This window comes from Salmo trutta, chromosome 10, assembly GCF_901001165.1.
Source record: "Salmo trutta chromosome 10, fSalTru1.1, whole genome shotgun sequence".
NCBI classification, from domain to species: Eukaryota; Metazoa; Chordata; class Actinopteri; order Salmoniformes; family Salmonidae; genus Salmo; species Salmo trutta.
The window spans coordinates 26,971,125-27,043,213 of NC_042966.1; the positions used below are offsets into that span (position 1 = coordinate 26,971,125).

A 72,089-nucleotide genomic window follows, 5' to 3' on the forward strand; every position below is an offset into this window, starting at 1 on the left:
TATTTACTTTCTACAATGTATTTTTTCTCCAAATAGAGACAGGCAAGCCGTGTGCATCATGGTCCACAACTTGGTCAGTTTCTTCCTGGGTCTCCAGGCTTCTCTCCTTCAAGCCATTCATTATCACCTTTTGGATCCGAATCCAATCATTGTCCAAGATATGGTTGTGTTCTCCAGATAAATTGGATACCCTTACAAAAAAGTGTAAAGGAATTGTGCAGGTGTCCCTGATGCTCCTGCAGGACTCATGCAGGAGTACGACTTGTCCTGCAGAAATGTTGAAAATCCTGCACCAATCCCTGCAGGATTTTGATATTCCTGCAGGATATTGCAATTCCTACAGGACCAAGTACATTCCTGCAGGGATCATGCAGGACTAAAACCTACAGGATTTTGATATTCGTACAGGACATTGCAATTTCAAGTTAACTACAGGATTTGCGAAATAGTATGTTGTGACAACAGGGAAAATAGACTTTTGAAATATGGTATCAGACATTTATCAGACATTTCAACTCAGCAGATGAGAAATGTAATAAATTACAATGTCCACATGCAATAAATATATTGTAGGCTATTTGTATTTGTTAGATACCAACACAATTGTGAATGAATTCAGTAGGCCCACAGTCAATGTAAAAATTCATTTAAATATCATGGTGCCAGTTTAAGAAACGCCTTCATTCATACATACTCTAAATAAATACAAAATAAAAATAAAACGTTGTATACAGTTAAGTTAAGTGGTTCAGTCTACTTCCCATTTGTTGGGCTGTAAACAGATGCAGTTCCCTTGTACACCTGGGATGTCTTTCAGCTAAACACAGGTGGTACGGATGTCTGTGCCTTTGATTAATTGAACCTCATTTGAAATGCTATTCTCTTTAAAAATCCCAGAAGCAGAGCCTCCTGTCTCGAGGTCTCTTACTGTGCATCTTGTTGTCATCACTGGGTCTACTTCACTGCCAACGTCAACAAAAGACCTGACCATCCCTACTGACCCATGTTGGGTGACCATTACATAGTTTGCTTGTTTTGATAAGGTACTTGCTGTTTTGGAATGAATGTGATTCCCATTAACGATCACTCTATGGTGAAATTGACATGGTTCTTTGTAACGTCTGACTCTCCGAGGAGAAAGCCTCCCTTTATGTAGGGTTCCGTGCAACAGGATACCCTAGTAAAAATACTCTTCTTTCTTCACATTTGTTGGCGAGTTTGTAGCCTCTTAGCATTTTCTTCAACAAACCTTTTGCTAGCTTGGTTTGATTCTGTGCTGTATCTAATAGTGAGTAGTCTCGGGATGTCTTGGTAGATGGTGAACATTTCCACTATTTATCCTGGTACTGTCACGCCCTGACCTGAGAGAGACGGTTTATTTCTCTATTTTGTTAGATCAGGGTGTGGGGTGGGAATTCTATGTGTTGTATTTCTTTGTGTTGGGCCGAGTATGGTTCCTATTCAGAGGCATCTGTCTATCGTTGTCTCTGATTAGGAATCATACTTAGGCAGCCTTTTCCCACCTGTGTTTTGTGGGTAGTTGTTTTGTGTTTTGTGTTTTACCTGACAGAACTGTGCGCTTTCGTTTCCATTGTTTATTATTTTGTTTTAAGTGTTCTGAGTAAAAATAAATATCAAGATGAACACTTACCACGCTGCACCTTGGTCCCCTCATTCCGACGGTCTTTACAGGTACACATTGAGTGCCATGGAAGAGTTTACCTAGTATCCCAATACTACTTTCAAAGATGAATGCACTTTGATCCCACAAAGGTCCCCAGTTTCGGACTGATGTAGGTGCATGCAAAAGTATGTGGATATTGTAGCTGACATGACATTTCCCATACAATTGCTCAAACCTATTAACACATTCTCGAAAGGACATCTCAGCCATGGCAATGTTATGAGAAGTAACTGTGTCTTTCAGTAGACAATAGGTACCCTGCACCAGTAGCAGTTAAGGGTGTAAATACTGCCAGGGTAAAATCCCATTTAAACAGAGAGGCTATAGAGCAGCAAGAAGTGTCAGAACTCTGTGGCTTTCCAATATTTGAGTAAATTAATTGAGCATGGTGTCACATTTACAGGTGGTTTCACGGCAAGCAATATTTAGTTTTTGTGTTCTATTTCTCTTCCAATGTACCAGGACTCAGGGTGATATTTGGACTCAAACAACAGTGTAGTCATTTGCCGACATATGCCAAGCAAGATGCTGTGCGTGTAATCAAAAGCAAACCCTGCAATCATGTTGAAAACATTAAGGAACATTAAAAGAGATGGGCCCTTAACATCATGTATAATGTTCCCTGACTCTACCACCAAGGCAATCTCTCTGCGGTGTTTAGTGTCTGTGCGTGGCTCTGGCTCACTTTCAAGCGGATACACTCTAGTGAATCCATTACCCTTTTCTACCACTTCTCCTTAGCACCGGTTGTACCCATGTTCACCATTGAATTGTTTGATATTCTGTCCTTTGCAGCGAACAGGGGAATCACAAATACATTGTCAACTGTGCACACGTACATTTGTGGGTGTCCCTCTCAACTGTCATGTCAAGCCCTCACCCTCAAGTGAAACACACTCATCCACAAAGTGCTGAAGGAAATAATTCATTTCTGGGCTCTGGCCCGAACCACAGCCCCACAAGAATGATGTGCTTCGCTCTTAGGTTCGGGAGAAGTTCATTAACTGTGACTTGTAGGGGCCAGATGTGAAAGGGCTTGAATATTGGAACTCCATCCACATTCTATGAGAGTGAAAGGTTAATTAGATGAGTGTCATTAAGGGCATCTATTGACTAGTGCACCATCATAGATGTCATCTATACTATCTGGGCTGCTCTTGGACCTACAATACTTCTATTCTAATGTGTCACAGAATTTGGGGTCTGATAACTTTTCCTCTAGTTGTTTTTTGACTGACAATTTCATGAACACTGATCCACTCTTGACAAGAGATGGCACATCCCCAGGGAGGCAAGCACATGATGTGCAACGATCTGGAAACTTCACTGCCAAATATAAATACTGACATGCTGGACAAATATACTGCATTTCAAAAGTGTCATTACAGTCAAAATACTTAATAAGCCTGTAGAGACTGTTGGAAACGCTGTGTGTCCCCTCTGGACAATGGAGATTTATAATGTCCAATAAATCACTGAGAGCGATCTTGGTGGTTGTGTGTCTTAGATCATTGCAGAGTATTGAGAGCAGAGACTCATCTTCAGTCATTTTTGCATGTGGATAGATTTGGCCTTTTCTCCCCCCTCCTTGTCCTCCAACTTGATTTATGATGTCCCTGCCTTGTCCATCTGTGTTGTCCCCACCTGCGTTGTCTCCTTGTAAGCACAACAGATATCCTGGTCAGAAGGAAGATTATAGACGTAGTGTTAAAATGAAGTAAGGCAGATCACTAAGAAACAGACAGTGGAACAGAAAGTAGACAAATGCAGGAGGAGAATAATGAAACAGAGGAGAAGACAGCCAACAAAAACGGTTGACTACTTGAACCTCTCAGTCATCAACCTGTACTTTGGTAGTGTTCCCATGTATTGTCTACCCTGTAGTCTTGTGGTAAGAGTTTCTGTTTTGAAGTCGAAGGTTGGGTGTTTGATCCTGGCCAAGACATACCAAGTTTTTAAGAAATGTGACCGTATGAGTCTCTGTTAGGCATTCAGTATTACATATATTGCACAGTGGATATTTTAAACACTATCCCCAAATATCTGACCTGTTGAGGAACTACATTACCATTTTAACTAATGGATACATTCCCATTTTACCTAAGTGATCATTGCAGTTACTTTTCACCACAAAGTTTGAGTGTTCAAGTCCCTTCTGTGACCAATTCCCTATTGTTTAATAGTGTCAGTCTACATTCTAAGTTCATGCAATTTCAATTGCTATGTTGTTTTACCTGAATGGATGGATGCTGGCGGTCTGTTGTCCATGGCGATCGACGCTGTTCTTGGACGAGGTGTCCTGTGGGAGTAGCCATGCATGTCAGGTGACTGTTGCAACTATCAGTAACATTTCAGAAAGAAGTGAGTGTGTAGCACTGCTATGCTGTTTTACCTGAGTGGAATACTTGTAGCCACGGCTTATAAGCCATTTTCCTCTTCCAGTCTAAGGAGGGTAGATGTTGATGAGATGATAAAGGATATAACACAGACAAAATACAACCAATCGTCATTATCAGTAGACAGTTTTAGTATAGACTGTTTTAATTCCATATAGGTACGTTATACAGTAGCTACCTTTCTTGTTGTTGACCCGTGGTGTCACGGTTGTCGTCGGTGAATGAGGACCAAAATGCAGCAGGTACGTGTATGCTCATTTTGACTTTTATCAAGTATTTTTCTGTTCCTAGTACGACCTCTTTCATTAAGTTGTATTTATGATAGCAAGTACTATTCTGGTAAGCATGACCTAACTGTTAGTTGTTAAGTAACACACGCACACACACACAGAGTTTCTACTGTTATATCCTGTGAACTCTGCCCCTCTCATCTATTTTCTCTCCTCCCCAGTTAAGACAGAGCCTATGAACAACAGTGAGACGGACTAACACAGGCAGCAGCACTGGACAGCTATTCAGGCGAAGGTAACACAACACACAATTTCAGCCTATTATTTCTCCCTTTAAAACAGAGCCTAAAACACACGCATATACAAATGTTTTTGGTGTACCAGCCAAATTAAAATCAACTATCACCAAGTTTTGTCACGTCTGCTCCCGCTCCCCCTCTCTGGCGCTCGAGGTCGCCTGGCTGCTTATCATTACTCACACCTGTCACCATCGCTACGCGCATTAGTGCTTCATCGACCTCACCTGGACTCCATCACGTTATTAATTACCTCCCCTATATCTGTCACTTCCTCAGTTTCTTTCCCGAGTCAGCATTAATGTCGTTATGTGTCCCTTGTCCAGATGCTGTTCGTGTTTTGTTTCTTGTCTGTTTATTCCTTAAATATTCACTCCATTTACTTGCTTCTTGTCTCCCAACGTCTGTCATTACAAGTTTGCCATTGCAGACATCCGTTTCCCTTCACACCAATACACATAAGCTGTTCATGTGATGTCACCATTACTCTCACTCTTGTTACAAAATATGCTTTTACCATATTTATTGAATTTCATTTTTTTATCTCCTAGGAATCCTCTTTTATGCAGTGCTGGTGAAATGGGAAATCAAACATGTCAGCTGTTGCTTCATTGGATACTAACATTTCCATGCAATCTTATATCTTGTGCAATCTGTCCATATTTTCGAAAGAATGTGGATTGTTCTACATGAAATTCTCTGAAGGATGAGGAAGGAATCTAGCAGGTTGTGCTACAGGAAAATGGCCCTTGAATATGGCATATCCTGCAGGATATATATTCTGCAGGATTCCTGCCGGATTGTTTTCCTGAAGGACTACCTGCATGATTCCTACAGGATCCTGCAGGAATTGTCCTACAGGAAAGTTGCCCCGGAAATCCTGTGGGATATCCTGCAGTTCTTCCTCTTTCCTATACGGAAACAACGGACCGCAAATAAGGGAAAGGGAAAGGGGGGATACCTAGTCAGTTGTACAACTGCATGCCTTCAACTGAAATGTGTCTAAAGGAATCCTGCAGAATATATATCCTGCAGGATTCCTTTAGAATTGTATTGTGCAGGATTCCTGTAGGACTTTTTTTGTAAGGGGATAACCCCATCAGTGAGTGTTTTGTAACCTCTGCATTTGAAAGCCTCATATTTGGTGCACTTCCAGAAGGACTTATTTGCGGTCTGTTGTTCCTGTCTGTAGGTGTAGCCTTCATGCACCAGGACATTTTTTTCACGCACAGAGGATAAATTAGGTTTCCATTGCAGCTTGTTCCGACCTCCTCTATAAATAATATTTTTAAGCAGAATATTTCGATTATTACATATGAACAACTTGCAATTTGATTGCTGGACAATCAAAGCCACCCATCCAACCCATTTATTCAGATCTGGCAGTTCAAAGAGGATAGTTTCAAAAGTACCTAGTTATTGTTCATTAGCAGAATACATTTGCATTCATTCTCTTAAATACTGTATCTTAAAACAGCCTATACTCTTCTTGTGCAATGTATAGCCTACTGTATTGTTTGTCTGTCTGGACTGTGTGCCTGTCTTGGTGACAATCTTAAGTTAATTAAATACTAAAATAGATTTCTTTAGTTTGTGTGCCTATTATTATTTTACATCTAAATATGTATCTTAAAACTAGAACCGTCTTTTGGGCATCATGGGAATGTGACATTTTAATACATTATAATAACATTTTACATGTCCAAAATCATGTGACATAAAACACTTCCTTGTATTAATGGCACTGTTGTTTGTCTTCCAATATAATAAGCATGTATCTGTGAAATTAGACATTGAACTTGAACCCTGTATCAACAATCATCAGCTGATTCAGAAAATCATTTTCTGAATGACAGTGAAGTGATCAGCGGTTGTGATATATAGCACCCAAAGCTTTCTAAAATGTTTTAATGTTTCATATGTTACGAAAAGGATAGTCCAAACTATACAGGCAACAAACGTAGGCTTATGGCATTTTAAAAGCTGGTTCAAAAGCTAAAAATATGTATTTTCTTGTCATTTATTGTATTCTGTCCTTGCCAGGCAGGGTAGGGTAGCACTTTACAACATTCCAATGTTATATTATTTTTATTGAAAATGGGAACAATGGGAAGAGTGATCCTTGGTCTTAAACAAATCTATTTTTAAACAAAAGTATACACCTCACACACATGGTTATGGGCTTTAAAAAAGAAGACACCTGTACTATCTCAGATATAGAGTTGAAATGTATTACATTTTGAGTTTGCATCCCATTATTACACTTTATATACATCACAGAAGACTGAAATATGACAAAACTGTTTGACATAGAAACACCTGCTTTTCGTTGAGGTAATAAATCATCTTTATTAATGAGGAAATTAAGAAAAATATTGATAACAGTCCCCCCTTGAGGCCAAAGGGTGTGCTTTTGGACATTGACTGCAGGAAAGGGCTACAGTTGAAGCGAGATCTATAGTATAACAGCTTATACAGTCAACTCAAATATGGTACTCTGTTCGATGAAATAGACAATAATTTCTGGATCATAATGATTCCAAATGAAATAACATATGCCAAAGTCCTATTTTAAATGGACTTATTACACTTGTTAAAATGTAGGGCAAAAAGCAGACGTTTTATTTAAACATTGGATTCCGTGGTCCAAATGTCAAAATCCTTTTAGTTTTTCAGGTGTTTTCTGTTGGTAGGCCTACCCATGTCTCTCCTCACTTGGAAAGCCTGCTCATTGATGTCAATATGAAGGCTGATAATTGTGACTTGATTGAATTGGAATGATTGGAATGATGTGAATAATGATAATGATGATGATGGTTACTTTGTGCCTCTAAAATCTCAAATCACAATGTTTCCATTTTATAGTCACGTGACAGAGTGTTTTTTAATTGAAACGTCCAAATGTCGGCTTTTTTCCGCATGATAATGATATTCTGCCCATACGAACACATGTACATATGAACACATTTATTTCAGGCCATATAAAGAACAGCTATGCATAATTTAATGAAAAGCAGCAAACAGACACAACATTGTTTCACATTCTTTAATAAAAGATTCCAGGAAATTCGACGTATCTCGACGACGTTGAGTGCGTGAGGGGGTCTGTGCACTGCTTAGTACCTTCCACAAAAAGTTTCTCAACAAAAAGAGACATACGCCTGGGGCCCAGAACCCAGGCATACAAACATATTGCTGCACCTGCTGTAACATCTGCTAAACTGTGTATGCGACAAATAAACTTTGATTTGAGGAAAACAGTTGGACTCTCAACTGATGGTTTGAACTGAAGAATACCTAAGGTGCAATTTCGAAAATCTGTATTTTAATTTCTAATTTAGATGTGCAAATATTCTGTGGTCAGCAATAATAAAATAATAAAAAATTAGAAAGCTCAGCAGCTGACTGTTCACTGACAGTTTGTTTCATGAACAGTCCCTTGATATTATTTTGGCGGCAAGAGGGGAGGCCCCCAACAAATCTTGCTTAGGACCCCCAAAAGGCTAGCCATGGCATAAACATGGCATAAACCATGGAAACATTACTAGAATAGCAGGAAGTAAGCTTTTATCTTCTCCACCGCCATGAGGGGGCCCCAAAATGTTTTTGCCCAGGGCCCATGATGTGGTTAGTCCGGCCATGTTCATAAGTGAATTACAAACTCCACTAAAGTGTACTTGCCTTGGGGTGAATGCAACCTGGATCTCTCTTGCTAAAGACGTTTCTGTGTGAAAGATGCAATTTCATTTTCCAGCGTTGTCTCTGTCGTTTACTGTAATGTAGTCTTTCTTAAAAAACAGGGCTTGCAAACAAGTGAGAGAGAAGAATCTGATGGAGTGGTGTATGTGAAGGTTGTGTCTTAAGACAATGGAAAAGCATCATCATTGGCTGTCAGAGGATGGTTGGGGTCATGTCAGTGGGTGGGGAACACCTTACCAAAAGTTGTGCTGTGGATAACGAACATCTGTATTCTTACTGAAGAAGTTCAGGTAGTAGTACGTCTGAATAAGACTGAACTCGACCCAGGACTCTTAGACTACTGTATGTCATCAGCAGAGATCAGTCGGTCATCACATCATCTTATTCATCAAAGAATAAATGAAGCAGGCGAATGCTTATGTACTACTAATCCTACTACAAACACCCCCGGCTGAGGAAGACATTTCTGAGTAACAGCATTGATTTACTGTTGACTTTGAGCGTCTTTCAATCCCAGTGTGGGATTGTGGCTGGTGAATCGAGATGCTCCAATAATTCAAGGCTTTAGGCTCTCAACTGCTTCGGTATAATATCAAGGAAATTAGTGAAGCTGTTTAATAAAAAATAAATACAAAAAGTAACATGTTACCATGTAAAGCTATCAGCAGTCTCATGGCCAATCCCTCCTCTCAATGTCTCCATGCAGGCCAGACTGCTGCTCAGTCTCACAAGGGCAGATCACGGGCTACACATGCTCTACATTTCTAATGAGCCATTACCCTAGTGAATTATTCTTCTGTGAAAGGGTATAGGCCAAGGTATGGCCTACACCAAGTCCTTCTTGAGTGGTGAGGTCTGACTGTACCATCAGTGACCCTAATACCTACAGTTGAAGTCGGAAGTTTACATACACCTTAGCCAAATACATTTAAACTCAGTTTTTCACAATTCCTGAAATTTTATCCTTGTAAAAATTCCCTGTCTTAGGTCAGTTAGGAGCACCACTTTATTTTAAGAATGTGAAATGTCAGAATAATAGTAGAGAGAATTATTTATTTCAGCTTTCATTTCTTTCGTCACATTACCAGTGGGTCAGAAGTTGACATACACTCAATTAGTATTTTGTAGCATTGCCTTGCCTAAATTGTTTCACTTGGGTCAAACGTTTTGGGTAGGCTTCCACAAGCTTCCCACAATAAGTTGGGTGAATTTTGGCCCATTCCTCCTGACAGAGCTGGTGTAACTGAGTCAGGTTTGTAGGCCTCCTTGCTCGCACACGCCTTTTCAGTGCTGCCCACACATTTTATATAGGACTGAGGTCAGGGCTCTGTGATGGCCACTCCAATACCTTGACTTTGTCCCTAAGCCATTTTGCCACAACTTTGGAAGTATGCTTGGGGTCATTGTCCATTTGGAAGACCCATTTGTGACCAAGCTTTAACTTCCTGATTGATGTCTTGAGATGTTCAATATATCCATATGATTTTCTGTCCTCATGATGCCATCTATTTTGTGAAGTGCACCTGAGCTGTATGACGGCTGTGTGGTCCCATGGTGTTTATAGTTGCGTACTATTGTTTGTACAGATGAACGTGGTACCTTCAGGCATTTAGAAATTGCTCCCAAGGATGAACCAGACTTGTGGAGGTCTACAGTTTTTTTTCTGAGGTCTGGCCTGATTTCTTTTGATTTTCTCATGATGTCAAGCAAAGAGGCACTGAGTTTGAAGGTAGGCCTTGAAATACATCCACAGGTACACCTCCAATTGACTCAAATAGTGTCAATTAGCCTGTCAGAAGCTTCTAAAGCCATGACATAATTTTCTGGAATTTTCCAAGCCGTTTAAAGGCACAGTCAACTTAGTGTATGTAAACATCTGACCCACTGAAATTGTGATACAGGGAATTATAAGTGAAAAAATCTGTCTGTAAACAATTGTTGGAAAAATGACTTGTGTCATGCTCAAAGTAGATGTCCTAACCGACTTGCCTAAACTAAAGTTTGTTAACAATAACTTTGTGTAGTGGTTGAAAAACGAGTTTTAATGACTCCGACCTAAGTGTATGTAAACTTATGGCTTCAACTGTATTTACTGACATACAGCCAGGTTCAGTGGAATAACAATGTAAGTATACTGTAGTAGCAGGCTACAGTTGTCGCGAAATAAGAGTACTTTTTGACATACATTTTGGGAGGGGGGGGGGCATATGCTCCTTAAAATATCTGTTTATGTTCTCAAAGTAAAGTGTTTATGAGAGTTAAATACCAATAATGACAAATGATGTCAAACTTCTATGTAGCCAATTGCTTCCTACTGTGCCACATCAATAGTTTATTTGACAGCTAATGTTATGATGGTGACTCCACAGGGGTCTGGAAATCCGTTGCATTATAGCCGAATCCAAATCCGTTAGTTTCGGTTCGTCCATCTCACATTTTTGGGGGAATTTTGATGGCACGTAATTGTCTGACTGACATGTGATTGCAATAAAATGCTCTCGTTTGCAGCAGTCCGTTGTGACTAGGCTATATGAAATTACACATGGCTGCAATGCTCTGATAGCCTATAAAAAAAGTGCAATATAATATCGTAATTTTTAAGAATGGCCTTCAGCAGATAGTTGTAATATATTCCCTAATGAATTACACAGGCTGAATAATGTAGCCATTTACAGATCAATATCATGATTTACGTGCGCCTAACTATCGGTGCCATTCCTTCACATGCTCTCTTTAGAATAATTATTGAAAATGTTGCCATATTAGTCTATCAACAACCTGTTTCTGTACATTTACAGCATAATGTTCTACATTATCTAAAAGGCAACAGGTTCCTCATGGTATCCCCTTTCATGGCGGGTTACTGTCAATTGATTTTCCTATTTGTCTACCATGGAATTTACAAAGACTAACCTAACGGTAGGCTAGGCCACTAACCATCAGGATCATCAGGACACTTGTCTGGGAGCTGTAGGTTATAACAACTTGGGACTTGTTCTCAACTGGCCTACCTGGTTAAATAAAGGTGAAATATATATATATATTTTTAAACATGCTTGTTCCCTTGGAAACTCAACATGGCTTAGTGATTCTGTCTTTCATAATTTACAGAACTGTTGTCTGTATGCCTCTGGGACCAACTCGGAAGACCGAAGGATAACAGTTTTAACAGTGTCATAATCTGAACTCTGGTCAAGAGATAAAAGCGGGATACATTTTCGGAGCTTTTCCCACAAGAACACAGTGACCAAATGTCTCGCGGACATTTTAGGGATTTGGCAATCTGCTCAAACAGAGTGAAATATACAGTACATCCACCACCTTTTCATTTAAAGGCGGTATAAGCCGGCTGTTCCAACAAAGATCAAACTCTTTTGAGGGTACAGGATGGTCTGACTTGATTCAGAGTACTTCCGGATCTATCTCCCTTTGTCGCGCTTCCAGCTCCGTCTCTTTTAATTGAATGGCATGTGCACATTCTTCTTGTTTTTGTTCTAGTCTAGCTGTTATCTTTCTTATTATTGTTGTTTGGCTGCACGCTCATCTTGTCTTTCCCTGTGCTCCAACTCCAATTTCTGTTGCTCCCATTTTGCCTTTTGTTCTACCCTTCGCAGTTGCACCTCTATGGGGTGTACTCAACCACCCGTAGGACCCTTTTCATCATCCTCCTTCTCCAGAAGGATTTCCTCCTCCACCTAAGCAGTATAGACTAACTCTTTGACTACTGCTTTTGAATCAGAATGTGCATCTTTGATGTCATAATGCTTTGCAATGACGAGCAGATTTGCCTTCGTACATTTATCTAGCATTTGCCATGTAGGCTTTTCCACAAATGCTTTCAACTTAAAGTCCATGGCTTTTTTTTATTAGCCTGTGTTTTTATGCAACTTTCTAAATTACTTAATAACAATCTTATAACCCCTCAGGATGGATGTCAGTGACAGAAACTATACCACAAAAGTGTATTTTGAACACTCAAATATATGGGCACAGCAGCTTCAGAGTTGGTGACTAGAGCGACTATCATACTCATAGGAAACAAGATTCCGGACGAGCCCCCCATTTTGTTACATTCCCCAGCAAGAGAACCAGAAATTGTCACTCAAACAGAAGGGGTTTTAGGAGGTGTTCTGAAAGACACTCATGGGGTGTCCACTGAAAGTTGACCAGCAACCACAACTGGGAACTAAAAGACACCCACCATGAGCACCCACTAAATAGCAAACCAAAAAGTGGAACAAAACAAAAACAGTGAAGATCAGATAAAGGATCATTTTTTTAGAAATCCAACTAAAGGTGTTAACCCTCCCCATCTCTCAAGAGAACTGGACGAGATGACAAACCAACACATACTGATTAATGAGGTGACATCAATCCGTGTGCCCCACATGCTAACGTGCTAACGTCCAACCTCGAAATATAAATGGAAAAACAAACCCTGTAACATTATCTTACCTGATAATGACACACATGGCAAGCACATTCGCCACCAGACCAAGCACACACACGATAGAGTGAAGAGTCATGAGTATAATCGTGATGATCACTGGTGTCGAGTATTTGGCCGGGTTATCGCTGAGATTCCGACAAAAAACACTATTGTTCATCATGGGTACATTTGAGAAATCACCTGTTGCATATCCACTGAAGCTGTCCGGCTGAGGCGCTCAAGATAGGAATGATTTTCTCACCTTGCAGGCTGCACGGTGTGAGTTTGAAAGCGTTTTTGTCTCACACTAAGTACCCTTATGCACGAGTTATGGGACCTGGATGAAACCAGCCTTGTCTCATAGACTAGACATAACATAGTAAGCGTAAATCCGGGACACTCAAATTAGTATCTTATGTTACATTTGGTATGGTTACATAAGACAGGTTACTTAAATGACACCGGAGAGGTGGCTGCCATTTTACAGGCTCCTAACCAATTGGGCTATTTAGTTTTTTTTCTCGCATTGTTTGTAACTTATTTTGTACATAGGGTTGATGCCACTGTCTTTTATGTCCAAAAAGAGCTTCTGGATATCTGAACAGTGATTACTCACCTTGAACTGGACAAAGATTTTTTTTAATGAGTCTGATGTGAAGGACATAATGCTGCTCCCGGACAAGGCCCAAATCCCCGTCATTCACATGAAGAAAATAAGGAAATACAGGGCGCGCAGATCAGGGTGCCTTGTGAGAATTCGTCTGCGAGTGAGTAACCCGCCTCTACCATCTGTTCTATTGGGCAATGTGCAATCACTGGAGAATAAACTGGATGAGCTCCAAACGAGACTATCCTACCAACAGGACATTCAAAAATGTAATATCTTATGTTGGCTAAACGACGACACGGATAATATACAGTTGGCTGGATTTTCCATGCATAAGCAGGACAGAACAGCTACGTCCGGTAAGACGAGGGGTGGGGGTATGTGTCTATTTGTCACTAACAGCTTGTGCGCGATGTTTAATATTAAGGTAGACTCAAGGTATTGCTCATGAGTACCTCATGATAAGCTGTAGACCACACTATCTACGCAGAGAGTTTTCCTCTATAATTTTCATAGCCGTCTATTTACCACCACAAACCGACGCTGGCACTAAGAATGCACACAAGAAAATGCTCATCCAGAAGCGGCGCTACTAGTGGCCGGGGACTTTAATACAGGCAAACTTAAATACATTTTACCACATTTCTATCAGAATTTCACATGTGCAACCAGAGGGAAAAAAACTCTAGACCACCTTTACTCCACACACAGAGACGTATACAAATCTCTCCTCGCCCTCCATTTGGCAAATCTGACCATAATTCTATCCTCCTGATTCCTGCTTACAAGTAAAAACTAAAGCAGGAAGTACCGGTGACTCGCTCAATACGGAAGGGGTCAGATTAATTGGATTCTATGCTACAGGACTGTTTCGCTAGCACAGACTGGAATATGTTCCGGGATTAATCCAATGGCATTGAGGAGTATACCACCTCAGTCACCGGCTTGATCAATAAGTGCATCGACGACGTCGCCCCCACAGTGACCGTGCGTACAGTACCAGTCAAAAGTTTGGAAACACCTACTCGTTCCAGGGTTTAGATGCACTATTGTAAAGTGGTTGTTCCACTGGATATCATAAGGTGAATGCACCAATTTGTAAGTCGCTCTGGATAAGAGCGTCTGCTAAATGACTTAAATGTAAATGTAAATGTAGGGTTTTTCTATATTCTTAATATTTTCTACATTGTAGAATAATAATGAAGACATCAAAACTATGAAATAACACATATGGAATCATGTAGTAACCAAAAAAGTGTTAAATAAATCAAAATATATATGCCATTCTTTGCCTTGATGACAGCTTTGCACACTCTTGACATTCTCTCAACCAACTTTATGAGGTAGTCACCTGGAATGCATTTCAATAAACAGAGTGGCCCGTCAGCCCGGATCAGCCAGAGTGGCCCGTCTGCCCGGATCAGCCAGAGTGGCCCGTCTGCCCGGATCAGCCAGTGTGGCCCGTCTGCCCAGAGCTGCCAGAGTGGCCCGTCTGCCCGGAGCTGCCAGAGTGGCCCGTCTGCCCGGAGGGGTCTGTTTGTGACCCAGAACCGAAGGGGTCTCCCTGCGACCCGGAACCAAGGGGGTCGACCTGCGACCCGGGACTGAGGGAATCTGCTTGTGACCCAGAACCGGGTGAGTCTGGCTACGATCCCAAATTTGAATTAAGTAACTGTGACTGTAATGAGTCTGCCTACAGACCGGGCCGAAGGAGTCGGCCTACGACCTGGAACCGAAGGAGTCTGCCTACTGTCCAAAGCCAAGCAAGTCTGTCTACGGTCTGGAGGGCAGTAGGCCAGAACCGGAGCCACCTCCAATATAGGTGGGTTGGGGAGGGGGGGTGTAGCACAGTGCCGTCGTTGACGGCAGCCACCCTCCCTTCCCTCCCTTTAGTTTAGGGGGTTTATTTTTGTATTGGGTTTTCTTTATCTTGGTGCATTCGGTGTATGCACCTTTAGGGGGGGTAATGTCACGTCCTGACCAATATTTAGGTATTATTTGTATTATATTTTGGTCAGGACGTGGCAGAGGTATGTTTGTTTTGTATTTTGGGGTTTTGTGTGTGGTGTAGTGGGGTGTTAGTTGTTGGTATAGGTTCTAGGTTTGTTTTTCTATGTATAGTTAATTGGGGTTGGACTCCCAATTGAAGGCAGGTGTGTTGAGTTGCCTTTGATTGGTAGTCCTATATAATAGGGTGTGTTTGTCTTTGTGTTTTGTGGGTAGTTGTATTTTGCACTGCGTTATTTATGCCTGTAAAACTGTCACTAGTCTTATTTCGTTTTCTTGTTTTTCCTCCGTGTTCACATTCGTTTAATAAATTAAGATGATGAGCACTAACTCCTCTGCGTATTGGTCCATGTTCTCCGACGATGATTTTGCTATATCGTCTAGCGACGAAGAAAGCTGTGACATGGACCCAGAGTTACCTCTGCTGCAGAGGATAAATTCATAGAGTTACCAGCCTCAGATTATAGCCCAAATAAATGCATCACAGAGTTCAAGTAACAGACACATCTCAAGATGAACTGCTCAGAGGAGACTACGTGAATCAGGCCTCCATGGTCGAATTGCTGCAAAGAAACCACTACTAAAGGACACCAATAATAAGAAGAGACTTGCTTGAGCCAAGAAACACGAGCAATGGACATTAGACCAGTGGAAATCTGTCCTTTGGTCTGATGAGTCCAAATTTGAGATATTTGGTTCCAACTGCAGTGTCTTTGTGAGACGCAGAGTAGGTGAACGGATGATCTCCGCATGTATGGTTCCCACCGTGAAACATGGAGGAGGTGTGGGCATGCTTTACTGGTGACACTGTCAGTGCTTTATTTAGAATTAAAGGCACACTTAACCAGCATGGCTACCACAGCATTCTGCAGTGATACGCCATCCCATCTGGTTGGGCTTAGTGGGACTATCATTTGTTTTCAACAGGACAATGACTCAACAACCTCCAGGCTGTGTAATGGCAATTTTACCAAGAAGGAGAGTGATGGAGTGCTGCATCAGATGACCTGGCCTCCACAGTCCCCCGACCTCAACCAAATTGAGATGGTTTTGTCACATCTGCTCCCACTACACCCTCTGGTGTCCATCCGGTGTCGTCCTAACCTGCAGTTCTCCCCCTGTATACTCTCTCTCTCTCTCTCTCTCTCTCTCTCTCTCTCTCTCTCTCTCTCTCTCTCTCTCTCTCTCTCTCTCTCTCTCTCTCTCTCTCTCTCTCTCTCTCTCTCTCTCTCTCTCTCTCTCTCTCGGTGTGATTGTGTGGTTGGAGACAGGTGTGCTGGAGTCAGAGCAGATCCCTACCAGCTGCAAATCGTGCCATAAATCAAGACCTCTACATATACTCATTCCTGCCACCTCCACTCTGCCAGATCGTAATCTCTGCTCAGTCAGTTGTTTTCCTAGCCTTTTGTCAGTGCTCAAGATCCTGTTGCCCTGCTGTGCTTGTTTCCCTGCCTTACACTGTTTTGTCCTCTTGTTGCAGTACGGCTCTGTCTCCTGTACCACATCTCACCACCAACCACCTGGCTCTGGACTTCACTCACCACCACCACCTTGGATTCCCCTCAAGATCTGTTTACCCTGTTCAACTCAGTCATCTACAACTTCACTTCGGGTTTTCTGCAACTCATCTGAGCTACCCCGGTTCTGCACTCCATATCTCTCTGTGTACAATAAACATTCTAGTTCATTCATCCCTGCTTCTGCATCTGAGTCCGCTCTTGGGTTCCGCTGTGTTCGCTCCGCGTAACAGGTTTGAGATGAGTCGGACCGCAGAGTGAAGGAAAAGCAGCCAACAAGTGCTCAGCATATGTAGGAACTCCTTCAAGACTGTTGGAAAAGCATTCCAGGTGAAGCTGGTTGAGAGAATGCCAAGAGTGTGCAAAGCTGTCATCAAAGCAGAGCGGCTATTTGAAGAATCTGAAATATAAAATATATTTTTGTTTGTTTAAAACTTCTTCAGGATCTGTGTCCCTTCCACGGGATGGTTGAGCTAACGTAGGCTAATGTGATTAGCATGAGGTAAGTAACAAGAACATTTCCCAGGACATGACATAGATGATATTGGCAGAAATCTTCAATTCTTGCTAATCTAACTGCACTGTCCAATTTACAGTAGCTATTAGAGTGAAATAATAACATGCTATTGTTTGAGTTATAAACAAATGAAGCACATTTGGGCAGTCTTGATACATTTTGAACAGAAATTAAATGGTTCATTGGATCAGTCTAAAACTTTGCACATACACTGCTGCCATCTAGTGGCCAACATCTACATTGCAGTGGGGCTGGAATAATACATTATGGTCATTCTCTTTATATTATCTTTTACCATATCTATTGTGTTATTCTCCTACAATACTTTCACATTTCCACAAACTTCAAAGTGTTTCCTTTCAAATGGTACCAAGAATATGCATATCCTCACTTCAGGGCCTGAGTTACAGGCAGTTAGATTTGGATATGTCATTTTAGGTGAAAATTGGGGGAAAAAGGGGCGGATCCTTAACACTTCTTTGGTTACGACATGATTCCATATGTGTTATTTCATAGTTTTGATGTCTTCACTGTTATTCTACAATATAGAAAATAAAGAAAAACCCTTGAATGAGTAGGTGTTCTAAAACTTTTGACCGCTAGTGTATATATACAGTACCAGTCAAAAGTTTGGACACACCTACTCATTCAAGGGTTTTTCTTTGAGAAGAATGGGAGCAACTCCCCAAATATAGGTGTGCCAAGCTTGTAGCGTCATACCCAAGAAGACTCGAGGCTGTAATCACTACCAAAGGTGCTTCAACCAAGTACTGAGTAAAGGGTCTGAAAATGTATGTAAATGTTGTATTTCAGTTTTTGTTTTATTTTAAATCAGCAAACATTTCTAAAAACCTGTTTATGCTTTGTCATTATGGGGTATTGTGTGTAGATTGATGAGGGGAAAATACAATTTAATCAATTTTAGAATAAGGCTGTAATGTAGCAAAATGTGGAAAAAGTCAAGGGGTCTGAATACTTTCCGAAGGCACTGTATATAAACATGACATGAATCTATTGAAAGCCATTAATGCTTATCTGAAAATAGACTTTCCAATTACAATGAGAGAGAGGGGCCTGTGTTGCTTTTCAATGTGTTTTTTGGGTAAGTGCTCATGTTTTTGGGATTTTCACAGTGTGCCGTTTTGTGATGGGGCTGTGTTGCCATAGTAATGAAATATATGAAGCTGAGAGCAAGACAAATAATGTCAGAACTCCCGCCCCATTACATTTCACTCTGTAGTATTTGCACAGACTAAGAGTTTCTTCGTCTCCAAGGGCACATGGAAGCAAAGGATGCTTGTGTTGATTTTTGGAGAAACCTGACAACTTGTATTCATATACAGTATGCTCACACACGTCCAAGAAGTGATTCCAAGCCATTTGGGTCAATATTAGCCTACTCTGGTTGTCAGAATAAAATATTCTTAACATATTTCACAGTTTTATAGCTTTGTTTTATGCAAATGTATTTTATGCTTGCAATAAAGACTAAATGATGTATACTTAATTGATAGAAATTGATGCAGTTGGCAAGAAACAGTCATGTGGTCTTTGTCAGATGCAAACAGGTTCCTTGGCAACAACTAGAATGCTTAATATAGTGCATTTCTAACATAGTGCCGTTCTTCCAAGCTCCTCCGTAACACAAGTATCTCTGGACTAAGTGCTGGACTAAGTGTGTGTGCATGCGTGTGCATGCGAGTGTTGTGTGTCCCAAAACCACCACCAAGCCTCCTAAAACTGCTACTTCATCAGACAGAGAAAAGGCTTGATCTCTTACCATTCAGTTGCTTGTATTGTCCCAGAATCTTCAAAAAATAGTAATTATTGCCACCCACTGCCATAGGTAAAACAATAAAAACATATGACCATGAATTATGAATGTGCTATCATGTCGTGTCTGCACTGCTGCAGTGGTTGAGCGATGTTCCTAAAACAAGGTGGTTTCTTCAGCCGGCAGGCATGGAGCCAGTAAGAGGGATATTATTGCAGTACCCTGCTATGACATACTGCTGCCTGTGACTTACTCCTTATTCAGCAGGTCCTCCATTTCAGCAGGGAAATGCAATTTTCCCCTCAATGAGATTGGGTGGTTAGGTAGCCATTTCTCAAAGTGTGAAATTTGTTAAGGTACCATTACCTTCTAAAAGGATGGAGTGAGAAGTGAGTGCATAGACTGAGTGTTTTTTCACAGGAAGAAATGTTTGCTTCTTTGATATCAAGACAATGTACTGTATAATGAGATAGGTACATGTCTGGACAGTTTTTTCCCAGGAATAAATGTTTGTTATTTGATATTTAACTGTTTTACCCATCTCATATGAATATACTGTATTCCAGTCAAAGCTCATTGTCACGTCCTGACCAGTAAAGGGGTCATTTTGTTATTGTAGTTGGTCAGGACGTGGCAGGGGTGTGTTTGTTTTATGTGTTTCAGGGTTTTTGGTTTATGTTCTATGTTTTCTATTTCTATGTGGGTTTTCTAGTTTGTCTATTTCTATGTTAGTTTTGGGAACGATCTCCAATTAGAAGCAACTGGTTGTCGTTGCTTCTAATTGGAGGCCAAATTTAAGTGGGGTTAATTTCTCTTGTGTTTGTGGGTGGTTGTTTCTTTGTATAGTCGTAATACCTTACAGGACTGTCGTTTGTTTTCTTGTTTTGTTTAGTGTTCACGGTGCGTATTGGTCCAATATTTCTTACTCCTCATCTGAAGACGAAGAATATGACACTCATCCTATATAACTACTGCGGTACACACTTTTTCTATTCATATACTGTCTATACAAACCATGATATACATATACATTTATATTCCTGACTCTGTCATCACTCATTCTAATATTTCTATATTTAAAAAATAAAATTGTGTGGGTGGGTATGTGGGTGTATTGTTTCAAATTGTTAGGCATTACTGCACTGTTGGGGCTAGGAACATAAGCATTTTGCTACACACGCGATAACATCTGTAAAATATGTGTACGTGACCAATAAAATGAAGATAAGGCAGGGATCTAGCACAGAATTCCATCCAGGACCTTGTTATTTTCAACCTAGAAATAATGCCGGAACTTTTACCTACCTTTTCTCAGAGTGATTGAGCAATGTTGGTCAAACAAGATGGTTTCTTCAGTCAGCTGGCACGTTGCCCCTTGGCTTCTTTAAAGGTACAATCTGCAATACTGCTGTTCAATGGTCATTAGAATTAGACTAGTCGTACTGTATACCCATTGATCCTTGAAGAATTTAACAAAAAAATGCCTTACAATATTTGTCTTACCCCATAACACAAAATATAAAGCCGCTTTTCTCCACAGTTTTTTGGTGTCTTTTGGGGATTTATTTAGAATTCAGCTTTAAATGTTTGTAACTATCAAATTGATGTCATGGACTGTCAGTCAATGCATCCATAGGATCCATCGAATTTGGAACAGAATAGGTTGATGTGAGTCAAATCCTGGATGGTTACTTCCAGCCTCCAGACATCAATGGACAGACAAACAAACTGAAGCCTGTTGCCTGACACATTCTTTGAGGAACCAAAGGTATTACACTACTCAAATCTTTGGAATAAACACTTAATTCATAAAGGCTGAGAAAATCCTATTTCAATCACTTGCAAGCATTTTTAATTTCTTCTCTTTTCTTTGAGCCACTACAACAGCTTGATAGTCAACTGAATTGATCACTCATATCACCTACCACACAACTCCCAACTCCACAGAGTCTCTCTTCTCCCCGTCACACAGGCATTGGCATCCTAATGAAATAGGAGCCCACCTCTTTGATTCTGTTAAAACTTGACAGAGTTGGTACTCTGGGATAAGGTCTGCAGCAGACCATGTCGTATTAATGACAGGGCAAGCGTAACAACCTTTATTATCATTGAACTCGACAAGGCTATTCAGACTGACAAGTGACAACTAATACAATCCAATATTTAGGCCTAATTCAGTCACTTACTCTAGTCTGATGGCATTACACTCCTGTGTAATAATGTATTGGTAAACTGCCATGGTGCTGTATTTGTAAATTGTAAATTGTGAATACATATACCTCTCATAAATAGTCATTACCATGCATTATTCAGATTATCAGATTTCATTTGCTAACTTTTTATGGCCATTAGAAAAGTCTGAGGAATGCATGGCAAATCAATTAGCACTGTAAATGACTGTAAATAAATGCATTGATTTTACTTTAACGATGGATCTATATCTTTTCCTAATCCAAACACAAAAGCTGACTCAAATGTAATTTCCCTTAGGTAACACTGCAGAGAACAGTGTACAATGGGCATGAAATATTTGATTTCAAAGTATTACAGAATCAAATTATAGCCCCTCTACAGCCGGTGGTCCCATGTCGGGTAATAAACAGCCTGGCAATAACTGAAAACAGCTGCTGCTTTCCGGGGTTCATTTTGTTCCCAGGCTAGCTCTCCTGTAATGGAAGAGAAGAGGAGAGACTGACATCACACACAATGCTATACTCTGAATCAATAATTCTTACCTTATAAAACGCTGTCTCAAATTGTGACCTTTACACATAAAACATGCATGACACATTGGCCTGCCGAATGTGATACCAAGTCACAATGTCAAATGGTTGTACAACTTTGACATGACAAGTGGATCGGATGAGGAAAACTGATTTGTCAGTCATATGAAATCAAAAGTGCTTGATGCAGTGCATCTCAACCAAAACCTTTTTTGCTACATTACAGAGAGAGAAAGTGTGGAGGTCTATTGAACATTTGTTGGATAAAATGGTAGCAACAAATAGGCTACACATAGATTCAATATTGTGGTAAAGGTAATATTCATTACAGTGTTTGATAGATAATGGTTTATTTGACTACTTACAAAAACATTCAAAATTCAGAATTGAAGTATATTTAGAAAAACAACATTTGCTGATTAACAACTTTATGTAAAATGTAGTATCATGCATATTTATCATTTTAGATATTTGAGTGAAAATCACATACGCAGTTTCAAATTTACAACAATCATTTAGAAAGTACAATGTTCACCATGGTAACATTAAAAGCATCCACCGTTTTAAGACAAATCAGGGATTTTGTAAAATACAAAGTCACATGTACATGTTAGTCTATGGTACAGTATATTGTCTTATCCCTGAAAAGATACACAGGCATAATGATACCATCATATACAACTTGAAAATAATACCATAATATACAGCTGACAAAGCCTGACGGCATCCCTATCTACACATGCTTTCTAAAATCATTGAACGGACTGACATATATATATTTTAATAATATATAAATATATCAAGTACAAGCAAGTTCCAACCTGGGTCCAAATGCTATTTAAGGGATTTCAATTACTTTCACATACATTTCAAAGTAAATATTTATTGTTTTTTCAAATAGAAGTAGTTGATTCGGTCCCATTATTTAAAAATACTGAAATACACCGAAAATATACTGTACAAAAATATAAACGCAACATGCAACAATTTTAAAGATTTGACTGAGTTACAGTTCATATAACGAAATCAGGAAATTTAAATTCATTAGGATATAATCTATGGATTTCACATGACTGGGAATACAAATATGCATCTGTTGGTCACAGTTACCTTAAAAAAAAGGTAGGGGCATGGATCAGAAAACTAGTCAGCATCTGTTGTGACCACGATTTGCCTCATGCAGCGTGACATATCTCCTTCGCATAGACTTGATCAGGCTGTTGATTGTGGCCTGTGGATTGTTGTCCCACTCTTCTTCAAATCAAATCAAATTGTATTGGTCACATACACATGTTTAGCAGATGCTATTGCGGGTGTAGTGAAATGCTTGTGTTTCAATGGCTGTGCGAAGTTTCTGGATATTGGAGTGAACTGGAACACCCTGTCGTACAAGTTGATCCAGAACATCCCAAACATGCTCAATGGGTGACATGACTGGTGAGTATGCAGGCCATGGAAGAACTGGGACATTTTCAGCTTCCGAGTATTGTGTATAGATCCTTGCGATATGGGGCTGTGCATTATCATGCTGAAACATGAGGTGACGGCGGAAGATAAATGGCACGACAATGGGCCTCATGATCTCGTCACGGTATCTCTTCGCAATTTCCGTCAATCAAAATGTTATTGTGTTAGTTGTCCGTAGCTTATGCCTGCCCATACCATAACCTCACTGCCACCATGGGGCACTTTTTTCACAACGTTGACATCAGCAAACTGCTCGCCCACACGACACCATACATGTGGTCTGCGGTTCTCAGGCCGTTTGGACCTACTGCCAAATTCTCTAAGACGACGTTGGAGGCGGCTTATGGTAAATAAATTAATATTTAATTCTCTGGCAACAGCTTTGGTGGACATTCCTGCAGGCAGCATGCCAATTGCACACTCCCTCAAAACTTGAGACATCTGTGGCATTGTGGTGTTTGACATAATTGCATATGTTAGAGTGGCCTTTTATTTTTCCCAACACATGCTGTTTAGCTTCTCGATATGCCACACTTGTCAGGTGGATGGATCATCTTGGCAAAGGAGAAATGCTCACTAACAGGGATGTAAACACATTTTGCACAACATTTGAAAGAAATAAGTTTTTTGTGCATATGGAACATTTCTGGGATCACCACTTTACGTGTTGCATTTATATTTTTGTTCAGTGTACTGTAAGTATTTAAAATGCAAATACTTAAAGAGATTCTCCAGTACTTTTCTATACTTTTTAGCCAGTACTTCTGAAAGTAGCGCTCACGAGCCAAAACTGTTTTCCGAAAATTGCGTACTATGTCACAACGTGCAAATATGTGCACCACGTCATTGCTGTTTCCCTCTGCTCTGCTGTGGATGAATCACGTGCATCTTGCTAGCTGTCACTCATATGGTGAGGGGTTGAAGCTCATTGGCTGATACTTGAAATGCTAGGGGGCTGGCCCACGCAGGGGAAAATTTAGGGAACAAGGCGCAGCACAGCTTCCAGAAAATAGCCCCTTTCAAACTAAGGATTTCGTGGCTAATTTACGTAAAACAGTACTTCTGCTCATAGATTATGGATTATGCATTTATGAACTACACATTTGCAAATCCAGCCCAAAGTGAGAGGTTTAAAAAATACTTAGTCACCAAAGTTCCGGAGCATGTCTTTAATTAAGCATGTATTTGAACCCAGGTCTGCCACAACCCAATGTACTTTATCTCCGTAAACTTGCAAGCACTGTAATATATCCGTTTTAAATATCAATAAATATTTCAGTTACTTGACGTTGATAAAGCTGCATTATCATGTTGATGGAACATTTTGCAGGTGAGCAAGTTGTGGCCAAGCCCTGTTAAAAATGACAAACTGTATTCAATACAATATCTGATAATAACTAAATGTAATCATATTTGTTTTTAAATCACTTTCAGTTTGGATATTTTGCAGGGCTACATTAAAGGCAATTCACATACACATACAATACATAACAATTTAGCACAGATCATATAGTATATAAAAGCAGCTATACACAGCTTTAAAGCTGCAGTCTGTGATTGGTAGGCTACATCCATTTTCTGACTTTTAAATTAATGATATATAGCCATTGACTCTTGAAGCAAACAATAATGTAATTGTAAACAAACAATGTACAACTTCAAAACATGGCCAATTTATAATTTTCAGTATGTTCAGTATGCCAGTCTAAAAGGATAGCCTACTGTGTACATAACAGCTGATGTTGGTTCATTTCAGTGTTCAGCCCAAAGTTCAACATTTTAATAATGCTACCTGACAGAAAGCCTTACACTGAGCGCTATTCTACATTCAAATATTTGTCAGCCTTGCCAGAAAGAGGCGACAGTAACATTGATGCTCATGCCACGTTGCATTTCAGCATTGTGGCGCATTATGTGTCAGAGCTTTGTGTCAGAGCACCGTGGTTACCTGGGTGACTTCCGAGCTCATGTCATCGTTGGGCTGGCAGCGCGAGTCTAACGACAACATCTCCATACCTAGTCATACCTGTTGATTGGACCTCTCCACCGTGTTGGCGCTGGAGTGCTGCTCGCGCTGGTGCTGGTGGCGGTTACGAGAATAATTCTGCAGCTCCAGCATCGAAGGACTCAAGGGGATGCAGAACTCGCGGAAGCAGCGTTTGAAGTTCTCATCCAGGAAGGCGTAGAGGACCGGATTTAGGCAGCTGTTGGTGTAGCCCAGTGCGATGCAGAAGTGCCAGGTGACGGACTGCAGCAGGGAGTTGGGGATATTGATAAGGGCTTTGATGATGACGTAGATGTGGATGGGCGTCCAGCAGATGATGAAGACGGCCACCACCACCAGGACCATACGGGTGATGCGGCGCAGGTTGCGGTCCTTCTCCTTGGAGCCGGACAACATGCGCACGCTCTTCAGGCGCAAGATCATTAGCCCATAGCACACGGTGATGATGAGGACGGGGATGATGAAGGCAAAGATGAAGACGCAGATCTTCAGAAGATTCTCCCAGTACCAGGATGGGTGGGGGAAGATCAAAGTGCAGTCGATGATTCCTGAAAATGTGAAGATTGAGTACAAGACACAGTTGAACGAATGCAGCATATGAGGAAATCAAACGTTTCACAGCAGTATTTTTTACAGGTAGATAAAACTACAGTATATAGGCCCCAAAGCATTGCTCAAAATGATAACCATAAAAGTCAGTTATGTTTTCGTTTGATAAACAAGCGTGTGCTGACTGCTTGTATTCCTCAGGCTGACATCAGATATATTTTCATCATGAGACTGCAAATAACACCTTCTCCTCTAACCAATAACAAGAGCTAAGACGATTTTGACAGGCACTTGAAAAACTAATTCAGGAATCACGCATCACCAATTTTGGTGACAAGTTTCTATCCTACTACTACTACTGCAATTATGCACAAACTTTCTGAAGATTATACATGGTGGTAGCTGCTAGTCTATGGCCATATATGCCATCTTTAAAGCATTATATCGATGAATAGATTTGGAGGCCTACATTAAGGCCAATTAGGGATGAAAGCATGTAAACCTAAATAAAGGATCTGAAAGTGTTCTTATTATATGATAATAAAAACATGCTTCATAGCTAACGTGGCACTCTATTTCTCTCTATGACAGACCCAGACCATGCGTAGAACAGCAAAGTGCTTAAATTCTGTTGGCTTTCCGTTCACTTCACAGAAATAACTATCAAACACAACTGTTACTCTTGCTGCTGTGGTATGCTCAAAACATTACGGATAGGATATCTATAATTGAGGATAAAAGAAAAACAGCATGGGGAAACGTACTGTCGTACTTGCCATTATCGGTTACAGTAGTTAAGGCGGTGAACATGACAGGCAGACCGATGGCAGAGGACAGGATCCAGTTGCACACGTTGACAATCTTCGCGTTACGGGGCGTGCGGAAGTCTAAGGCCTTGACAGGGTGGCACACTGCAATGTAACGGTCAATACTCATTGTAGTCAAGGTGAAGATACTGGTGAACATGTTGTAGTAGTCGATGGATATCACTATCTTGCACAGCACGTCTCCAAACGGCCAGGTCCCCATCAGGAAGTTGACACTCTGGAAGGGCAGCGTACTGGTGGCTAGTGCATCAGCCAAGGCCAGGTTGAAGATGTAGATATTTGTGGCGGTCTTCATTTTAGTGTATCTGGAAAGACAACATACAAAAATTAAAATTAAAAGACCAAATTAGGGTGTGCTTTTTAGAAAACAAATAATCTGCACAGCAACTCGTCTATGGGAAAACCATTTAAAGGTAGACACAGAAATATCTTTGGTTCACTCTGCCGTTCATGGCAACGTCTTACCGCTGTGTCTCAGTTTCTCAGTCAAGTCATGCCTACCAGAACAGGATTACAAAATATTGCAATGGATTTATAAGGAATTGATATTACAAACATACAGATGAAATAAATTAAATGAATGATGAGAGAAGAGTCAGAATAACTGATACCACTGCAGATGGCACGCATTTGCTAAGTACAGATACAGTATGTATTATAGGTAATGAATGTTCAGGTGCCTGCAGCAGACTTTGTGGCGCAGCAGAAAGATCAGTTTACCTTTAATCCAGAGTTCATATCCCAGATGGGAAACATTTCAAGAACACTTTTTCACATGTGAAGAGTTTCAAAAACATGTGTTTACATGTGAAATGTCACGTGAAGTATTCCAAAAACACATTTTCACACCTTTCACATTATAGGTAGCCTATTTAAGACACCGTGTGATCGATATTAATTTTCTTGCATATGATGAATATTGACAGTGTTTATAACATGTGTACCAAATGTTGTTACAATACCGATATCCTTGACTGATTTACATCCATTTATGTACCAGACCACGCCCACGGAATGTTTATTGATCCATAGCGGCCATGTTGTTTAAGATACTAGTCTGGGAAAAAAAATGTGTTGAGATACCTTTGTCCATAGATGCCATATATCAAGTTTTGTGCAGATTGGTAATTCGGTGCCAGAAGAGTAGCACTTTAAGTGTTTTTCAAAAAATGCATCATGGTCGACCTTATGGGTCCCTGAGGCAAATGTGTTCCTTATGAGGAGAAGGACCTATGTACCAAATTTCATGACTTTAAGTCAAACGGGGTAAGGAGCATGACCTTTCAAAGCAAGAATTTTCAATCTCTTGTTATAGTGCCACCATTTGGCCAATCAGTGTAATTTTATAAATGCCAGATCTCTAATGCAAGACGCATCATTTACCCACATTTAGTCAAAATCCAGTTCTGTCTGAAATTTTGCATTTGACTAACGCACGAATGCACTAACGTACTAGAGGCTTTCCCGGGTCCAAAAAGTAGGATCCGTTCCGAAATGGACATGGGGCTTTATATGGACCCGATATGCATCAATATTTTTTTTAAATATAGAGACCTGTCCCAAATGGACCCGAGGTCAACTAGACCAGTTCCATATAGACCTGGCCGGATCCAGACCTGAGCCGAGTGAGGGAAGCAGCAGAAACTTCATTTTGTAAGCTACTTTATTAACCAGAGCTGATACAGCGCGAGGGAGAGGAGATAGAGAGAGGTGATGCTCTAGCAGGGGCCGTGCTGTGTGAGTTGGCTACTGTGAGTGTGAGCGAGTGACACAGGAACAGGGAGGAGGGAGGGAGAGATGAGAGACGGCGACCAAGCAAGCCGACTTCCACTATAGTAGACTAATAGCTGCCATACTATAGCTAGGTTACTTATCATCCAATATGATTACTTAGTACCTGTCTTGACTGCATCAACCTGGGCAAAGGTAGTTAAGATAGCTAGCTAAGGGCCTCCTGAGTGGCGCAGTGGTCTATGGCACTGCATCGCAGTGCTAGCTGTGCCACTAGAGATCCTGGTTCGAGTCCAAGCTCTGTTGCAGCCGGGCCGTGACCGGGAGACCCATGGGGCGGCGCACAATTGGTCCGGGTTAGGGGAGGGTTTGGCTGGCAGGGATGTTCTTGTCCCATTGCGCACTAGCAACTCCTGTGGCAGGCCGGGCGCAATGCATGCTGACACGGTTGCCAGGTTACGGTGTTTCCTCTGACACATTGGTGCGGCTGGCTTCCGGGTTAAGCGGCATTGTGGTAAGAAGCAGTGCGGCTGGCTTCCGGGTTAAGTGGCATTGTGGCAAGAAGCAGTGCGGCTTGGCTGGGTTGTGTTTTGGAGGACGCACGGCTCTCGACCTTCGCCTCTCCCGAGTCCGTACGGGAGTTGCAGCGATGGGACAAGACTGTAACTACCAATTGGATACTATGAAATTGGGGAGAAAAAGAAGATAGCTAGCTAACTAGGCTAATTGAGGCTGCACACACTTTCTCGTACTACACAGTTACAAACTACAACTCAGTTCAGAATATAAAGTAGCAGCCTACCTGTTGGCTTTTGGTCATTGTAGCTCCTTTAACTTTTAATTACATCCTTTTCATTTCATCATCCATTGAGTAGATATCTCCTAACTTTTGCCCCAAATGGAGGCTCTATGACTGTAGCCTATTGCTGTTTTGATGACTTATGATTGGCCAACCACAACAATAAACTACACGCACCACTCTCGTGAAAAGCAAAGAACGGCAGCATAAATGATACCATTTCTCTCTCTCTTGCTCTCTCTCTCTTTCTCTCTAATGCAGAAGTCGCGTTTGGATCTGCATTGGTCTTTCAGGACAAGTCAGTTAAAATTACACTTAAAGGTAATTTACACTTGAGCTGACATCCGCAGGGTTTACAGTGAATGCAATCTCTGAGAACGTCAGGGAAATTGCCTTGTCGATCCTGCATTGCACGTGGATTGAATCCTGGCTGAAGATTGAGATAGCTGGGGCATGTACGCCAAAATATATTAAACTATTTGAGTTTAAAAGATAACTCCTTTTTTGTCTGTTATGTTTGCAGTTTGAGCATGGAGTCATGCATTGTACATAAGCCATGGATGTAAACACGGAACTGGATGCCTTGACCTTTAAGCATAACATTGTATGCTAATGCAGTCCGTGACTGATGGATGTTTCTGAAGTGTTTAGGTTGATGTCATCAGTGAAAAAGTACAGGAAGAGCCAGGAGCAGGGTGTTTTGTATTGTACATTCTGGAACACAAAATCACTGTCTATAACAAGACCATAAAACACATCTGGGGTGAATTGTTGATCATGTCTGTCTTCTGTGTGAAGCTTGAGTCTCTCAGACAAAAAATGATGATTACCTAACAGTTCCAGTGAGATAAACTGAAAAGATGGCTCCCAATAAGGGAAAATAATATAGTAATAAAATAATAATTACGCCACTACATATCTACAATATAAAATATATAATACCAACATACAACAATATTACAAAGGGAAAGGAGGATACCTAGTTAGTTGTACTCAACCAAAATGTGTCTCCTGCATTTAACCCAAATCCTCTGAATCAGAGTTGCAGGGGGCTGCCTTAATCGAAGTTATCAGCGCCCGGGGAGCAGTTGTTATTGGGGCCAGAACAGCAGATTTTTCCACCTTGTGTAGAGTCCATGTGCTAGCGTGTGTGTGTGTGTGTGCCTGTGTGTCTCGTCACAGTCATCGTTTTTCCATAAGGTGTAGTTTTATCTGTTTTTTAAATCAGATTTTACTGCTTGCATGAGTTACTTGATGTGGAATAGAGTTCCATGTAGTCATGGCTCTGTGTAGTACTGTTTGTTTACCAGAGTCTGTTCTGGACTCGGGGACTGTGAAGAGACCCCTTGTGGCATGTGTTGTGGGGTATGCATGGGTGTCTGAGCTGTGTTCTAGTCGTTTGAATAGACAGCTTAGTGCTTTCAACATGTCAATACCGCTCACAAAGACAAGTAGTGATTCAGCCAATCTATCCTCTACATTGAGCCAGGAGAGATTGACATGCATGCTATTGATGTTAGCTCTCCATGTATATTTAAGGGCCAGTTGTGCTGCTCTGTTCTGGGCCAACTGTAATTAGCCTATGTCCCTCTTTGTGGCACTTGACCATATGCCTGGGCAGTAGTCCAGGTGCGACAAAACTCGTGCCTGTAGGAGTTCTTTTGTTGATATCAATGTCAAGAAAGAAGAGTAGAGCTTTATTATCCGATCTTAGCTACTGTTGCATCAATATGTTTTGACCATAACATCCAGATTTACTCCAAGCAGTTTAGTCTCCTCAACTTGCTCAATTTCCACATTATTCATTACGAGATTTAGTTGAGGATTTAGGGTTTAAAATCAAATCAAATCAAATTTTATTGGTCACATACACATGTTTAGCAGGTTTCTTCCAAATACAATGCTTTTAGTTTTTTAAATATACTGAGCAAAAATATACATGCAACATGTATGAATTTCACATGACTGGGAATACAGATATGCATTTGTTGGTCACAGATACCTTAAAAAAATGGGCCTCACAATGGGCCTCTGGATCTCATCACGGTATTTCTATGCATTAAAATTGCCATTGATAAAATGCAATTGTGTTTGTTGTCCGTAGCTTATGCCTGCCAATACCATAACCCCACCGACACCATGGGGCACTCTGTTCACAATGAAGACATCAGCAAACTGCTCGTCCACTTGACACCATACACGTGGTCTGCAGTTGTAAGGCCGCTTGGACGTACTGCCAAATTCTCTAAAATGATGTTGGAGAAGGCTTATGGTAGAGAAATGAATATTAAATTCTCTGGCCACAGCTCTGGTGGACATTCCTGTAGTCAGCATGCCAATTGCACGCTCCCTCAGAACTTGAGACATCTGTGGTATTGTGTTGTGTGACAAAACCGCACATTTTAGAATAGTATTTTATTATCCCCAGCACAATGTGTAAGCTTCTCAGATGGATGGATTATCTTGGCAAAAGAGAAATGCTTACTAACAGGGATGTAATCAAATTTGTGCTAAACATTTTAGAGAAATAAGCTTTTTGTGAGTATGGAACATTTCTGGGATCTTTTATTTCAGCTCATGAAACATAACATGTTGCATTTATATTTTTGTTCAGTGTATTTAGTACTATCTTATTACTTGCCACCAATTCTAAAGCTGTCTGCAGCTCTTTGATAAGTGTTGCAGTGATTTCACTTGCTGTGGTAGTTGATGTGTATAATGTTGAGTCATCAGTATACATAGACACACAGGCTTTACTCAGTGCCAGTGGCAGGTCATTAGTAAAGATTGAAAAAAGTAAGGGGCCTAGACAACTTCACTGGGGAATGCCCGACTCTACCTGGATTATGTTGGAGAGGCTTCCATTAAAGAACACCCTCTGTGTTCTGTTAGACAGGTAACTCAATCCATGATATAGCAGGGGATGTAAAGCCAAAACACATACATTTTTCCAGCAGCAGATTATGATCCATAATGTCAAAAGCTGCACTGAGGTCTAACAACTCCGACAAGCGTCTTATTATCAACGTAGTTCAGCCAATCAAATCAAATCAAATTGTATTTGTCATATGCACTGAATACAACAGGTATTACCGTGAAGTGCTTACTTACAAGCCCTTAACAAACAATACAGTTCTAGAAATAGAGTCAAGAAAATATTTACTAAATCATTTTGGTCAATGTAAATAGTACGGGTGGCCATTTGATTAATTCCTTGTTAGCTTGGGGGTAGAAGCTTTTTGGACCTAGACTTGACGCTCCGGTACCGCTTGACGTGCAGTAGCAGAGAGAACAGTCTATGACTTGGGTGACTGGAGTCTTTGACTATTTTTTTGGGCCTTCCTCTGACACCGCCTAGTATATAGGTCCTGGATGTTTGGGAGCTTTGCCCCAGTGATGTACTGGGCCATACACACTACCCTCAGTAGCGCCTTACGGTCAGATGCCGAGCAGTTGCCATACCAGGCAGTGATGCAACAGGTCAGGATGATCTCGATGGTGCAGCTTTAGAACTTTTTGAGGATCTGGGGACCCATGTCAAATCTTTTCAGTCTCCTGAGGGGGAAAAGGCGTTGTCGTGGCCTCTTAACGTCTTGGTGTGTTTGGACCATAATAGTTCATTGGTGATGTGGACACCAAGGAACTTGAATCTCTCAACCCCCTCCACTTCAGACCTGACGATGTTAATGGTGGCCTGTCCGGCCCTCCTTTTCCTATAGTCCACAATAAGCTCCTTTGTCTTGCTCACATTGAGGGAGAGGTTGTTGTCCTGGCACCACACTGCCAGGTCTCTGACCTCGTCGCTATAGGCTGTCTCATCGTTGTCGATGATCAGGCCTACCACTGTCGTCAGCAAACTTAATGATGTGGTTGGAGTCGTGCTTGGCCATGCAGTCGTGGGTGAACAGGGATTACAGGAGGGGGCTATGCACACACCCCTGAGAGGCCCCATAGTTGAGGATCAGCGTGGCAGATGTGTTGTGTCAGGAAATCCATTGCAGAGGGGGTGTTTATTATAGTCAGATTTGCCAAATGGATGTCAAGGAAGAACTTTGTATGCATCTCTGTGTGTGGCGTAAAGGTGGTCTAGAGTTATTTTACCTCTGGTTGCACATGTGACATGCTGGTAGAAATGAGGTAAAACGGTTTTAAGTTTACCTGCATTAAAGTCCCCGGCCACTAGGTGCGGCACTTCTGAATGAGCATTTTCTTATTTGCTTATGGCTTTATACAGCTGGTTGAGTGTGGTCTTAGTGCCAGCATCAGTTTGTGGTGGTAAATAGACGCCTACAAATAATATAGATGAGAACTCTCTTGGTAGATAGTGTGGTCTACAACTTATCATGAGGTATTCTGCCTCAGGCGAGCAATATCTCGAGACTTCTTTAATACTAGACATCCGCACCAGCGACCTTCAGTCATTTGTGTAAGTGCCATACATGTTGACTGCCCTTCCCTATAAGCAAAATTATAATTTGTTTACTGTGAAATAGCATTGTATCTGGTAAAACACAATCTTTTCCAAAAGTTAACTAAGGGTTGTTAGCAGGCTGATTAGTCGGCTGTTTAGTATTTGACGTTGGATGGAAACAGAAGAGAAGTTCAGAAGCACGATCAGTAATGGGCTACAGTGACAGCAATGGTTTGAGTTCTTCTTCATATCACATGCTATATGCTACTACACTCATCCTGTCTCTCACACAAGAAATATCCGTTTTGCATTATTTACACAGGATAAGCGCAAATGATTGACAACAGATTGTAAAAAGCCCTCAAACAAAATCCCTTTAAATTAGTATTAGTAGCCTTTTTCAAATAAGAGATTTGTTCCTGGGTTTAGATGACAAGCCAATTATAAGTAGAGCAAATATTGTTGAAGAACCAAAAGTCTTTCTCTTAAGTTGAATGAATTTAGTTGGTTTTTCCTCATTAAGGAAATTGTCCTCATAATCAGAGATACCACAGATTAATCATCTCCCGGAATTCTTTAGTCTGGCTTCATACTCTTTAAGGTGGAAAGTGATTATTCTGGGTTAAATGAATGAAAAATCCTCTGGTGCAGCACAGAGAGATAGGATGGAAGTGACACGCCATCTAAAATGGATTCTTTTCACCTCTGGAACACATTCTCTGTGCTGTGATTTGGGTTTAGTGATTACGGGTGAGTCAGGCCCTTAGAACTAAATAGCCATCACACAGTGACTGTATGTACCATTTGTTAGAGGAAAAATCCACTTGAAGCCACCACAACCTTTTCCCATTAACTTTGGCATAGTGAGTCTTGCACATCACTTGGGCCTTATAATTTGTATAGGACAAGAAGTCTTCCACCATTTGTGACTGACCGGCTCGATTCGGTCTTTTGTAGCAAAATTTGAAATTGTGTTTTTTACATTGGATAAACTCAGAGGTAGAAAATTGTATATGATACACTACAGTTGAGGAACAATAGGAAAGTAATTCTGCTTTGAAAGTTGATGAACTTGTAACCTCACTTTTGAGAAAATGGGCCATGAATGTTCTGGTACCTATTGAAGAGCTCTTCTTTGTCTACACCCATTCAGCATTGTTCACACCCTTTTAAGCTTTAACCCCACCCATCTCTTTAAGGATTCACAAGTGAGGCTATGTACTAAACAACCAAACATTTCAAGACTAAAGGCTGGTTTATACTACGGGTGTGTTTGTAAATTTAATTTGGAGTGCCAGACAATGCCCTGGGTGTTCATAGACTCAGAGCGTTGTCAGATTAGCCATTCCTAAATTCAGAGAGTTTCACTCTCGGAGCGCAAACTGGGAAAGGGAAAGGGGGATACCTAGTCACTCCAACTGAATGTATTCAACTGAAATGTGTCTTCCGCATTGGACACTCTGGCTCCGTCTGCATATTTGCAATCAAATGTCAGAATATTCTCCATCTCCTTAGCTATCATACTCCAATTCATTCAACTGATTTCAAAACTCGGTCCTCCAGAAAGTGGAGAGCAACACTTATGCAGATCAACTACGTGATATATAAAAAATACAAAAACAACATTAGAAAGGATTACCTACACATACTGACCACCTCATATTATTGACAGAAGCTTGCTACATGGCAGACCAATCCAAACTCATCTCTCGGCATGTCCAGCCCACTCATTATCTCAGCCAATCATGGCTAGCAGGAAGGTTGCCTAACGTTTTCCATGGCTAAACCAACTAGGCTTGTAATTTAACAATTGTATTTGTATTTACAGACGGCATACAAGTTTGTTATTAAGGCCCATGAAAGTTCACACGTTCCAGAAGGAATTTCTGGCCAAAAAACGGTTTGATTAAAAAAAAAAGTTTACGCTCAAATGGCGCTCCTGTGAAGTAGTGACGTGTGACATACGCCTAGTTTCCTGAAATGAGTCACATTTACATTTCAGTCAACACACTTATCCAATCGCGACAGTGGAGTGTATTCATGGATGCCAAGGGAAGCCAGGCTTCCCCAAATCATTTAGCAAGAAAATACCATATGAAATTATTTATCTTTAGTCTCTCTGTGTTTCATAATTTTCCTTCAATTCGCAAGAGGCTGAATGTATCTCACTGGAGAAAGCATCCGAGTGAGCGAAACAGTGCCCCTCTGTCTAAGGAACGTGAAGGCCATCTGTCTGATGCTGCCTGGTCAAAAAGAGTATGACATTGTTAACGCCCATAGCTTTGAATGCAAGGTAAGAAAGCCAGCGAGCATTTGGCCTTCCTTGATAAAAAATTATAAAATAATATCAAATCAGCCTTGAGCTAAATTGAGTGAGCTCAACTGTGAATGATCCTGGTGCATCCAAAAAAAAGTGTCAAAGGAGGCTAGTTTGGATTTGGCTTCTCTCCAATCACATCACATCGAGAGCAATACGTCATTGACAGAAACAACTTGAATTGTTGCATCTCGTTGTGTTGTCCACTGGCTAGCTGGCTAGCTAAAATTGGCCCTTTCCTAAATTAGCCGTGGATGGAGATAGGGATTTGGACTGGTTTTACTTAATTCTCTGTACTGGCCAAAAATTATAACAGTGATTCTGATCCAACTGTAACGGTTGTCGTTGGATAAAGCGGACCAAGACGCAGCGGGGAAATGTGCACTCATCTTCTTTATTACTAGGACAAAGTTGGAAAAACCAAAATAAACACGTACACAAAAAGACACACCGACGAATAACAGTCTGGTAAGGCACAAGGCTATACACAGAACAATCTCCCACAAAACAAAACACATACCTACATATAGGACTCTCAATCAAAGGCAACTACAAACAGCTGCCTCCAATTGAGAGTCCAACACCCTATTACCTAACATAGAAATACTAAACTAGAGAGAACATAGAAATACAAGAAAACATAGAACATAACCCAAAACCCGGAAATAATAAATCAAACACCCTTCTAAACAAACCACCACCCCGAACCATATAAAACAAATACCCCCTGCCACGTCCTGACCAAACTACAATAACAAATAACCCCTATTACTGGTCAGGACGTGACACCAACCATAAATGAATACATTGTTTCCACGGCCTGAGAGGATGGAAGTTCAGTATATAGCTAGATGTAAAAGGCTAATGTTAACTAGCTAATGTTGCACATAAAAAGGAAGTTAGGCTAGCGAGCAAGCATTTTAGTCAGGTAGCCTAGGACAATAAAAAATAAAAGCGTGTACTGTATGACAGTCATAAACCGTTTCATCAACATGAAAGAGAGGAGGATGGCATTGGCTTTTCTTTACAAGTAGGGTGAGTCAACATGTTTTTTCTACTTGTATGAACACACACAGAGACACACACATACACAGAGAAATCAGAACCATGGACAGCCACATCATATTTAGCTTACGTTGATTGGACTACATTGTTTTTGGTATCTTTTAGTTGTCACTGTCAAAGACTAAGTATAGGTGATTTGATGATGTTGAAATGATGAAGTTGAAATGGTGCTGGAATAGTGGAGGCAGCTCCTGTTTTGTTTGCGAATTGCAGTAACTCTCTGTGGTTCTAAATCAATAGTTGTTTAGTCGCCCCAAAATGTCGGAAACATTAACTTGCTTGACAATGCTGTAGATTATGTAACTGTTTGTAACATGCAATAAACTTTGTGGACTCTACCAGACAGATGTTGATCTCAGGTTTTGTGATGAAACAAAGGTGTGGTTGAATTTATTCTGCCACTGTGTCTTCTTAGGCCTAGCTATCATGGTCGCAAATGAACTGACAGGTTATTATCACAACACATAGGTTGTAATATGGCTTTTTTTCCGGCTTTTCTTCCCCAGTGATTTTACCCACGCACCACTACTGGCAACTTACAGGAGAAATTCGGGTTAAGTGCCTTGTACAAAGGCACAAAAATAGTGTTTTAACCTAGTTGGCTCAGGGATTCAAACCAGCAACCTTTCAGTTACTGGCCCAACATTCTTAACTGCTAGGCTACCTGCCGTCCAGCAGGGGAGTGTGTAGGAGGGAGTAAAGGGAAGGAGGCCTCCTCCATCAGCGCTGTCTATAGTTAGCGGAGACTAGTTCACTATGAAAGAGGGAGCACAGTCATCAAAGCATCTGATAAAGACAGATAGCAGCTTAACACTAAAACACTTCAGCTGCCTCATGACAGCTGCCTCTGGAATTACTGAGTGTGATGGTCCGCTTGGCTGGCAGACATGATCACAACGGTGGCAGTTACCTCGAATCAAATGGAGCAGATATCCCTGCGCAGCCAGCTGTCTTTTCTGATTCCTCAGCGCCAGCAGATGATGTCTAGTGGAACAAATTCGCAAATACTTTGGGATGTTCCCCGCTGACACGTGGCTTTTGTGCATGGCGTGGTGTAAGGCCTAATGCACATGCATAGTGACAGTTGACATAGAGTAGGCGTAAACATGCCTTTCACGGACAGCTCCATCCTCATCAGAGCCACACTAGTACAATTTATGTCGTCACTGTGAAAACATCTAGATTGTGTTTATAGGCAATAAATATACACAGCAACTCACTATGGCATCGTAAGCCTGTATACAAAACATTTTAGGATTTTAGGAAATTAATGACATGAATGGTAACCTTGTATAACTGCAGAAACAGAGCAGCAGAGTAGCCTATAGCAATGAAGGCTTGTTGCTAAGGAACAACCGGAACATGTCCTCTGACTTTGTGATTATCTTCTCCTGATACAGCATTCCATTACATTCAGGCCGAGACAGTGTTTCTCCGAGATTGTTTTTCAACATGGGCCTCTTTAATCATTTCAATTGAAATCAATTTTCCAAATGCCTATAGGACCACACCTATATAATGGTAGGGGAACCACTTGAGTTGAGTTCCTTTGGTACAAACAAGTTAAACTTCTAATGAATATTAAAATGTAAAGTGGGCAATGTATACTCCGACGTCTTTCCTTTATCCAGCATTTTAAAACAGAAAATCTTTGTCAAAAGGACAATACGTTATTCAGTTGGAAATGTCAAACACTCAAAGACACGTTCTGTCAAAAAACATCATCACAAAAGCCACTGTTAATATAGGAGCCAAAGAAAGCAGTAATGAGTCTGATTATAAACATAAAATGTTCTGTAGTGTGACATGTTTTGCTCCATCTCCTACACTGCATTATAATCCTTTGAGTGGCAGAGAGAACAAAGACAAGAGTATATAATGAGTGGAGGCAAAAAAAAAATCTACATGAGTAATGCATTCACTGACAAAGCTACTATCAATCATACTGCGAATAAATGTTTACTCTTCAGGAACAAGCCTATTCTTGTCCTCATCTTACCTTGAAGAAAGACATTCCTATGGGAGGGAGGCAATGGTGGACATAAAATTGTTCACCACTGATGACCTTTCAAGACCAGTGCTTGACTTGGGCAGGAGTTCACCGGAGCTGAGTACTGACACCTCAAATTGTCTACTGCTTGAGCTCCTGTTCTGCTTCTAGAATATTATCTCAAAAGGATTATGAAGCTCCTGCACCTAAATACAAATGGTACCGGCACCCAAAATGAGTACTGGAACCTATTTCAGATCAAGTCAAGTCCTGTTCAAGACCAATATTATTAATCTCCCTTCATAAAGATGGAAAGTCATTGAGTATGAGAATAAGGGCAGTGCCCTGGAAACCAAATGTGTAAGGAATCACACAGCATGCTACATTCTGTCAATAGACTTCTGGAGTTAATCATAAGGAGAGTCAACATATTGCGCATAACACAGTGTGACATAAACTGCCTGTTGGGGATCCATAGGAGGCTGAGTTACAATGGACATCAATCATATGCATGTTATTTCCTGGAGTTTGAGAGGATGGAACTACTAAACTCTTAGAAAAAAGCATTCCAAAAAGGGTTCTTTGGCTGTCCCCATTGGAGAACCGTTTTGGTTCCATGTAGAACCCTCTGTGGAAAGGGTTCTACATGGAACTCAAAAGGGTTCTACCTGGAACCAAAAGGCTTCTACCTGGACCCAAACAGGGTTCTTCAATGGGTTCTCCTATAGGGACAGCCGAAGAACCCTTGTTGGTTCTAGATAGCACCTTTTTTCTAGGAGTGTAGTATTAACCTGTATTTTCTGCCCATTGAAATGATTCTGTTTGGCTTAGAGTACTGTGTTGAGCCTATTCAAACACGTTTCTAAAACCGTAGTTATCCCCACAAGACCTCCAGCACATGGCGAGTAATCTTTGAAGTGACTTGTGAAACCTACTAACATCATGAAACAAGAAAGGAGAGATTTCATTACAAAAGGGTTGTTGAATGATGTTGAGTGATCGATCAGGGAACACTAAGAGAAAAAGAAACCTAATGTTTTTATTTATTTATTATGTATTCCTTAGCTCAGAACCCTCCTTTATATAATAAATGAATTGGACCTGCTGTATTAGGCAGCCTGTTGATAAGAGGACAATTTAAATTATACATCTTTATTAATCGATATCATTTTGTTTGTGCATAGAGGGAAATTGTACCCTGAATCAATTTCCCTATCTCGCCGAGCTTTGCACATTGTACAAAATTATGATAAAAAACAAGCACTAGCCTGACAATAGGCCACCTTTATGTTAATCAATGAACAAACATATGGCCATGAAGGGTACAGGTCAATCTTGAATGCATTGTTTGTGACCCAAAAATGTAAGTGTTAACAGCAATTAAGGGAATAGATCAGACGTGATGTTTTATTGTACTGTAAGATAGGAAACACACTCTGCTCTTGCAGGTAGGTTGACTCGGGGAAGGGATGGTCGGAGAGAACGCATTGGTGTCTCCATGACAACAAACAGCACTCTGCACTATTTTCCCTGCGGTTTCCTGCAGTTATAGAATTGATTTATCACATGAGCGTGCAGATATCATTCTGTGGGTGACTCAACTTTGTTTGTGCTTGTGAGAGTTCCTGGATGTAAGCACTGATCTGGTGGAAGCTTGTGGGTGGGTCAGGTGTCGTTGCTAATGGCATGAACGTTATCCACCATGTAGGTGCTGACACTCAGAAAAGACCATTAAAGGTTAAAAAGGTATATTCATTTAAGATAGTTTGGGTTGGTGTGCTCTTAGGAAGGATCCAGTTTTGAGATGGGAATGATTAGCTTGATTTTGCAAAAATCATTCATTGATGTCGGTGCAAGATTTGCACGAGTTATGCGCAAAGCTACTTGTCTCTAAAAAATGTTTTTATCATAATGAATATCAGTTCAACCCCCAGTGCTCATTGGGGCAGTGGCTTAGCGCAGTTTCGCAAGGCTCCCCGCAATGTCCGAGCAAGGTATCAGCTATCACACCATGTAAAGGAAAAACTTTTTTAAAATATAAATTGCAACTAACTGGATTTATGTCAACTCTGTCAGACACATTAAACGGCATTTCATTTTTCAATGATTGTCCAACAAATGTTTAAAGGCATTGATTGTTTAATTCTAACATTAGATATTTAATACAAATACGAATCTGCAAACTTATTTTTGTTTTGTTTTATAGCACTACTAAATCCTCCAGGGCTAATTTCGTTAGCATTTTGCCATTATTTTCTACATTTAGAACATAAAACAACATTTATACAGCAAACATTATCCCTTAGGTCTAGCACAGGAAATACTACAATTGTTTAAGCATTTATTGCAGACCGGGTGTTAGCCATCAGTGATGGAGTTGACAACAGATACTCAAAACAGACATATTTTTGCATCTAAAAACAAAAGTTCATTTGTAAAATATGGAAAATTACTATTTTGAAAATCCCCAAATGAAAACATAACCAAAAATCTGACGGTGTTGATGTTTTACGGAGTTGACAAAAATGGCTTTTTCTTCTTCATTCAAGTGTTATACACAGTCTATTTTTTTGCTTTATAACTCTAAAACCTAATTAAATGTAACAAATTTTAACCAAAATGTATATTCTATTTTAATATATCTGACAGTTTATGGTTGTGACCATGGTGATTCCAATATTGTTTGTCAAAAGTAGAAAACTTTACAGACTAAGAGTGGTCCTGTCGCACTACATGCAATGAGGAAGGACATGAATAAGGGGTCCTTATGGTATAGCTGACCCTGCTAATTCCTGATTCATTTAGGACTTTAGACCAATTTGACTGAGTAAATCAAATCTCTGAACACAACTTTTAGGAATTAAATGGAAATTAATAATATTTTGTATGAGAAAGTATTTAGAAAATTCCCCAAACAAATATTTAATTTTACGAAATGCCCCTAAATGTAAATGTTAAGCTCAAATAATGCAACAAAATAAAACATGTCAACTATAAAAAATAAAGTTTCAATGCCAGACAAAGGATTGTCCCGACTTTCAAGAATACCTGAGCTAATTTCCTGCTATTCTACACATTTTGCCATGAGGCTGTGAGGAGCTGAGACACCGTGTCTCCATCTTGGCACTCTGCCACCATTGTAAAATATATTTTGGAAGCTATAGAAATGCATTTATTAATTTCACCTTAATGCAAACTTTTAAATTATATTATGTGAGCTAAACATAAAAAAAAAAAAGCCAAAATATATTTTTTTAAATGTATAATTTTGAGAGATTACTAACGGTACTGTCCCCACTACAACAAAACAATACTTAGATACATGTAATTCAAACATTTAATTGAAATACTGTAGAATTCCATTCATTCCTATGGAGGACTGCTCCTACTGGTAAGTGCAAATATGGCCGACCGGTGGCTTCAAAGCAATCCAGGGTTAATATACATCATTGGCTACACCAGTGCATTGGGTTAGATGGAGGACTTTGTGAGTGTATTCTGAATTCCCCAAGGGAGTTGACTCTCGCAGTTGTGCTTACAGTATCTTACATTCCTCAGGGTCATAGTGAAGAGTGGCAATATTGGGGGAAAACCATACCGAAACTTGTGCTGTGGATAACGAATATCTGTATTCTTATTGAACAAGTTCAGGTAGTAGTACGTCTGAATAAGACTGAACTCGACCCAGGACTCTTAGACTACTGTATGTCATCAGCAGAGATCAGTCGGTCATCACATCATCTTATTCATCAAAGAATAAATGAAGCAGGCGAATGCTTATGCACTACTAATCCTACTACAAACACCCCCGGCTGAGGAAGACATTTCTGAGTAACATCGTTGATTTACGGTTGACCTTGACCTTTTGGGATTGTGGCTGTTGAATGGCGATGCTCCAATGATTCAAGGCTTTGTTGTGTTTCTGACATTTTCCATCCCTCTCTAGCTCAGGCCGTTATCCCCACCTGCTTCAAGATGTCAACTATCATCCCATGCCCAAGAAAGGGAAAGTAACTGAACTGAATGACTACCGACCCGTAGCACTCACTTCCGTCATCATGAAGTACTTTGAAAGGCTAGTCAAAGACTGCATCACCTCCTCCCTCCCTGACACACTCGACACTCGTCAATTTGCCTAATGCCCCAACAGATCCAAGGACGACGCAATCGCCATTGCCTTGCACACTGCTCTCACCTAGCTGGACAATAGGGATGCATATGTGAGGATGCTCTTCATCGACTACAGCTCTGCCTTCAATACCATAGTGCTCTCTAAGCTCACCACAAAGCTCACAGCCCTGGGACTGAACTCCTTCCTATGCAACTAGGTCCTGGACTTCCTGATGGGCCGCCCCCAGGTGGTGAAGGTAGGCAACATTACCTCCTCCATACTGATCCTCAACATGAGGGCCCCACAAAGGTGCATCCCCAGTCCCCTGCTGTACTCCCTGTATACCCACGACTGCATGGCCTCACACAGTTCCAACTTCATCATCAAGTTCGCTGACGTCACGACAGTAGTAGGCCTGATTACCAACAACGACGAGACGGCCTACCGGGAGAAGGTAGACACTGGTGCCAGATTGTTGATTTCAGGAAGAACCAGATGAGCACACCCCCATACTCACCAATGGGGCCGCTGTGAAGACGGTCAAAAATGTCAAGTTTAGGCTTCCCGAGTGGCGCAGTGGTCTAAGGCACCGCTGTGCCACTAGAGATCCTGGTTCAAGTCCAGGCTCTGTCGTAGCTGGCCGCGACCGGGAGACCCATGGGGCGGTGCACAATTGGCCCAGCGTCGTTAGGGAAGGGTTTGGCCGGCAGGGATGTCCTTGTCCCATCGAGCTCTAGCGACTCCTGTGGCGGACCGGGCGCAATGCAAGCTGACACGGTCGCCAGGTGTACGGTGTTTCCTCTGACACATTGGTGCGGCTGGCTTCCGGGGTTGAGCGGGCATTGTGTCAAGAAGCAGTGAGGCTTGGCTGGGTTGTGTTTCGGAGGACGCACGGCTCTCAACCTTTGCCTCTCCCAAGTCCAAACGGGAGTTGCAGCGATGAGACAACACCATAACTACCAATTGGATACCACGAAATTGGGGTGTTAAAGGAAATAAAAAACGTCAAGTTCCTTGGCATACCCATCTCCGAGGAGCTGAAATGGTAAAACCACATGAACACGTGGTGAATAAGGCACGACAGCGACTCTTTATCCTCAGGAGGCTGAGTAAATTTGACCTGTCCCAGAGGGCCCTCACAGTGTTCAACAGGAGCACCATCGAGAGAACACTAGTCAGCTACCTGCTTCCCACCCTCTCCTGCCTAATCCCGCCCTGGACTTGGCTGGATGTCCTTTGGGTGGTGGACCATTCTTGATACACACGCGAAACAGTTGAGCGTGAAAAACCCAGCAGCTTTGCAGTTCTTGACATACTCAAACCGATGCGCCTGGCACTTACTACCATACCCCGTTCAAAGGAACTTAAATATTTTGCCTTGCTCATTCACTCTTGGCATTCTCTCAACCAGCTTCACCTGGAATGCATTTCCAACAGTCTTGAAGGAGTCCCCACATATGCTGAGCACTTGTTGACTGCTTTTCCTTCAATCTGCAGTCCAACTCATCTCAATTGGTTTGAGGTTGGGTAATTGTGGAGGCCAGGTCACCTGATGCACCACTCCATCACTCTCCTTCTTGGTCAAATAGCCCTTACACAGCCTGGAGGTGTCATTGTCCTGTTGAAAACAAATTATAGTCCCACTAAGCGCAAACCAGATGGGATGGCTTATCATTGCAGAATGCTTTGGTAGCCATGCTGGTTAAGTGTGCCTTGAACTCTAAATAAATTACTGACAGTGTCACCAGCAAAGCACGCCCACACCATCACACCTCCTCCTCAATGCTTCACGGTGGGAACCACACATGCAGAGACCATCTGTTCACCTACTCTGCATCTCACAAAGACACGGCGGTTGGAACCAAAAATCTCAAATTTGGATTCATCAGACCAAAGGACAGATTTCCACTGGTCTAATGTCCATTGCTCGTGTTTCTTGGCCCAATAATTCTTATTGGTGTCCTTTAGTAGTGGTTTCTTTGCAGCAATTCGACCATGAAGGCTTGATTGATGCAGTCTCCTCTGAACAGTTGATGTTGAGATGTGTTTGTTACTTGAACTCTGTGAAGCATTTATTTGGGCTGCAATTTCGGAGGCTGTTAACTCTAAAGAACTTATCCTCTGCAGCAGAGATAATTCTGGGTCTTCCATTCCTGTGGCGGTCATCATGAGAGCCAGTTTAATCATAGTGGTTGATGATTTTTACGACTGCACTTGAAGAAACTTTCAAAGTTCTTGAAATTTTCCGCATTGACTGACCTTCATGTATTAAAGTAATGATGGACTGTCATTTCTCGTTGCTTATTTGAGCTGTCCTTGTCATAATATGGACTTGGTCTTTTATCAAATAGGGCTATCTTCTGTATACCACCCCTACCTTGTCACAACACAACTGAATGGCTGAAACGCATTAAGGAAAGAAATTCCACAAATTAACTTTTAACAAGGCACACCTGTTAATTGAAATGCATTCCAGGTAACTACCTCATGAATCTCAAATATAAAATATTTTTTCATTTGTTTAACACTTTTTTGGTTACTACATGATTCCATATGTGTTATTTCATAGTTTTGATGTCTCACTATTATTCTACAATGTAGAAAATCGTAAAAATATAGAAAAACCCTTGAATGAGTAGGTGTGTCCAAACTTTTGACTGGTACTGTGTATATTATTATTTTTTTATTTTATTGTTTCATTCACACCTGCACTGTTGGAGCTCGGAGCTTAAGTATTTCACTGTACACTGCAACTACATCTGCAATACTATGCATGTGACTAAATAAAAACCTGATCTAATCTAATAATATGAATGATGTAGGTGAAGCTGTTTAATTAAAAACACATGTCTGTCTAATAATGTGTGCTAATAGATGCGTCATGAGCTGCCACCATTCAACACACCTGTGACTGAATGATGGCATGTCTGTATAGCAAGTGATGTGATGATAACAAAGTAACATGTTACTATGTAAATCGTAAAGCTATCAGCAGTCTCATGGCCAATCCCTCCTCTCAATGTCTCCATGCAGGCCAGACTGCTGCTCAGTCTCACAAGGGCAGATCACGGGCTACACATGCTCTACATTTCTAATGAGCCATTACCCTAGTGAATTATTCTTCTGTGAAAGGGTATAGGCTAGGGTATTGCCTACACCAAGTCCTTCTAGTAGGAAAAGTCCTTGAGTGGTGAGGTCCTACCGTACAATAAGTAGCCCTAATACCAATTTACTGACATATCGACAGGTTCAGTGTAATAACACTGTTACATTGCACTTACAACTGTAAGGCCTGCTACTACACTGTGTTTTGCTTAAAATATTATTGCAAAATAAAAAAGTCTTTGTAATTGTTCTGGACAATTTGACATGCATTTTGGGGGGGTGGGGGGATATGCTCCTCAAAATATATCGTTACATGTTTTCAAAGTAAAGTGTTTATGAGAGTTAAATACCAATGATGACAAATTATGTCAAAATCATATGTAGCCAATGTCCGCCTCTCAATGGTCCCACATCAATGGTTTCTTTGACAGTTAATATTATTATGGTGACTCCACCGGGGTCTGGAAATCAGTTGCGTTATAGCCGAATCCAAACGCGTTCATTTCTGACCGTTTAAGGCACTGCAGTTGTCTGTGGTTGCAATAAGATGCTATCTTTGACAGCAGTCAGTTGTGACTAGGCTATATAAAATTACACATGGTGCAATACTCTGATAGCCTATTGACAGAATGTTTGCAATACATTTTTTTTATGATGGCCTTCAGCACATACTGTAGTTGTAATGAATTCCCTTTAATTACAGGCTGAATAATGTAGCCCTTTACTGGTCAATATCATGATTTACGTGCGCCTAACTCCCGGTGGAATTCTTTCACTTGCTCTGTTCAGAATAATTATTGAGCATGGTGCCATATTCGTATATCAACAACCTGTTTCTTTCAGTTTACCACATAATATGGTTCCTCATGGTATCCCCTTTTATGGCGGGTTACTGTCAGTTGATTTTCCTATTAAACTATGAAATGTACACATACTAACCTAACCTAGACTCGGATTTACCATGCATCAGAACAATAGTGTCAGTGCAGTGTAGGCTATAAAACCTTGGATTAGTTGTTGATATCTTACCTGATAATGACATACATGACGAGCACGTTTCCCACCAGACCAAGCACACACACAATAGAGTAAAGAGTCGTGATTATAATCGCGATGATCACTGGTGTCGAATCTTTGGCCAGGTTGTCTGTTCTCTCACATTTGGCATCCAAACTCATGTTATCGCTGAAGTTCCGACAAAAAACACTATTGTTCATCATGGCCAAATTTGAGAAATGGTACGGATTGTTCGACGTGTTGATACCGCTTTCCATGGTCAGCTGAAGCTGTCCCGGCTGAGGCGCTCAGGACAAGAAATCTCGCAACGATTCTCTCACGTTCAAGGCTGCACGGTGTGAGTTTTAAGGCGTTTTTGTGTCACACCAAGTACCCTTACGCACGAGTTATGGGACGTGGATGAAACATAAATGCATATTACCAGTTCCCCCTATTGCGTTTTCTCAATTTATCAAGCAAAATGACGTCACTCCATGAACCAACCCCGAGGCACTGGCGTTAGAATGCGGTAATTGCCTATAGCGAAGCATTAGCCTTTAGAATTATTTAACAATATTGCGCTAAAGTAGACTGCATACATTTTCAAACTCAGCCCTTACGAAAAAATATTTCAATCAGAGTGCAGTATATCGGCAGTACACACCAGTATAACTGTTAGAGTGCAATATAACTGCAATATGCTGCAAATACTGATACTAATTTTGCAGTGTAACTGCAGTTAGAGTGCAGTATAACTGCAGTTCGACTGCAGTACACTGCAGTTATTCTGCAATTACTGCGCCCAAAATACCACAGTCGACTGCTGTTACTGTACTTTTACTGCAGTTTCAAAACTGCAATCTTTTTTGTAATGGAGGTCAATCTGAAGTGCAGTTGTAGACCCTAGCCTATAGGCTACAAGTGAACGTGTAGTTGAAAGCATAGACGCCAACCCAGGTAGCACATTTAGTTTTTGGGAACTTAAGTTTTTGGTTTCCCATTGGTTCTGGGAACGAAGCCAGAAGATTCCTGACCATTAAAACAGAACGTTTATTTTTTTTAAATGTTCTGAGAACGTAAGTGAAAATTTAGACTTTTCTGGGAAATAACATTTTTAGGTTGCAGGGAATTTCAGAGAATGTTTTTCTATGGTTCCCTGAATTAAAAAAATATATATATAATTTGGGGGGGTTATTAACATTCAGAGAACAGAAATGATAGGTTATGTAATAACGTTCTGAGAACATGTTTAGATTTTCATTTTAGTCATTTAGCAGACTTACACTCTTAAAATAGCTAGGTGGGACAACCACATATCACAAGCATAGAAAGTACATTTTTCTCAATAATGTAGCTGCCAGTAGAGTCAGAACTAGAAGGGGGGTGGGTGTTTCAATAATACTGCTAACTGTTTTGAACCCCAAGCACAGATGGGACACATTGAAATTTATTTGCTTAGGCATTAATCATGCAAACACATTTCTTTTTTTATTGTGGCATGGCGTCAATGAGATTTGAACATATGATCTTCTGCTCTCTACCCATGGAATTAGTCTACTGCGCCACCAGGATGGAGCTGGCATGCCATGTTCTTTTTACTAATACAAAGCTGTCAATTTAAGTCTATTCAAAGAGACCCTATTTTAAAGAGAACAAGCACTCATTAAGATCAGGTGTGGCCAATTAAAGTGTGCGGCCAACACACCTGAACACACTTAGGGCTAGGGGGCAGTATTTGCACGGCCGGATAAAAAAACGTACCCGATTTAAACTGGTTACTACTCTTGCCCAGAAACGAGAATATGCATATAATTAGTAGATTTGGATAGAAAACACTCTACGGTTTCTAAAACTGTTTGAATGGTGTCTGTGAGTATAACAGAACTCATATGGCAGGCCAAAACCTGAGAAGATTCCATACAGGAAGTGCCCTGTCTGACAATTTGTTCTCCTTCTGTGGCATCTCTATCGAAAATACAGCATCTCTGCTGTAACGTGACATTTTCTAAGGCTTCCTTCCATTGGCTCTCAGAAGGCGCCAGAAAGTGGAATGAAGTCTCTCCAGTCTCTGGGCGAAAAACAGCAGGAGATTTTGTGAGTGGTCAGGCTGAGAACAGTGACACTGGAGATGCGCGTTCATGTGAATTCTCCATTTTTTTCTTTCAGCTTTTCAATGAATACAACGTCGCCCGGTTGGAATATTATCGCTATTTTACGAGAAAAATAGCATAAAAATGTATTTTAAACAGCGTTTGACATGCTTTGAAGTACGGTAATGGAATATTTTGAATTTTTTTGTCACGAAATGCGCTCGCGTGTCACCCTTCGGATACTGACCTGAACGCACGAACAAAACGGAGGTATTTGAATATAACTATGGATTATTTGGAACCAAAACAACATTTGTTGTTGAAGTAGAAGTCCTGGGAGTGCATTCTGATGAAGAACAGCAAAGGTAATCCAATTTTTCTTATAGTAAATCTGAGTTTGGTGAGGGACAAACTTGGTGGGTGTCAAATTAGCTAGCCGTGATGGCCGGGCTATGTACTCAGAATATTGCAAAATGTGCTTTCGCCGAAAAGCTTTTTTAAAATCTGACACCGCGATTGCATTAAAGGAGTTCTGTATCTATAATTCTTAAAATAATTTTTATGTATTTTGTGAACATTAATCGTGAGTAATTTAGTAAATTCACCGGAAGTTTGCGGTGGGTATGCTAGTTCTGAACATCACATGCTAATGTAAAAAGCTGTTTTTTGATATAAATATGAACTTGATTGAACAAAACATGCATGTATTGTATAACATAATGTCCTAGGAGTGTCATCTGATGAAGATCATCAAAGGTAAGTGCTGCATTTAGCTGTGGTTTGGGTTTTTGTGACATATATGCTTGCATTGAAAATGGCTGTGTGATTATTTTTGGCAGGGTACTCAACTGACATAATCTCATGTTTTGCTTTCGCTGTAAAGCCTTTTTGAAATCGGACAATGTGGTTAGATTAACGAGTCTTGTCTTTAAAATGGTGTAAAATAGTCATATGTTTGAGAAATTGAACTTATAGCATTTTTGAGGTATTTGTATTTCACGCCACGCGATTCCACTGGCTGTTGACTAGGTGGGACGCAAACGTCCCACCTTGCCCAGGGAGGTTAACAAGATAGAGAATAGAGTTTTGTTGATTCTGAGAACGGAATGTATGTTTTTAAATAATGTTCTTAGAATGTTCTTTGAACATTACTACTGTTTTCTTGTGTAATATTCTGAGACCATGACTTTAAATAGAACCATGAGAAAACCTGTAGGAAATGTTTTGGGAAGGTTGTATGCAAAGTTAACATAGGACAACCACTCTCTCACCAAGCTCTAAGAAACATATGGTTCTCAGAACATTATGTGCTAGCTTGGTAAGCTACCAATATCAGAAAGATATATCCTACAAAGATGTGGGGGTAGTAGTGGTGGTGATGAGGGCAGTTTGAGGTATTCTTATAGTCAATGTTTTGTGTTGCATTTTAATTGCATTATAAGTGAAAGAGGTCTGGTCCCCACAGTTCTATAATCCAATAGTCATTGATTTTAATCATGATAATGCAACTGTGTGTTACACTACTATTTCTGGGAAAAGTTAAGTGGATTACATTTATTTGTTAAATGTATTGAAGGCCGAGTAACTTTGGTACAGAGCAAAGCAGCTTGGAAAGGGGATCCCTAGTCAGTTGCACAACTGAATGCGTTCAACAAAAAAATGTGTCTTCTGCATTTAACCCAACCCCCACCATCCTTTAGGGCAGAACAGCAAATTTTTCCATCTTGCCAACTCAGGAATTCGATCATGCAACTTTCCAGTTACTGTTCCAACGCTCTAACCGCTAGGCTACCTGCCATCCCAAGAGACACCTAAGACATTTTAAGTTACGACAATTGTTACAGTGAGTCCTATTTTTGAGTCATTTGCAGCAACACAACATAACAACATGTTAGCAACACAACATGGCAGCAGCACAACATGGTAGCAGCATAAAACATGGTACAAACATTATTGGGCACAGACAACATCACAAATGGCAAGAACTAAGAGACATATCTAGAGGAAAAAGAAACGCACACCTATTTAGGCGAGGTGCTGGCCAGCGGAGCGAAATACTAAAAAATAAAGGAGAGCCGCACACTCTAAGAGCTCAGATGCAAAAATGTAATGTCCAACGTTTCGACAGGCAAGCTGTCTTCATCAGGGTATAATCACAAACACTGCAGGGTGACTCGTTTATATAGTGTCAAAAGACACACAGGTGTCTGTAATCATGGCCAAGTATGGCCTAATGTCATTGGTTAATTCTCAAATATTAAAATGACATACAAAGAACAACATACAAAAAACAAATGGATAGCATACGATCATAGATTCAATTTAGACTACATAAGCCTACAAACAATTACAATGGCAAAGTCACAATAATCACAAGAATGGCTTCAGATCAAAGTCTACGTTGAGACCGAAGGGAGCAAGGGTCTTTAAATTAAAGATCCAGGCAGCCTCTTGTTTTAACAATAAATTATCGAGGTAAGAGACAACAATACATCACGCAAAGCAGCCACAACTGTCAGTAAGAGTGTCCATGATTGAGTCTTTGAATGAAGAGATAAAACTGTCCAATTTGAGTGTTTGTTGCAGCTCGTTCCAGTCGCTAGGTGCAGCGAACTGAAAAGACGAGCGACCCAGAGATGTGTGTTTTGGGGACTTTTAACAGAATGTGACTGGCAGAATGGGTGTTGTATGTGGAGGATGAGGGCTGCAGTAGATATCTCAGATAGGGGGGAGTGAGGCCTAAGAGGGTTTTATAAGCAGCAACCAGTGGGTCTTGCGACTGGTATACAGAGATGACCAGTTTACAGAGGAGTATAGAGCGCACTGATGTGTCCTATAAGGAGCATTGGTGGCAAATCTGATAGCTGAATGCTAAAGAACATCTAGCCGCTCGAGAGCACCCTTGTAACGTCTGCTTCCAACTTACACTCTCAAACACATAGATCCCCTGTACGCAGCTCTGTCACGTCCTGACCAGTATAAGGGGTTATTGTTTATTGTAGTTTGGTCAGGATGTGGCAGGGGGTATTTGTTTTATGTGGTTCAGGGTTTAATGGTATATGTATTTATGTAAGAGGGGTGTTTGATTTATGTGTTCTGGGGTTTTGGGGTAATGTTCTTGTTTTGTATTTCTATGGTTTTCTATGTTGTGTATTTCTTTGTGTTGGCCTGATTGAGAGTCATACTTAGGTAGCCCTGTTTCACCTGTCCCTTTGTGGGAAGTTGTTGTTGCACTGCTGTGTGTTAGCCTGCAATACTGTTCGTTCGATCGTTTTCTTGTTTTGTTTCGTTTGTGTTCAATAAAAGTCATTATGAGCACCTAACCCGCTGCGCCTTGGTCCACTACGTACGATGACCGTTACAAGCTCACTCTCCAGATCCCAATCACCTGAATTCTGATCACCTGTTCACACACCTGTATGTTATTATCACACACTATTTAGTTCAGGTCCTTGCACCCCATCATTGTAAAGCATTGTTTGTTTTGTGACACACTTTTATTCTGAGCTTTGGTTTTCCGTAATTGTATGATAGTGTATGATAGTTTTGCCTGCTGCACTAACGACGCCTTTTGCCTATTCCCTGCCTGTACATTAGCCTATCTGATTTCCTGTTATCAACCTATTGCCTCATCTCCCGGATGACGTTACTAGCCTTTTCCCTGCCTGTACTGTTGCCTTGTTGGACCCTCTGTGTATGACCTTCTGCCTGCCCCTGGACCCAGCTACCTGCCTCCTCCTGTGGTCCTTTACAATAAACACCTGCTGTGCCCTGCACTTGAAACCAGTTCTCTGTCTCCCATCGTGTTCATTACAACCCTTACCTACCGATCTATAAATTACATCTCCGTAATCTAGCATGGGTAGGATGGTCATCTGAATCAGGGTTAGTTTGGCAGCTGGGGTAAAAGGGGAGCAAATACGATAGAGGAAACCAAGTATAGATTTAACTTTAGCCTGCAGCTTTGATATGTGCTGAGAGAAGGATGGTGTACCGTCTAGCCATACTCCCAAGTACTTGTATGAGGTGACTACCTCAAGCTCTAAACCCTCAGAGGTAGTAATCATACCTGTGGGGAGAGGGGCATTCTTCTTACCAAACCACATGACCATTATCTTGAAGGTGTTTAGAACAAGGTTAAGGGCAGAGAAAGCTTGTTGAACAGTAAGAAAGCTTTGTAGAGTGTTGATAAGAGAATTATCTAATGAAGGTAAATGAATCAATAATTCATTATGAATTAGTAGTTATGTAGCATGGATAATAAACTGTAAGTCAATGTACTGAACGTTAGTCCCATCAAGTCTAGACATGGGTGTGTGAGATACCGGGAGTAGCCTTCAAGGTTCTCCTAATCTATGGGGAAAGGGACAGGCAGTGCTGGAACAGTGGTGGGAGGTCAAGGAAGAGATACTGTTCACCTACTGTCTGTGCGTATGTGTGTGCATAGGTTATCTACTGTTGGTGTGTGCGTAAGCGGAGAGAGGGGATAAAATGAACATCTTTGTTATTTGGACTTTAGAACGTTCTCTGAATAAACTGTACAGACCCTTTGCAGAAAGCTGAGTCCTTGCCTAATTATTAACCCAGTGTCTTACAAACCCTGGGGAATAGTCAAGGCTTATTGATTGTTAATTTATAGCATTAGGATAGAAAATTCCTTTGACAATTGGTCCTTCGAGCTTGGATCTCAATATCTGCTCCTGTCGGTCCAGGGAGACACCAAAACCGTGCACGGGCGGATGAAATATCCATAGATTAAAGACCTGGCCCCTTGCTGAGGGTTCTTTACAGGCCGGTGGCAAACTGGTATGCGACAGGGGCGGTGATGAGATTTCACCAACATTGAAACCTCAGCTGCAAATAACAAGGTCAGTGCGCTTTATTCAGTTTTTTGGGGGATAGCGCCTGTATGATTACATTAAATAATGAATGAGTGATAGCACCTGTATGTTTGTATTAAATGATGAAAAGCGATTGATGAGAGTGAAAAGCAAAAGTGATTGATGTGAGAGTGAAAGGCGGGAGCGATTAGAGGATTTTAATGTGTTAGACGTTGGAGATATCCGGACGGAGTTTATAGCTGGTGACCTGTCTTTATAAGTTTGGGTAGAGAAAAATGTTTTAAAGGAATATATTGTTCAGTCAACAGTCACGAGAAAAGACAGGCAGTAAGACCTAAAAGTAAAACTGGTTGCAGCAAGTATTGTTTGGTCTACGCGTGAGATATAAACAATGTGTCAGGGTCCATACGAATGATCATTCTAGACAAAAAATTATATATTGTGAGAAGGAAATACATAGGGTTGTGATACACATAGAAGTTTTAAATTGACTTATCATTTTTTTTAAAACACACACATAGAATTGGAAGATAATTAGTTGCATGAGAGATAGATATATTGTTCAGTCAACAGTCACGAAAAAAGACAGGTATTGATTTGGTAAATAAGTATAACTTATGGTCGTCTACGCGTGAGATATAAACAATGTGTCAGGGTCCATACAAATAATTATTCTTCAATTCTAGGTTAACCTGTTGAGGACAAACGTTCCGCTAGCGGAATCCCGTTCCACCTGCGGAACCCCTAGCCAACAGCCAATGGCATCGCACAGCGCGAAATACAAAACCAACTAAAATACCACAATTCAATTTTCTCAAACAATCAACTATTTTACACCATTTTAAAGATAAGACTCTCGTTAATGTAACTAACTTTGGCCTTCCGGATAGCCTGAGTGCACTTATTTCTCATTTGCCTGAACGAGATACAGTCAGCCTGAGTATGCGTGTGCCGAGCCTTGGTCAGGAGGTTTAAGCATGTCCCAGTTTCGGTCACCTAGCAGGACAAATTCAGACTTAGTGTAAGGGGCCATGAGAGAGCTTAGGGCAGGTAGGGTACAGATGGTGCTGATGGAGGACGATAGCATCCAGCAACAGACAGCAAAGAGTTATTTGAAAGTTTAATGCTTAAAACCAGCAAATTAAATTGTTTGGGGACAGACTTGGTGGAGGCAACCAAGCACTGCAGGCAATCCTTGGCAAAGATTGCCACTCCCCCACCTTTGGAAGATCTGTCTTGCCGAAAAAGGTTATAACCGGAAAGGTTAACATCAGTATTCAAAACACTCTTTCTTAACCATGTCTCCGTAATGACCAACACATCTGGATTGGAGCTGTGAACCCACACTTTCAATTCATCCATTTTAGGTAATAAGCTTCTAGTGTTAACGTGCAGAAAACCCAGGCTTTTACGAGAGCAGAAATCAGTGAAGCAGATATCAGAGCACAGGTCAGAATTGGGGCTAGCAACAGTAGATGGGCCAGGGTGTACATTCACATTTCCAGATATCATCAGCAGTAATACAATCAAGGCATGGCAGAGGACAGGGAGAGCTCTGCAGTGCTTATTTATGACATTTGAATGTGCATTAGATGGCAACAAGATCATATTGTACATCAATTTTATCAGGTACATGTTAGGTACTGTATTGTAAAGGGCAGATTTTTGTCCCATATTATATTGCTATCTGATTAAGGTTATACATTGTGTGGAATTCAGGCAAGTAGCTGGCATCTTATAGTTAACCAATATTTCGGTTCTGGACTATTGACTTATTCTTGTTAAGGGAAGAACAAATTCTTATTTCCAATTACGGTCTGGCAAAGCATGTGTTTGGATAGCCGTAGCCTAGCGGTGAAGAGTGTTGGGCCAGTAACCAAAAGATTGCTAGTTCACATCACCAAGGTGGAAAAATCTGATGTTCTGGCCTTGAGGAAAGCAGTAAACTCCCTGGGTGCTGTAGATGTTGATTCAGAGGGGTTGGGTTGAATGCATTCAGCTGTGCAACTGACTAGGTATTCCCTTTCCCCATACTGTCTAAAGAGATTATGTTGTAAGTATTGGAAACTTCTTTAGTCACCTCAAACTAGTGTTTGAGGTGAATAAAGAGGTACTTTCTGTAACATTACTGTGCAGACCAGGATTCAAGTTTTATTGTGTATACTTTAGCTGTGTTTTATTGAGCTTGCCTGGTGCAATAGAACCAAAGCTGGATCTTCACAACAAGAGGGCTCAATCTGTCAGACCTGGGTTCAAATAGTACATATTTTTAAAACATTGAAAATGTTTGATGAAGCCAGCCAGGAGTGCTAAATGGGTGGGAAATGTACTTTTGGAACTATATCATTGCACCAGAAAAGCTTCATCAAACACTGAAAGTACATGAAATAAAACAAATTCTATTTAAACCCAGGTCTGCCAAACAGAGCCCTCTTGTAGGGAAGATCCATTGAAATTGTAATTACTGTATCTCTTATGGAGATGTACTTTTAGGAGCTTCAAAAACATGCCTCAAGCATCAGCTTGGAACTGTGGTCTCCCTTAACTACATAGACCATAATGATCTCTTGACATTTCAACTATCTTCTAGTAATACATTCTTATTATTTGCTGTTTGATGTTTGATATGTCTGAGACATCAAAAGGAGACTATTGTCCATTTTCTTTTCAGATCATGGAAATGTGTGTTTTTTTCTTTTTACATTTACATTTTACATTTTGTTCATTTATCAGACACTCTCATCCAGAGCGACTTACAGTCAGTGCATTCATCAAAGGTAGGTGAGATAATTACATACTGTATCACAATGGCTTTTAAACCCAACTCCTTGAAAAACACACACAACCTGAGCAGTTGAAAGCCAGGGTTTATTTTATTTCTTTATTGGATTTTTTCTCTTCAGCTCAGTGGACAACAATCAAGCTATGTTAGGGACTTTTACAAAAAAACATACAGTTCAAACATTGTAATAGAAACCAGAAAATTTCATGAAACTGCAAACAAGTGCCTTGCTCAAGGTAGATGGCATCTAAGATACAATTGCCATCAAAGATACAATTGCCATCAAAACTCTCCCCACCAGATTTTCCCTTCAGACTTGGGATCTCTACCCTCTAGGCTAAATACACTGTAAAACCATGAAATGTGACAAGTTTATAACCTACACGTCAATGTTTAAAACTTAAACATTAGGCATTTAGATTTGCCAATATGTGGTCTCATCTTAAACACAGGCATTTAAAATGCAAGATTAAACATGACAGTCAATTTGTCCAGTCAGATTCCAACCAGGAGAACAAGTATATCTCCTAAGTATTCCGATTTTAAACACTAGTGCTTACTTTTATTTCATCCTGTTAAGTGTGCATTTAGTCGTTAGAAATGTATGTGACTTTCCATACTTTTTATTCAGATCAGTGTTAGGAATGTCTGCCACCTTAGCTACATTTCAGCACAACTGAACAGGACATTTGATTCAATAAATTGTTTCAATCGCGTTGTTGTTCCTCGACTGTGTTGAGTTAATTTCATTAACTCTCTGAGTGAAAAATATGTGGGAGGGCCTCATTATCATATTTCCCAGCATGCTTTGTTACAGGTTGATTTTTAGAATAGTTGTTTTTACTATATGTTATCCTATGCACATTGATTGATTAATAGATCTTATACTATACAAAGATAAATAACGTACATTTTTCTAAACTAATCCACTCTGTAGGTGGTTGACTTATTGCACCCGTTACTGAGATGGTTGTTTCAATTTTGATCTATTATGACAGGTAGTCTTGCTTGTTACATCCTTCACCATAGTGGTCATTCTGAGTGCAGGTTGTGGATGTTAAATGTTCAAATTATTGGATATCCTCTCCCTGTATGGATTCCAATAGGAATTACTAATCACTTCACAAAACAGTGTATTGTGATTTGCAGGTTTGGTGTGGCACGTGAGCCAGGATTTTCCAACCATAATGTCGAGCAGGGCCGGCCCGCCCATAAAGCAGGATTATGCAGCAGATTGGTTAATGCAGCATGAGCTAAACTGACCTAGATGCACCTCCATCAACAAGTGAAACAGCACATAATTCTGCAATGGGCAGAATTTCTTTCAACCAGTGGTATATAGGCTTTTTAGGTGAGCACTGATGCTGTCCTGTGATAAGCACCATATTCCCAATGCGCCTCTCCAGGCTGCTGTTGGAGATGCATTACTGCGTAAAAAAATTATAATCCAACATAAACCATGTAGCAAATTTCGCCGATGGTAGAAGGAATAGACTATGTGGCCTTTTCTGTAGTCTACAGGCTGGAGATAAAATATATGACAACGTAATGAGATGGACACTTTTTACATCATGCACGTTTCTCCGATCAAATAGCCTAACCTAAATGGAGCCCAATCAAATAAAAAAAATACGCTGACATGTTAACAAACACCATATACTAAAAACATGACAGTTCAAGGTAAAATGGACAATATAGAATGTACAATCCCTGGTGGTCTAGTGGTTAGGATCCGGCACTCTTGCGGCCCGGGTTTGATTCCCGGTCAGGGAACTACTCTTGGACTCCCGAGTGGAGCAGCAGTCTAAGGGACTGCATCGCAGTGCACGAGGTGTCACTACTGTCCCTGGTTCACATCTGGCTGTGATTAGGAGTCCCATAGGGCGGTGCACAATTGGCACAGCGTCGTCCGGGTTTGGCCAGGGTAGGCCATCATTGTAAATAAGAATTTGTTCTTAGCTGACTTGCCTAGTTAAATAAAGGTTAAATAAAAATCAGGTTACTTACAATTGTCATGGTCATTGGTTTGTATCTGTAAATTTTTGATGAGCTGATCGTTGCGAAAAAGAAAATCCTTCTGCATTTCCCACTGTGTAAACAAATTGATTCTCATTGCACATAGGCTCATATTGGTAAGCTGATATTCAGTGCTTAAATAGCTAAATTGTCACAGGAATCAAGACTAATAAAGCCAATACAACTGCCTGTTTTACAAACAGATCAAGTCAAAAAACCACATGGAGGGGCATTCATAAAATTTGATTGCAGGCCGAAACTGTAGGCTATACCCCAGTAAGTGCGTACTGACACCAACATCTTTTTTTTCCTTTCGGCCATCTCATTTTGGTGTAGTCTGGACCGGCCTTGATTTCCATGTCCAAGGACGTTGATTTTTTGGTCCGAGCTGGACCAAATCTAAACCAATCATAGACATCTGCGTTTGGTTCAGATTTGGTCCGGTCTGGACCAGCCTTGATTTGGTCCAAACATAGATGTCTATAAATTATGTATTTTCAACTTTCATTCCGAACTGAAAATGAACCTGTTGTCTTGAAAATACATATTTTTCAATGTCCGGAAAATACATATTTTAAATGTTCCGAATTCAGAAACTAAAATTAACCTAACTTCAACATCTGGAAAAAATATATAAATAAATAACATACATTTTCTTACTGGGACTATTCTATTTTTGCAGAGAACAAGAGGGCAGAGATTTTGGGGGGGCCTAGGGTGGCAGAAAGGCCAGCACCCAGTCTGATGTCAAGAATAACTAGGCCAAAACTAAAGCCCAAATGAAATGTACACAAAAAAATGTATAAACGCAACATGCAACAATTTCAAAGATTTTACTGTTACAGTTCATATAAGTAAATCAGTCAATCGAAATAAATAAATTAGACCCTAATCTATGGATTTTACATGACTGTTGGTCACAGATACCTTTAAAAACTGGTAGGGGCGTGGATCAGAAAACCAGTCAGTATCTGGTGTGACCACCATTTTCCTCATGCAGCGCCAGACATCTCATTTTCACAAGGTTGATCAGGTTGTTGATTGTGACCTTTGGAATGTTGTCCCACTCCTCTTCAATGGCTGTGTGAAGTTGCTGGATATTTGCGGGAACTGGAGCACCCTGTCGTACACGTCGATCCAGAGCATCCCAAACATGCTCAATGGATGACATGTCTGGTGAGTATGCAGGGAATGGAAGAACTGGGACATTTTCAGCTTCCAGGAATTGTGTACAGATCATGGGGCCGTGGGGCCGTGCATTATCATGCTGAAACGTGGTGATGGCGATGGTTGAATGGCACCACAATGAGCCTCAGGATCTCGTCACGGTATCTCTGTGCATTCAAATTGCCAACGCTAAAATTGCAATTGTGTTCGTTGTCCATAGCTTATGCCTGCCCATACCATAACTCCACCGCCACCATGGGGCACTCTGTTCACAACGCTGACATCAGAAAACCGCTCACCTACACAACGCCATACATGCTGTCTGCCATTTGTACGGTACAGTTGATTCAAGGATTCATCGATGAATAGCACGCTTCTCCAGTGTGCCAGCGGTCATTGAAGGTGAGCATTTTCCCACTGAAGTCGGTTACGATGCAGAACTGCAGTCAAGTCAAGACCCTGGTGAGGATGATGAGCACACAGATGAACTTCACTGAGACAGTTTCTGACAGTTTGTGCAGAAATTCTTTGGTTGTGCAAACCCACAGCTTCATCAGCTGTCCGGGTTGTTGGTCTCAGATGATCCCGTAGGTGAAGATGCCAGATGTGGAGGTCCTGGGCTGGCGCGGTTACACATGGTCTTAAGTTGTGAGACCAGTTGGACGTACTGCCAAATTCTCTAAAACGATGTTGGAGGCAGCTTATGGTAGAGAAATGAACATGCAACAGCTCTGGTGGACATTCCTGCAGTCAGCATGCCAATTACACATGCCCTCAAAACTTAAAACATCTGTCACATTGGGTTGTGTGACAAAACTGCACATTTTAGAGTGACCTTTTATTGTCCCCATCACAAGGTGATATGCCACACCTGTCAGGTGGATGGATTATCTTGGCAAAGGAGAAATGCTCATTAACAGGGATGGAAACAAATTTGTGCACAACATTTGAGAGAAATACATTTTTTGTGAGTATGGAAAATGTATGAAATCTTTCATTTCAGTTCATGGGACCAACACTTTACATGTTGCATTTAAATTTTTGTTCAGTGTACAATGTGTGGTCATGAAGGGTTTACTTTTAATTTAAAGGCATTTACTTACACAGTCAGTTGGTGAAGGTTTCAGGAATGTAAATAATTGAATGCAACAATCATGTCTCTGTCACTAATAAACACAGTCATGGTTTTGTATATCTCACATTTACTTGAAAGGCTTGCTGGGAAATATGCAAATATGGCTTTACACCCTACAGTGTTGAAACAACAATCTCAGTGTTTAGTGTTTGAAACCTAAACGCCTTAAACTAGGGCTGGGGAATTGATAAGGATCTCACAATACGATATTATCACAACGCTTTGGTGCCGATCGGATATGTACTGCAATTCTCACGATTCTATATGTATTTCGATTCAATACTGGAATTTTATTGCTATTCGATGTTCCAAACATATTGCTCACCATACGTCTGCTGCGGAGGGACAAGAGAGAGCCATGACAATTTTTTTTAAATCAGGCATGAAAATAAAAGTGTGGAAAACAAATTGGCTCCCTGTTTAAAAAGATGATGGATTAAAAAATACTGGAACTTTGGTGCAGGTACTGCCAACTAACGCAAAATAATATTGCAATACTGTCAAAACAATACGATATATCGTCAAAAACAATATCCCGATATGTAACTGTCGATTTTTTCATCACTAGAATAAACATGTTCATGTGTTTAAAAAGTGTTAATGAATAAACATGTTCTGGTGTTTACAATCTAAAAACTGACGGATATCCATTGAAATTCAAAATGCCTTGACACATTTCAAAAGTGTAACAAAAGTATTTATGTGTTCAGATCCTAAACACTTGGTTTTACAGTTTATATACTTAAATTGAAACCATTTCAATTCCCAATTGTTACTCTTGTATATGCTACCTTAGTTATCAGCTATTCTGTACTGTACATATAAATATATAGAATGTAGGCCTAATACATTACATTGTCATTCCAAGATGGCATAGCAGTCAGACATCCTTTGTCCTCCTCTTGTCGTGTCCCGTGTATATATATATTTACATATTTTCTTCGCATACCCGAGTGACTATTGGCTAACATCGGTCCCGGAGCTAACATCAATTATTCCGGAGCTAGCCAGCTGAAGAGTTCCATCAGTCACTCCTGGGCTACAATCACCTATCCGGACCCGTTTTACTGCCGATGCGGAGCCCCAACGGGCCTTCACGACTGGACTACCTACGTTATCTACCAAAGGGAGTTATCCAACTGGCCCCTCCGTCGCAACGTAACCTGAACGTCCATCTGCGGCCCGCTAATCGTTAGCTGTCTTATCGGCTGCTATCTGAATAGGTCTATCGGACAATTTTCTTGGGCCACTATAACTATAACTATTTTGCCAATTGGACTGGTCCCCCCTACCACACGGAACCCCACTAATCTACAGACGGAAACGCACGAAGTGGCTAAAAACAGACCACCCTCCATCTTCTGCCAGCTTGCTACCTATGGCCCGGCTAGCTGTCTGAATTTCACTGGACCCTGATGATCACTCGGCTAAGCATGCCTCTCCTTAATGTCAATATGCCTTGTCTATTGCTGTTCTGGTTAGTGTTTATTGGCTTATTTCACTGTAGTGCCTCTAGCCCTGCTCATTATACCTTATCCAACCTTTCAGTTCCACCACCCACACATGCTATGACATCTTCTGGTTTCAATGATGTTTCTAGAGACAATATCTCTCTCATCATCACTCAATGCCTAGGTTTACCTCCACTGTATTCACATCCTACCATACCTTCGTCTGTACATTATACCTTGAGCTATTTTATCGCCCCCAGAAACCTGCTCATTATACCTTATCCAACCTTTCAGTTCCACCACCCACACATGCTATGACATCTTCTGGTTTCAATGATGTTTCTAGAGACAATATCTCTCTCATCATCACTCAATGCCTAGGTTTACCTCCACTGTATTCACATCCTACCATACCTTCGTCTGTACATTATACCTTGAGCTATTTTATCGCCCCCAGAAACCTGCTCATTATACCTTATCCAACCTTTCAGTTCCACCACCCACACATGCTATGACATCTTCTGGTTTCAATGATGTTTCTAGAGACAATATCTCTCTCATCATCACTCAATGCCTAGGTTTACCTCCACTGTATTCACATCCTACCATACCTTTGTATGTACATTATACCTTGAAGCTATTTTATCGCCCCCAGAAACCTGCTCCTTTTACTCTCTATTCCGGACATCATAGACGACCAATTCTCATAGCTTTTCGCCGTACCCTTATCCTACTCCTCCTCTGTTCCTCTGGTGATGTAGAGGTGAATCCAGGCCCTGCAGTGCCTAGCTCCACTCCTATTCCCCAGGCGCTCTCTTTTGATGACTTCTGTAACCGTAATAGCCTTGGTTTCATGCATGTTAACATTAGAAGCCTCCTCCCTAAGTTTGTTTTATTCACTGCTTTAGCACACTCTGCCAACCCGGATGTCCTAGCCGTGTCTGAATCCTGGCTTAGGAAGTCCACCAAAAACTTTGAAATAGAATGGTCAAAGGAGGTGGTGTTGCAATCTACTGCAGAGATAGCCTGCAGAGTTCTGTCCTACTATCCAGGTCTGTACCCAATCAATTTGAACTTCTACTCTCTAAAAACAAGTCTCTCACAGTTGCCGCCTGCTATAGACCACCCTCTGCCCCCAGCTGTGCTCTGGACACCATATGTGAACTGAATGCCCCCATCTATCTTCAGAGCTTGTGCTGCTAGGTGACCTAAACTGGGACATGCTTAACACCCCAGCCATCCTACAATCTAAGCTTGATGCCCTCAATCTCACACAAATTATTAATGAACCTACCAGGTACCACCCCAAAGCCGTAAACACGGGAACCCTCATAGATATCATCCTAACCAACTTGCCCTCTAAATACACCTCTGCTGTTTTCAACCAAGATCTCAGCGATCACTGCCTCATTGCCTGCATCCGTAATGGGTCAGCGGTCAAAGCCTCCTCCCTAAGCTTGTTTTATTCACTGCTTTAGCACATCATAGGCGACCAATTCTCATAGCTTTTAGCCGTACCCTTATCCTACTCCTCGCCCAAGCCTTCCCCATTTCTCCTTCTCCCAAATCCATTCAGCTGATGTTCTGAAAGAGCTGCAAATTGATGTTAGCTTCGGGATGGTCGCTTTGTAATTGATAATGTCAATAAGCCTTTTTCTATGGCTGGCCATGCTTTCCACCTGGCTACCTCTACTGCAGTCAACAGCACTGCACCCCCCACAGCTACTCGCCCAAGCCTTCCCCATTTCTCCTTCTCCCAAATCCATTCAGCTGAGTTTCTGAAAGAGCTGCAAAATCTGGACCCCTACAAATCAGCCGGGCTAGACAATCTGGACCCTTTCTTTCTAAAATGATCTGCCAAAATTGTTGCCACCCCTATTACTAGCCTGTTCAACCTCTCTTTCGTGTCGTCTGAGATTCCCAAAGATTGGAAAGCAGCTGCTGTCATCCCCCTCTTCAAAGGAGGGGACACTCTTGACCCAAACTGCTACAGACCTATATCTATCCTACCCTGCCCTTCTAAGGTCTTCGAAAGCCAAGTCAACAAACAGATTACCGACCATTTCGAATCCCACCGCACCTTCTCTGCGATGCAATCTGGTTTCAGAGCTGGTCATGGGTGCACCTCAGTCACGCTCAAGGTCCTAAACGATATCGTAACCGCCATCGATAAGAAACAATACTGTGCTGCCGTATTCATTGACCTGGCCAAGGCTTTTGACTCTGTCAATCACCACATCCTCATCGGCAGACTCAATAGCCTTGGTTTCTCATGATTGCCTCGCCTGGTTCACCAACTACTTCTCTGATAGAGTTCAATGTGTCAAATCGGATGGCCTGTTGTCCGGGCCTCTGGTAGTCTCTATGGGGGTGCCACAGGGTTCAATTCTTGGGCCAACTCTTTTCTCTGTATACATCAATGATGTCGCTCTTGCTGCTGGTGAGTCTCTGATCCACCTCTATGCAGACGACACCATTCTGTATACTTCTGGCCCTTCTTTGGACACTGTGTTAACAACCCTCCAGATGAGCTTCAATGCAATACAACTCTCCTTCCATGGCCACCAACTGCTCTTAAATACAAGTAAAACTAAATGCATGCTTCTCAACCGATTGCTGCCTGCACCTGCCCGCCCGTCCAGCATCACTACTCTGGACGGTTCTGACTTAGAATATGTGGACAACTACAAATACCTAGGTGTCTGGTTAGACTGTAAGCTCTCCTTCCAGACTCACATCTAACATCTCCAATCCAAAGTTAAATCTAGAATTGGCTTCCTATTTCGCAACAAAGCATCCTTCACTCATGCTGCCAAACATACCCTCGTAAAACTGACATCCTACCGATCCTCGACTTTGGCGATGTCATTTACAAAATAGCCTCCAATACCCTACTCAATAAACTGGATGCAGTCTATCACAGTGCCATCCGTTTTGTCACCAAAGCCCCATACACTACCCACCACTGCGACCTGTACGCTCTCGTTGGCTGGCCCTCGCTTCATACTCATCGCCAAACCCACTGGCTCCAGGTCATCTACAAGACCCTGCTAGGTAAAGTCCCCCCTTATCTCCACTCACTGGTCACCATAGCAGCACCCACCTGTAGCACGCGCTCCAGCAGGTATATCTCTCTGGTCACCCCCAAAGCCAATTCCTCCTTTGGATGTCTCGCCTTCCAGTTCTCTGCTGCCAATGACTGGAACGAACTACAAAAATCTCTGAAACTAGAAACACTTATCTCCCTCACTAGCTTTAAGCACCAGCTGTCAGAGCAGCTCACATATCACTGCACCTGTACATAGCCCATCTATAATTTAGCCCAAACAACTACCTCTTCCCCTACTGTATTTATTTTTCTCCTTTGCACCCCATTATTTCTATTTCTACTTTGCACTTTCTTCCACTTCAAATCTACCATTCCAGTGTTTTACTTGCTATATTGTATTTACTTTGCCACCATGGCCATTTTTGCCTTTACCTCCCTTATCTCACCTCATTTGCTCACATTGTATATACACTTATTTTTCTACTGTATTATTGACTGTATGTTTGTTTTACTCCATGTGTAACTCTGTGTTGTTGTATGTGTCGAACTGCTTTGTTTTATCTTGGAAAAATAAATATATAATACTTAAATCCGAAGCAAAATATGCACTTAACATTTCCAGTTAGACAACCATAAGAGACTCCTGTGCATATCTTGATAAGAGGCTATAGTTCATGTGGTGTAATTGAAATGAATGTCAATTACAGATATTATTCTGTGACGTGTTATCTCGAACATGTTCCTCAGTTATTAGGCCGACGAGCAGAGGAGTTGGACTGTTACCAGGCAACAGTTGGAAGGGTCTATACCAGCAATCATGTGTTCTGCCTTTGTCAATCAAAGCTAATTATTTTAAATGCAGTGTTTTACTCCCTCTGTGCAATGACAAAAAAAGAGCAGATTCACAGCAGTACCCGTTTTGTGTGGTGGTATAATCATGGGTCATTCATTGCATGAATGACATTAACGGGTTGTTGGAGCTCCACGCACTGTAGCCCTTTGTTTGCCATCCTGTGAGTTGTTGACTATAACTCTACATCTTATGAGCTCACTCTGCATACCAGCTGTTGGCATAGAGAGGCTTGGTGAAGTAGCTAGTCATCCATAAATCAAAGTCTTACAGATCTCCTCACAAACGATGCAACATGGTACTGTGGCCCTATCCATTAAAAGTCAGTGATCTTTCTCTCACCTGATCTTCAGTACTTCAAACACAACTTCGCTGTTGCCTTTGTTGTTGCTTTTGTAAAAAAATGCTAAAACGTCAATTAAATAGAATTAGACCTGTTAATGCATTCAATAGTTAGTTCTTTATATGCACTGATTGTATGAGGAGGTGTCTTGAGACAAAGAAAGTGTAAAAGTCTGTAACAGAGACACTGTGAGTCGAGAAGCAGGTGAACCATTTAATTAAAAAAACACACATGAACCGAGACACCATACCAGCGGCATTTACCCATGAACACAGGAACAATACTGACTGAGGAAGGAACCCAAGGGAGTTAAAGATATAGTGGAGGTAATCAGGAAGGTAATGGAGTCTAGGTGCGTATCCTGATGATCTGCAGGTGCGCGTGATGATGGATGCCAGGTGTGCGTAATGATTGAACCCAGGACCGGTAGTTAGTATACCAGCGACATCGAATGGAGGGGAGGAGCGGGAGTAGACGTGACAAAGTCTAATGGGTCTTGGTCAACCATGAATAATAGAATATGTGCTCATGAAACATAGTGTCTTTTCCCTCTTGATCGTCCGCTGTCTCTCTCTGACGCCGCACACACACACACACAAACACGCACACACACACACACACACGCACACACTTAAATCATGTCCCAGGCATGCCCCAACCTGTGTGGAAAAGTGATTTAGGAGACTTAATAAACCTCATAACAACAAATTAAAAATGTCTTTATTTTACACTAGAGCATCCTCATAAATGAAGTTCCCAGCATTGTCTTATCCCATTTTGTCTGCGACTGAAATAAAATATTATTTTTACAAACTCACAACAGTAGTTGTTGACTCCCACCCAGTTTCATCTTCTCTCCACAATTCTTTTCAACTTTTTAATACTAGATATTCAGCACACATAATTCAAACAAAGCTATTAGGGTTCTTATGTTATTCTCATTTCAGTATTATATACTGAGCTGTTATGTCTGAACATTTAAAGTAAATTAAATCTATTTCCAAGGTCCACAAATTAAATGATCACTTTTCCCAAGTTATAGAAAAAGCTACCTTAAAAAGTTGGTCTTCAACCATGTAGACAAGATTTACAATCTATCTGTGATTACTTCTTGATTATTCACCAATTGGGACACTACAGTTTTAAACTACAATGGATGATAGCTACTGTTTGTCGGTCTGCTGTGTTATAGCTTTACCATGCATCACACAACCCTTTTGGTAATATTCTGCGCTGGGTTCTCATTATTACCACTGTCATTGATTTCACAGGTTAAGTTCAGCAGGAGCAGCAGTCCTAGATACGTGTTAGTGCTAACGTGTTAGTGCTAACAGACTTTCCATGTTTACGGTTCACAGAAAACACAGCTGCACGCCCTCATTGCCACATTGATCTGCTCACCTGCTTTTAACACCCTTTGAGGTGAATGCATTTTGGAATTGGCTGGATGACCAATTAGATGCTAAATTAAATCTGGTGCCATTTCTTTAGTTTCCCCTGTGAACGTGACGAGGGTGACAGAGCTCAGATAACATCTTGACATTCTTCCATTCCACATTGCTCCAAACAATCTGCAGACTATGTTCTGAGTTTGCTCATCTTGGACATACGCCTTTCCGTTGAAGTAAATATTTAGCTGTTAAACACACTCAATTACACAAGAAAGGCTGGCGTAGTGACTAGATAATTTGTCATGTTCATAGTCTAAATACTGTCAAACATTTCAGACAACAGACTAACAGACCTGCAATGACCTTGCATAAAATCTCCTGAACTTCCTTGTTTTTAAACTCTATTCTTGCTCTATTTTAAACAACTAAATGGTGCTGCAAAAGTTTTGTTGCTATTTTTCTTGCTGGATTCATATGCTGTCATGCTTCCCCACCTACAGTATATTATTGAACAGTAATGGGAACCAGCACTTCAGAATGCTTCCTTTACATGTAGGATACTGTATAGTATAACCATAGGTCAGTATGTACAGGACCCTGCCTTGGTGCAGTGGTAGACAATTTGAAGTGTTTTTCCCTAGCGGGTGCATCAGTCTTCAGTGCTCTCTTTTGTCACTGCTGTGCTGCCTGGTTGAAAATATTAAATCCAGAGCTCATCTAAAACAGACAGACCGGGGAAAGAGGACGCTGCACTTCAGAGTGTTCGATGTGCAGAAGAGACTTCACACTGCACTGCTTAGAGAAACAATAATTTGGATCTAATGGATGGTCAGTCCTTCCATCCATAGCCATGTCGATGAATTTGAGTGTGGTTACATTTCTTCAACCCCATGCCTCAGTGTTTATCAAAACAGTGGCGGGATGGTCGCTTTGCTGTTGTTTGACCTGCATATTGCCCTTTTAATGATAGATAGTTATTACAGTATTGACATTATGCATTCATGACTTGCACAACGGCTAAATGCGTCTTAGTCTGATTATTTCAATCTTTAGCTCAATGTCATAGGAATTAATCTCATGCCCTTGAGATACCGCTTGATCCCAGAGAAGAGGATATTCATTAAAATGAAGTTGTTCTATTGTTATTCATTATTTAAGATTACAGTAATATAGGGAGTTAAGTTATTCAGCAACACAGAATGAAATCTTTGTAGGCAATATTATGGACAGTAACCACAGCACAGATCCAAATCAAAGGGAACTGGCAACCTAATCTGGCCAACTGTACCAATAAGATTACATGGATTGGGTCCCTGATCAGCCTGTCAGCCTTAGACTAAACTCACATATGTCATTTTTCCTTTCACAACAACCAGATGAGTCATGATAGTGTTGTTCTGGTTGGCCGTTGTAAAACATTGTTCACCCTGCTCAGAAGCAATTCATGAACGGTGAGTTCTTGCTTATTTCTTACATTTAGCTACAGTATATATCACGAAAAATAGCAAGTTATGAATTATGAGTTCTTGCTTATTTTTTAAGTTAGCTATATATCACAAAACCATATGAATGGAAAGTGTGTGTGTGTTTTGGGGGGGGGACTTCCAGTAATGGCACAGTGATTAGAGTAATGAAGATGGAGGATATTTGTAACTCAAGTAATGACCACATGGCACGCATGCACACACACACTCACACAAATACAACGTCACTCATTGATATGTCATTGGAGTCTTGTGGATTCTGAGTTGAACAGATTTACAGAAAATCCATGCAAATGCAACCAATTTTCTTCCAGCGCTAACAAAAAAATGAAGTCTTTGTCAGTTTAAGGCCATGTCTGCAGCAGGTAAAATGGGTGATGTGGCAAGGCAGGCAGGTTGTTAGCTTCTGACAGTAAAAAAAAAGTTCTACATCATGAAGCAACAACCATGCACATGTTTTAGTTTTGGTTTTGTTTTGGTTTCAGAATGTGTTCTTTCTGTTTCATTAACCTGTACCTAACCCATACCTTGACCATAACCACACAGGGTTTATTATCTAACCTTAACCCTACACGGTTCTTGCATCCTTGAAGTCCTAAATTTGTTGAGTGAATGTGATTATTTTTACAAGGCATGTCTCCCATAAAGAATGTTACATTTCTACATTTAAAAAAAAGAATATCGTCAAGAGCTTGTGAGATCAAGCTGCTCTCAGAGGATTCTGCTGTTGTAAAGCAGAGAGCACGACATATTTCTAATTTATATTTCTTTGTGTCTTTTTTTATACTGATAATTAGACTACAGTAGTTGTGTAATACTTGGATTCAGCCTCTGGGATTTTTCTGTGTTGCACTATTTGATTTTAAATTAATGGTTAAATAAAAACCCAAGGCTGCTTCTTGAGTATTTAGCATGGATTCTGGAATGCTAATGAAAGAGGAAATCAGAAAAAAAGTGATGATGCACTAATCAGTCACGCTCCCATTTCTCCAGTGACACAGCGAGGCCTCAAGCAAGAAGCCCTTTTCAAGGCCAATGAGAGAAATGGGAGAGACACTTAAATACACCATCAAGATCACCTGGGGTGCATTTGTGAGGCTAAACTTTTTGCTACTTGTTACAACTGTATGTACAGAATATCACATTGTCCTCAAATGGTGAGCCCTTTAACAGTCTTCGAGGTATGTTTACCAAAATAAAGTGACTAGGCAACTGTTGTGTTGTTGTTTGAATTACAGACTGCAGCGTTAAGATTATAAAGTGCGACCCTTTAGAATAGTTTCACTAATAAGCATTTTCATCCGAGCAAAGTTTGCACCTAATATTTCAGTTGGGAATAACAAACAAAGCGAATGGAACAGTCTATTACTCCTCATTATAAATATCAGCACTTGCACTTCCCAATTAAAAGGCCTGCACTGTTTTTCTTTCTCAGCACTGAATAAACTGAATACATTTGGGGGAAGCTATAGTCTGTTGAACAAGAAGGATAAAAGGGGGAAACGTGTAGAATTACACACCAAAACAATATTTGGGCCTCTCCAGTGTTCCCTCCTAGGCTTCTAGATTCGGACTTAGTATAATGCACCCACCCTTAGCGGCATTGGTAGAAAGCGGATGTTTCCAGTTTTCAAGGATACAGTATTTTCAACCTAAATTCCCTTTCCCCTGAAAAACGGATGTGTGGACTCAGCCCAGGCTTCTTTTACACCTGCTATGTTAGGTTAAGTATAATGTAATGATACAGGGATCCAAACACATCTACCATGCTGTACGGCCCATTTTTTGGCAAATGGGATTATATACATGGAAATTAGCCTCCCCATCAATTACATATTGCTCAGCAATTTAAGAGCCCCCAGGTTCGTCTGGTTTTATCACAATGGAAACACTGCAGTTCAATGCACTCATGTAAATATATTTTAAATGTAAATAAGATGAGTATAATAAAGTGTTTCATGCTTTCTAGGAAGCATCCTTATGAAGACAAATGCTTGTAATGGGTAGCAGACGGTCTAGTAGTAACTTTACAATAGGTCTCCTGCACACTTCAACAGATGAGGCACTCAATTAGACAGTCTGACTGGTGAAGCTGTCCCTTGTAAACTGTCAAACTGTCAATTTGTGAGGGAACCTTTAACTTTGAAGAGACTTGAGATTGAGGATGGAGCATCTTGATCTATCCACCAGGGGGAGACAATTAAGACCTGTCCTGATGTCCTCAGAAAGCTAACTATG

General features: G+C 40.9%; 1 protein-coding gene across 2 annotated transcripts; it reads right to left on the reverse strand.

The window, feature by feature from the left end:
• Positions 1 to 24,081: 24,081 nt before the first annotated feature.
• oprm1 (opioid receptor, mu 1) lies at positions 24,082 to 47,872 on the reverse strand. 2 transcript variants are annotated; one of them, XM_029765143.1, is made up of 3 exons: positions 47,286 to 47,872; positions 26,665 to 27,032; positions 24,082 to 25,899 (listed from the first exon to the last, which is right to left on the reverse strand). In XM_029765143.1, exons 1-3 carry the CDS (start codon positions 47,528 to 47,530, stop codon positions 25,367 to 25,369), a joined length of 1,146 nt encoding a protein of 381 aa, XP_029621003.1. In that variant the 5' UTR covers positions 47,531 to 47,872; the 3' UTR covers positions 24,082 to 25,366. The 2 variants fall into 2 exon arrangements, with proteins under 2 accessions (XP_029621003.1, XP_029621004.1); XM_029765144.1 differs by having other exon boundaries at positions 26,677 to 27,032; positions 47,286 to 47,869.
• Positions 47,873 to 72,089: the final 24,217 nt, after the last annotated feature.

Coding starts and splice junctions, on each gene's coding strand:
- oprm1 (XM_029765143.1), bottom strand. CDS start 47,530: ATGGAAAGCGGTATCAACACGTCGAACAATCCGTACCATTTCTCAAAT. Junction 27,033..47,285: donor GTCATGTATGTCATTATCAG/GTAAGATATCAA, acceptor TTGTCTTTCCAG/ATACACTAAAATGAAGACCG. Junction 25,900..26,664: donor CGATAATGGCAAGTACGACA/GTACGTTTCCCC, acceptor TCACATTTTCAG/GAATCATCGACTGCACTTTG.